Below are 72,089 nucleotides of genomic sequence, written 5' to 3' on the forward strand. Positions count from 1 at the left end.
ATGAAATTTGCAACAAACTGCAATTTTATGTCTTGGGGATTTCAGGACAGTTTGTGAACTGCGCTATGGAAATTCCGCAACGTATCTGTCCCGTGGGAACATAGCTTCAGGGACCTTTCACATGGGTGGCATTTAACACATTCCACACTGAAAGTTGCGGTAAATTCCATACCAAAATTTGTGTTGCACCACGTGGATTTTGATGTGGAATGAAAATGGCTTTGGGTGGTCTCACACCTGCGTCAGGGGTTCCACTTTACTGTTCCGTTTGGGGAGCAGAAAAGGGGAATCCCGGCAGCCAAACGGCTCCATCTCAGAGTGGAACCGAACAGCGCTGGATGGAGTCCCTTGACTGTAATGGCGTCCGTTTGGTTTTTGCTCAGTTGTCCAGCTTTTAGCTGCATGCAGGACTTTCTTCTGGTATTGTGAGCCGGATCTGTACAGAACCTCCAACCAGAGCTTCTCACAAAGATGTGAAACTGCCCTTAAGCCCCGCTGCACACGACCGGGTCGGATTCCGGATCCTGCACCAGAATCTGCCCGTGCCCGTCCGGTGACCCCGCGTACCTGTCATTTCTTGTGTGCAGGTGGCCTTTTGTACTGAGGATAGTTCTGCAATTTGAATTGTGAAAGGGCAGAACGACTTCCACCAACTTTAATGCAAGCCATCTGTGCACAGCCTGCACGAAAATGGCGCATGCTGCGATTTTTACTCCGCAAGTGGAAAATTGCAGTCACTGTCTGCTCGTGTGAGTGGACATACGGGTGCTCCATGGGTTTGAATTGGTATGGAATGCTGTCAATCGCCCACTGGGAAGACGATCGCGGATTCCACAATTCAAACCCGGTTGTGTGCAGCCGACCTAATCAGCCTGCAATTTCACATCAAAATCTGCAGTTAGACCTGAAGATGTTAGGTGTGGAATTCCACAATGTCCCGGCGGAACTCTCTGCCCGCGTGGACCGGCCTCATTCCCATCATCTGCTGTCACTGCAGGGCGGGGCCGAGTGACGTCGGTCGCACAGGGGCGGGGCTGCATACAAGTCCTGTCTAGTCGTTGGAGGAAATGAGAGCTTGGAGCAGAGCGGACCGAGCGGCGGGGTCTCCGTAGTGTGCGGGAGGTGAGGAGTGCCGGCAGTTGACCGGCGGCCTAGTAATCCCGTCCTTCTGTAGCTGGCTGTCATTCTCTACATGCCGCTGTATCCCCACCAGCACGTGCCGCCGCCGCAGCTGTGTGACGTCCTAGCAGGTTTCTATAGGGTGCCCCGGCCCCCCACCCAGGGTCACCGTGCTGCCCCGGCCCCCCGGGGAGCCGTTGCAGGATAAAGCACTTTGTAATGAGTTGCGCAGGTTCAGCCTTGGACTTCGCTCCTCGTCCTGCTGCTATCAGCGGGTCAGAGTGCAGCGTGTGCGGCAGTAACCGCCGGGGCTTCTGCCTACGACGATCAGGGAAGACCCCGCGAGGAGGAGTCCTCCACCATCTGCCGGTAATGCGGGGACAGACCGTTGGTTCCTCGGAAGAGCCGGCTGTAGAGACGCTGATGATCTGGCGGATGCTGGATGTTCTCTGCACTTCGTCCTAATACAATACTTCAGCTCCCAGGGGCCTCAGAATAAGGGGGCATTTACAGGGGGGTACCTTATGCCAGTGATCTTGTTTATGCCTGTGTATTCCAGCTTCACGTGTGCCCAAATACATTGTGCATGCACAAAAACACAATCCTTTTTTTTTTTTTTTCTGCATAAGTATGCAGCGAATACACAGGTTTCCTACGTATTTTGCGCGCCCGTTGACTTCACTGTGTTTTTACAGCGCATAATGCGCACCCGGTTATTTAGTGGGTGCTATTAGCTGTATAATATGTGGCACAAATACTCCTGTGCGAACGAGCCCTCAGTACGAGGTTGGTTAATATTTTTCACTGTTAATCTGTTGTAGGGTGTAATCAGTTACCAGAGGAAGCCGATGTGACGTGGGCACAGGGGGTCTGTAAGGTGGGGGCACACTCGCATTAAAAAAAAAGTGTGAAGTTTGCGAAAGAGGGACGTCTCATGTGACCTGCCAATTTGGTCTGCATTTTTTTTTATTGGGGAGAGCGCCAAAAAACACCACTAAAAATGGTTTCTTTTTTTTTTTTTTGCTTTATTATCTTTTTGTATCTCTGTGGTGGCAAAAAGCAAAAAAAACTGCATGTGTGAGAACAGCCCAAAAACATACAAACCATGTGACTTGGGGTAAACTAACCATTTACTGGTTGTCTTCAAGTTATATTTTGTAACTTGGAGAAAAGTTACTTTTAAGTTTAGTATAGTGAATCCACAATAAATTCTGTATTGAGCCATTAAAGTCTATGGAGCTTCCAGGCCCCAACCTACAGCTGTATACGTGTCATATACACAACTCGTAAATGTAAGATGAAATGTTTTAATGTGTGTTCTTCACTTTCTTTTCTTCTCAGTCACCCTGGGCTGCAGACTATGTCTGTGAACACCAGCATTAAACTAGTGGTGACTGGAGATGACTTTGGTTACTGCCCTCGCAGAGATGTTGGCATCGTCGAGTGTTTCAACAGCGGAGCTATTACTAACGTTTCTCTTCTAGTGAATGGCAGCACTGCAGCCTGTGCCGCAAACCTAGCACAGAGGTAAGAGACACGGATACGGTGCAGACGCTTGTCTGAATGTGATGAGAAGGCTTAAAGGATATGACTTGACATCTGCATATATGCAGCTCGTATTCTGCACACAATAAGCATTTGTACCTCCTCACATCACTGTTGGCCATACTTGTATGTTTTACAAAATGTTTGTCAAGCTCTGCGCTCCACACCCATTTAACAATTACTTATCAGACCGTGAACAAACATGATTGGAGGTTTTCCAGAAGTTAGGCATATTTTATGCTGTTTGCTCATATTCCTGAAACCACAATGTGGAAATCTTCCGTCATAGTGGCATATGATGTCCTCCAATCCCAAATATCACGCCAGTTCTGAACATAAGGTATCGTGCATATTAGTGAGGAGTGATTATTGGAATAATTAGCTCAATTTTTTAAAAATAGTTGAGAAATGGGACAATAAGTTCCCAATTCCCATTAAAGTCAAAGGGAGTAAAAATTGGGTACACTAATTTGTCCTGAAAATGCCCCCATATTGCATAGGAATACAGGTGATAGTGGCGCCTCCTCAATGATTGTGGCACTATAGGAGGAGTAACATGAAATCCCCTCCCTTTTTCTTTTCTCCTTCTCTTCCTGCTCTGGAGAAGCTTGGTGGCTCAGTGGTTCGCACTGTTGCTTTGTAGCACTGGGGTTCTAGGTTCACACCTGACTAGGGAAATATCCGCATGAAGTTTGTATGTTCTGTGTTCTTCCTCCCTTCTAAAGAAGAAGAAAAAGTGTGGTGGCTCAGTTATTGGCACTGTTGCCTTGCAGTGCTAAAGTTCTAGGTTCACATCTATCAAAGGATAACATCTGTATGGAGTTCTTCAAAGTTCATGCAGATGTTGTCCTTGATAAGAATTAGGACCTAGGACCCCATTTTGTACAGAGCCATAGTAAGGCTATCATTCAAGTCCATCATGGTATGCTCCACTGACTTGCTCTATAGGGATAATTGAGTTATACAGAGCTCCTCGTCATGCAGCCTGCATGCACTGCTCTGTGCAAGAGGCTCTCAGTTTATTTCTTGTCCTCACGGTTGTGTTCTTCAGAGTGCAAAATGTTGTCACTGCCCAAATCATCTTATTATATTTTTCAAGGTACAATATACCAATTGGTTTGCATGCTAATCTGTCAGAAGGAATCCCAGTATGTAAAGAACTTCGTCAGAACTCAACTCTCATCAATGCTCAAGGAGTCTTTCTTGGGAAAATGGGTATACGAAAAGCTCTTGCTCAAGGACTACTCAGCATGTCAGAGGTGAGTCCATTATTGGATGCAATATCAAACAGACTTTGTAGAACAAAGCATGTATTTAAACGGGTTTTCCAGGACTACACTATCGATCATCTATCCTGAAAATACATCATCAGTACAGATAGTCCCCGACATGCGAACAGGTTCCGTTCCAGGAACCTGTTCGCAAGACGATTTGTTCGCAAGTCGAACAAATGCTTGTATGGAGCGGGATCGCGGGTGGATCCCGCTCCATACAACGTCGGCTGCCGGCTGTTCTTACAGCGGGCATCCGGCGGCAGCAGTTCCAATGAGCCGCGCCACTCGTTGGTACTGTTAACACTTTAATACTGCTCTGACAGCGGTATTTAAAGTGTTAACAGTCCTGACGAGCGGCGCGGCTCGTCGGAACTGCTGCCGCCGGGTGCCCGCTGTAAGAAACAGCTTGCACCCAACGTTCAGGGGGCCCGTACAGCGTCCCACGATGAGCTCGCGGGACGCTCTGTGGTTGCTAGGCAGCCGGGGACCTCCTGAAAGGTCCCAGGGCTGCCTATGCAGAGTGCCTATCAAGCGCATGGCTTGATAGGCGCTCTGCATAGACAGCCCTAGGGCCTTTCAGAAGGCCCCCGGCTGCCTAGCAACTGCGATCTGACCGGACAGGCTTCTATCAGGCTTGATAGAAGCCTGCCCGGTCCCTGCGCAGTATGATGTAATGCCATAGCATTACATCATACTGTGCAGGGCAGATAGTTCGTATCTTGCGAAATTCGTAAGTCGAATGTTCGCAAGTAGGGGACTATCTGTAGTTGATCGGTGGACCCTTGTCAATCAGCTGATTGAAGAGGTCTCTGCACTCAGGTGAGCACTGTGGCTTCTAAGGCATGGGATGTTGCATTCATTAGTCACATGGTCTGAGAACCGCCCAATTCCAGTGCAGATGGAGAGATTCTTAAAGGGGTTGTCTCGCGCCGAAACGTTTTTTTTTTTTTTTTTCCATAGGCCCCCCCCCGTTCGGCGCAGGACAACCCCAAAGGATGTGTTAAAAAAAAAAATTTTATTACTTACCCGAATCCCCGCTCTGCGACGTCTTCCTTCTTCTTCCTTCACCAAGATGGCCGCCGGGATCTTCACCCACGATGCACCGCGGGTCTTCTACCATGGTGCACCGTGGGCTCTGTGCGGTCCATTGCCGATTCCAGCCTCCTGATTGGCTGGAATCGGCACACGTGACGGGGCAGAGCTACGGGGACTAGCTCTCCGGCACGAGCGGCCCCATTCACCAGGAAGAAGACCGCACAGCGCAAGCGCGTCTAAAAAAGCAAGAAGACATCAGAATTAGACGGATCCATGGCGACGGGGACGCTAGCAACGGAGCAGGTAAGTGAATAACTTCTGTATGGCTCATATTTAATGCACGATGTACATTACAAAGTGCATTAATATGGCCATACAGAAGTGCTGAGCCCCACTTGCTGCCGCGAGACAACCCCTTTAACTGTAAAAGCAGTGAGACTATGGAACGCTACCACAAGATGTTGAAGTCTGGTGTCTTTCTTGAGAGAACATTACCATATGGGTATAGTAGATTGCTGGTGATGGCTTATGAATTCCTGGATATATATTTAGTAGCTGAACTGTGTTTTTTTTTGTTTTTTTTTTGTTTGTTTGTTTTTTTCTTTTCACCCTCCACAGATGTTTGTTTTAAACTAGGACTACACGGCTAATTTTGGCTGTGACACAGGTCGCAGGGCTACACTGCATTCTTTGGCTGATTCTTAAAAAAAACAAACAAAAAAACCCCCACTGAATTGTTCATTGAAAGCACATCCGACAATCTAATAATTCGTTCTCCTATCGTTCATTTCATGCAAGCGTAAAATTCATCGTTGGCTCGTTCGGTTTAAATACTGATTGTTTAGTCGTTCTCGCTGTGACATTTGCTTGGGCGAACAATTTTTTTAACTCAATTTAATAGCACCCTCATGCCACTGAAGTCAACATGGACCTTTAATCATGCCCACACAAGCAATCGAATGTTTCGGGGTGACCTTGCATCCTGTCACTGTAGCTCTTGCCTGAAGCAATATTTGTTTTCCTTGTTTTCAAATATAAATGACAAAGAGGTGTCACTGTATTCTTAGGTAAACCATACAAAGCAAGCTTGTATTCAAGTGGATGTGTGTTTGGAGGACTCAGATACAGTTGACATGGTGGAAGTCATGAGTATTGGGCTAATAATCTGAGGCTTTTATCCCAGATGCCTGCCGCTAACAATGCCACTGCACTTGGTTTACTGAGTAAGGGCCCTTTTACACGGGATGACTTGTCGGATGCAGATGCCCAACTGGCTGTCCCAGTGATGGTCATTCCTTTGCTTGTACACAGGAATGCTCATTGCTGAGTCAATGGTGGGGGAGCGGGGCAGGGATTGTTCTGGCCCATCTGCCTGTTTACACAGGTCCATCCATTGTTTGTTCGGTTTCTGCATGCATAGAAACTGAACAATAAGAACAAATTATTGTTTATCGCTTAGTCAGTACATTCATTTTGACTGAACGATTTATCTGCCCATGCTAGGCATCCTTCACACAGCTGTCTGCAGAAACGCAGTGTTTTTCAATGCGTTTTGGCTCAGTTTCAGCACAGCTTAAAATGCAGCCAAGGAAGCTTGGGGAGGAAGGGGGGGGGGAGTAATGCTGACTTCGTTGGCGCTGTCCAGGTTACTCTGAAGCTCCAGACAGGCTGCCGGGCACTTGTCAGCGCTGAGAGAGCATATCTTGCTGGTAACAGGGTTTGAAGGCCCCCCCGCCTCCAGCAAGAGATTGCTCTGATTGGTTCATCAAGCGCTGGCTCAGCCAAATCGGGGCAATCTCTTGCTGGAGGCGGTGATTTTAAATTCCCGTTACTACTTGGATGCTTTGTCAGGGCTGACAAGTAGAGGGAAGCCTGCTCGGAGAATAGTGGGAGGAACCCAGACGGCGCCTGCTAGATGAGTATTGCTTCCCCCCCCCCCCCCCCCATCTAGTGTAGCTAGGGCTGATCTTTGAGTAGGGCTTATATTTCAAGCCCCCTCCCTCCCCTCCGAAAATCAGAGTGTGCTAAACGCTGCTAAAACTGAGGTACCAAGTTGTGCCACGTTGTCAGCAGCGATGAAACTGCGACCAATTCATTTCAATGGGTGACACACAGCTGACAACAGCCAAAGATAGAACATGCATCGCTTTCAAAATGCTACAATTAATCGTTTGTGTGAGCAGCCCCATTGAAATGAATGGGAGTGTTGTAAAGGGTTTAACGCAGTGCTAAACGCTGTACAAAAACGCCTGTGTAAGGGAGGCCTAAAAGGACCGTAAGTGTGCTCTGCAACTCAGTTATTGAACTCCATTTGTATGGTTTTGGCTTCTACCTCCAGTTGGCTGCTAAATGGGCCCCAATTCAGATCCTTATAATAATTATGTTGTATGTAAAATGATGTCTTTTGTGTGATCCTGTAAATGGCCGTGGAAATTAAAAGCGTCTGGGCTAAGTGGCACAACTGTCGATTGAAAAAAAAAACAAAAACAGGAGAGGCCAAGGATAAAACTCGACTTCTCTTTATTAAATGCACAACCAGCACATTACGCTTTTTGGGGACACAGCTCTTTCTTCAGAATAGCCAGATAAAACAAGCTCCTAAGCAAATGAACAACCAGGACACATTCAGGACTAGAGGATGTGATGGGTGACTTGGGTGAACTGTCAGATAGTTGAGCAATGCATTTTATTTAGTAAAATATGACTCCACTTCAGTTTAGCCATGATTATGATGCAGGTCCGGCAAGAATTGAGTGCTCAGGTCAAGCTGTTTCATGAGTTGACTGGACTGAACCCCCAACACATGGATGGACATCAGCATGTTCATGTCTTGCCAGGTAAGTGGTTTTAAAACTGCAAGATAAACATGTTTACAACCTTGACAGATTAGTGCAATGTAATGCCTGACCTGAAGGCTATGATGGGATGCACTGTAGCAATGCACACTGGGGGCAGCCAAATACCCTAAAGTCTACAGCAGGGGACAGCCAAATACCCTAAAGTCTACAGCAGGGGACAGCCAAATACCCTAAAGTCTACAGCAGGGGACAGCCAAATACCCTAAAGTCTACAGTAGTAACTTTTGTTGGCAATTACTTTAGGCATCTTGGATGTGTAATGTGTACATCTGTATATAGTACACAGCCAAGACTTGTACAGATACTAACTTTCAAACCCAAGAATACACACTGTACACAAGTATATACCATATGTAACCTTGACTACTTTCTTTTAGAAGTTTATTTGGTATAATAATTATTGTTCCCTAACAGAATTCTAGGTACGCAAAGATGGTGTAGAAATGAGCTTGTGTTCATACATGCAGTGTAAAATAGTGTGGAAAAACAGCCTTAAAGCAACACACACCTCAGTTATCTGGTCCTGCTATTATTGGTGGTTTCAGACAACTAAAGTGTAATTTGTATGAGGAACCTTATGGCTCATTTACACAAGATGAGCTGTCAGACAAACTATGCCCAGCAGCTCGTCCAAAGGATACTCTCTCCTGTGCTGTTACACAGCTACCGGCATGGAAGCGGAGCGGGCCGGTGAGCATTGAGAATCATTCACTTCTCGTTGAGTGTTCACCTTCCCTATTATTACTTATTATATATGGCTTATTCAAGCCGCCTATGCTATTCTATCTGAGGGGCAGCATTAGGTAGAGGTGGGATGCTGTGCGCGGGAATGAGTGACAGCCCTCCTTGTTTACATAGTAGTAGAACTGCATAGAAAATACTTTGGAGCCAAATTGTCAAAAAAGTCCCCTCTATCCTCTTCTTCCCCGGATAGGTCTGCTTAAAAGATATGTAGCAGGTGCTTTAAGACCACATAATTTACTTTAACACTGAGCAGCCTAGTGTATGATCATTTGCTTTTAAATAGGCATCAGGGAGGAGTTTGTCCAAGTGCTGAGTGAACAAGGTATTCCTTACACGCGGGTTCCGGTAGAAGTAGGACTGTCCAGATGTAGCTGGATCAAGGAGGAACTAATGGACTTTTACAGAAGTGTGGAGCAAGATGCATTAAACAGTGTGGAAATCTTCAGAAGCCATGGGATTCGGTGAGTCTTAATTAAACATAGGAGAGTAGGTGTGGTGAACCCTAAATATATTCGCCCATAATATGAATACCATGCTTTTCTGTAAATAAAACTTATAAAGCATGTATGTTAAAACAACAGTTTGTTGTGTTTCAATTCCTTATCGTTTTTAAAGGGAACTTGTCACCACCAATGAACACCATAAACTAAGTTATGGTGCTCGTAGGCCTGCCTCCGAGGTGTGGGCGTGTGTGACACACACACACACACACACACACACACACACACACTCTTTCTTATTTTATTTTTTATTCTACAGTTTCTGTGCTGTCACCAATGGAAATTGACACTAGAGGACTTATCTCCACAGCTATGCGTACACGCTCCCTTTAAAGAAGTGTATGTGAACATAGCTTGTAGAGATGAGTCTGCTGTACGCTCGGGTGCACACTCTATTCTCTATGGGAATGTGTCTGTACTCACCAACTTCCACTAATCTGGCCTACGAGCACCATAACTTTTAGTTTATCATGTGCATGGGTGGTGATAGGTTCCTTTTTTAAGATGTATATTTGCTTGCTGTTGGTGAATGAGAATACTCTGAGCTAGCCGGCCTGGACTCTAGACAGCTACATTGTAGCAAACAGATTCGTGCTGCTGCTAAGGTCACTCTCGCACATGCACTAGGCAAAAAGCCACGATTGCGGTGTTTTGCCATGATTTTACTTTTGTTTTCAGTGGCAGCGGGTTTTGCCGCACCCCATCATTGTGATGGGTGATGAGGTGCGCTAAATGCGGGAAAAAATAGAGAAGACAGCACTTAAAAATAGCAGTGCTGGAAAGCGCTGCGATGGAGCACGTCTGCGAGGCCCTAGTGAAATCAATGGGAGCGTTACACCACAATTACTGTGGCATTCAAAATGCTGCATTAAAAAAAAACGAATGTGTGAGAGTGACCTAAGGCTGCTTTCATATCTGTGGTGGGGATTCCATTTTCCTCCTTTGTTTGGTCAGGGAGGTTCCCCTTTTCTGCTTCCTGAACTAGTCATTCTTGTGACAGAACCGAACGGCGCCAAACAAAACTGTTGACTTTAATGGGGTCTGTTTTGGTTTCAGCTCAGCTGCTTGGCATTTTACCAGGGATAAAAAGCACTGCTTGCAGCGCTATTTCTTCCGGTATCTTGTGCCAGATCTGCGATGGAACCTCTGACCGGAGGTTCCAGCACAGATGTGAACCTGGCCTTATGTACTTGGCTCAAAGAGCATTGCCTACATTGGATACAATTGTGTCCACCTCTCCACTAAGAGCAAGACTAGGAGCATACAGGTAGCCTCTGAATATAAACCAAGTGTTATTTCACTGACGGCAAATGAATCTTGAAAATAGTGAGAAACTGAATTTGTAAATTGTGTAAATTTTTTTTTTTCATTTACTGGAATCTAGAAAATCTCTTGTTAATGGCAGTTATGTAAGCGAAACACTATGACTAATAGCATGCACTAAGAACAGTAATGACCCGTTATTACAGTGAGCTGTAGATGGAGCCTACAAAGCTTGAGATTACGTAAATGATTGCTTAATAGTTTGTTTGCACTTGCTGTTGGTGGTGGTTTCTTCCCCCCCCCCCCCCCCCCTTGAACTTTTGTATTTTCCAAAATGTGTTTCTTTTTGTTTTTTTTTTTTTTCTTTTTATATACAGGTGGCCTGATGTATACATTGGTCTAAGTACCATGGGGGAGAACATGACAATAAAGAATATTCAGCATGCCCTCGATTACAGCATTCAGGCTTTCCACAACAGCTTAACACAACAAAGCACATTGCACAATCCAACATCCCACGCCAACATCGGTATCGAACTAATGGCCCACCCAGGCTACCCCAGTGTGGTATCGGAAGGGGGCTGCGGACAAGGTCCTGACGACTTCTCTCAGTCTTGGGAAAGACTACATGAAATGAAAATTCTTAAAGACCCATTACTACATATCTATTACCGTGAAAGAGGTATACACTTGTGTGCCTTTAGAGACCTTTGATAGAGGCAATTGAATTCTGTTGAACATTCTAGAAAGAAATTTCTTAACTTGAAGGGTTGTTAATTCACAGATTTATATTGAGTGTCACATTTTGTGTACGAAAGGAACCTCCCATCTCAGGTACGGCTTCTACCTCTGAGTTTTTATTTAATTTTTTTTTTATTTCTAATTCCTCTAGATCAACATTACAGGATAATGGGCTGAACTGGACGTATGTGTTTTTTTTTTTTTTTTGTTTTATTTTTTTAGCATTGGGGTATGTTCATGGAGTAGATTGCCAAAGAATTTTATGCAACAACTTTAGATGGAATTCAGAGAATTCTTATATAATTCACACTGCAGAGTTCTTTGCGGAATTTTCAATTTGCAGAAATTATCAGCATATTCAACCAACAACAACTCCAACTTTTGCCAGAGATGCAGCTATTCTTAACATGGTTGTCACACCTTACCCAGGAAGTGCTGAGATGGAAAGGGTGTATTTTCTTAACTTGACTGCTCCTCCCCCTATCAGCCAGAGCAGAAAGCTTTCAGAAGTAGAGCATTAAAAAAAGAGCAGCTTCCACTATTGCCATATATGACATGGGCAACTATTTTTTTTAAACAGCTGCCACATTAAACTACATTTTGCTACATCTTCACATTATATGTGCCTTATTAGTTCGGCTGAAGCTATTGCAAAGCAACAGGCCATTTTCCCCTAAAATCTGTGCTTGGGTTTCAGTTTAAAGGGGTTATCACCTTGCTAGGGGGAGCAATTCATTGCTTTTGCATTTTTAATGATGTAGGCACAGTACTTTCAGGTATATTGCATATAATATTCAGGGATGTTTAAACTCAGGGCCTGTAATATATGTTCTGAAACTGTAGATTCACACACAACTTCCACTGTGTTGTAGTGTATTTAGGGCTTCGACTTTATTTTCATCCTTGGATCCAGCTTTAACGCCTGCAAGAGTAGTGGTCCGTATTGTCCTAATGCTTCTTGGCAATCGGATACATTGAATAACCTTTACTCTATAAACAGTCTGAGAACCGTTTTTGCAGTGCATTACATATCTTGAAAAAGGGGCCTTAGAGTTAAGTAACTTAGAGAACACGAGGCCTCCTATAAGCACCATAAACAAAGGTATGGTGCTTATAGGGCATGTCCGCTTAGTCTGGGGATGCAACTTTTATATTTACTGGGATCCCTGTTTTAACACTGTAACCCTGGGAAGTTGGCACTTATTCTTTCAGTGTAAACTTTTTTTAAATTCAGTTAGTAGATGTGCGCTTTCATAGAGAACAGCGGAGTACGCATGCCTAGACTGAATGAAAACTGTCACACTGATAAATAGAATAACAACTTCCTGGGGTAACAGTGTGGGGATGGAAAAGCCTGATAAGTATAAAATTACATCCCTGGACTTAAGGCCCATTTAGACCCAACGATAACCTCTCAAAGCCATCTTTGAGCGAGAATCGGGTGAAACTGCACGGACATCGTGCAGTTTTCGTTAAGAAGTCGTTCATCGTTGTCGTTCAGCAAGCTAAAGGGGACCATGAGCCTTATCAGTGCCACGTGCTGAGTTGTCAGCGGTATACCGCCGATACTATTGTTTCGCCTGGTATCCCGCTCGGAGAACACAGCCAGAGTATAAGGAAGACAGTGCTCTAGCTGTGTTCTGCATACCCCTCTTGGAGTGCTCAGCTATATACTAACTGTGCGCTCCGTGAACACAGGCAGAGTATGCATAAGACAGCGCTCTAGCTGTCTTCTGTATACCAGCTGTGTGCTCCGTGAACACAACAGGAGTATGCAGAAGATAAGTGGCCCCGCTTGTCTTCTGCATACCCTATCTGGAGCGTTCAGCTGGAGAACAGCTGTACAGAGAAGATAGCGCCTGTCTTCTGCATACAGCGTGAGCCTTTATTTACACACTTATGCAAAGTGAACGCTCAAAACTGTTACTCAAACTGCCGTTTGAGTGAATTTTGAGCGATCATCTTGCTGTGTAAATACACACGATTATCGCTTAAAAGATGTCTTTCGAGCGATTTATCGTTGTGTCTAAATGGGCCCTTAGTGTCACCTATCCTATAAGCATCATTAGCTAAGGTATGGTGCTTATAAGAGGGGACAGGTTCCATTTACATCAGTAATAACCTTTTGAAACCTTAGTAATGTCTGATATGTAACTTAATTTAATGGCACCTTGATTTAAAAAAAAAAAAAAAAAAAAAATCCAACTAATGTTACGTCGAATGGATTGCAACTTGGTGCATGCTGATGTTTGTATCACGGGTATGGATGGCAAATTTCATTTAAACTATCTATAAAACAGATTTATTTTTTTAAATAGTGACTTATGAAGCACAATGTTGAAGACTTTTCATAGTCTAAAATGCTGATGTGTGTAATTCGGTATTCATGAAATGGACACTGCATTTATCACTATACATCACAAGAGTAATTAAAAAGCCTTTGGCATACTTGCCTGTGTACATTATAAATGTCTCAATTTAGTAGAAAGATCTTTTTTTTAATAGGTAGAAGCTTGGCATCTGGTACTATAAAAATTTGCCATCACTAACAGTAAGAAGAAATTTTGAAAACCGTGACTTATTTTCAAATGAAGTTCTTGTGGGCTACGAGTGTACTAATATACGCACATGTTTTAAACATCTGACCCAACAATATGGAGAATACACATGATGTTGGTGGGAGATTCAAGGACTACAAAATACATGCAGTATCAAATTGTCAGTTTCCTCAGAAAGAAAGGGCTCTTCAACAAAACATCGATAAACATGCACCCTTCATTAAAGAAAGGAAACGCCTTCAATTTAAGAGAGACTTGCAGGATTTCAAAGAGAATAGAGCGTATAAGGAGAGTCGACCATGATCTGATACTGAGCCTAGCTGAGAGCTTCAGGAGAGAAAGATCTGATATCTTTTGCGACATAATCGAGGAAGGGGCAGAACTTCACCACAGAGGTGTGTTTTGTTTTTTTTTGGTTTTGTTTTTTTTGTTCTGTTTTAAACTAGGGCAACCGATCACTCAGTACTTTCTGAGAGGTTGGCAAGATATACCACTAACCCATCAGTAGACAGTGAAGGACTAGAGTCTTTCAATAGTAATTCCTTCAACTTGTATACCGTAGGTGACAACAGTATGCGTGTTATCAATCTTTCCAAACATCCTCTGTCTAAAGGAAAGCTTAGCATTCTGGGGAGGGGGCTATCCTTTGTCCCGACGATGTCTAGACATCTGTTTGTCCGCAAATTGAAATGGAAGAAATTCTTTGCCATGCGAGAGGGGTAAAGCTTCAGAACTGGGCCTGGAGCCCAGTGCTGTACCATGTGTGTGCGCATCCTCCAGGAGCTGGAGGATGAAATATGAAGATTATTGGGGGGGACTGTCCATTCACGGACCTTAAACCTAAAAATACCTCTAACCTTTCTCCTCTCTATTGTCCTTTTATTTGACATTTTTAAGAAATTTGTTTGCAGGGAATTTGGAGGTGACACAGAGCAGACGATCTAACCTATCCCACACAGAGTTGTCACTTAAAGCAGATTCTAATATTATTAAACCTCATAAAGTTAGAAATATTGAGGTCCTTGATCGTGAAAAATATGTGGATATTTGTAGACATCTATTAAATGACAACTATGTACCTGGTCCGGGACACAGGCAGCATGTGAATTGGGGATAATAAATCCAGCCAAGTATCTATTCATGCTTCCTGGATTTCCTAAAATAGCCACTTTTTACACATTCCCTAAGGTACATAAAGGGGTTCATTCTCTACACAGTAAGCTCATCATTCCAGCTAGTGATAATCTGAGTCAAAATACTAGTGTGTATGTATAGAAATAGGTTTTTGAGGCCTTTCGTAACATCCTTACCATCATACATCTGCGATACTATGGATGCACTAAGGCATCTTGAAGGCATTGTTTTTGAATCTGAGACACTACTGGCTAGGTTGGATATAGAATTACTTATACAGGTCTATACCCCATGCCTGAGGTATTAGAGCATTAATCTTTTTCTCTTTTTTTTTTTTTTGTAACAGCGAGGTTCTTATTTTCAGTCATAACAAATTTGTTAGTGATGTTATTCTTCATCCTCACACACAATTATTTTATCTTTAATCATCAGTACCTTCACCAGCTCAGGGGTACGGCTATGGGGAGCTCTTGTGGTCCTTATGCCAACCTGTACCTGGGCTGTTGGGAGGAACAACATGTCTTCTCCGAAGATACTTCTGAGTGGTCTGATGAGATCTTGGTGTGGTTAAGGTTCATCGATGACCTTTTCTTATTATGGACCGGTGGTGGATCATTGTTGCAGGCCTTTGTGAGTCATTTGAATTGAAATTACTTAAACCTTAAGAGTTACTTCGGATATTAATGAAACATCAATAGCATACCTAGTTGTGCAGTTTTACAAAGGAAAAGAGTGGTGCTTTATCTTCCACCCTTTATTGCAAAAGTACTGCAACAAATTGTCTACTTTCATGGGGGAATCATCACCCCTTTTCCTTGAAGAAAGGTATACCCAAAGGGCAGTTACTGAGGGTTCATAGGAACTGCTCATTTAATACTAGTTTTGCTGTGGAGAGTTTAAAGTTATCAAAATGATTTATGCGGAGGGGTTATCCTCCGGCCATAATTGAGCAGGTCTACCATTATGCATCCCAATAGGATAGGGCTGATCTGTTGGTGCCTCGAGTTCGTGAACCCGATGAGACCTTACGTATAACTGGGACATATGACACTGAAGTACCACAGGTACGAAATGTCCTACATCAAACTTGATATTCTAAGGGAGGATGAAGATTTGAGAGATATCCTACCCAAAAACCTTGCTATTACCTTTTGTCGTGGCTGCAGTATTTAGGATAGGTTGGTTAAAAGCCATTTGAAGCGCGAACCAAATGTGGCTGGGAAAAGCGATTCCTGCGTACATATCAATGTTCTGATTGTGCTACATGGACATTTTTAAACAAAAGCACTTCCTTTATTAGTGCATCCACACAGATCACATACAGTAATCGAGAATTTATCACTCGCCACACAGCTAATATTGTATACGTAGCAACATGTTCCTGTCCTCTGAATTATGTTAGGAAAACGACACAGCAGTTCAAAAGGAGAATACTGGTGCACATAGGGAACATCAAGAGGAAGGAAAACACCCCTTTAGCCAATCGCATTTGACTGTGACACGCCAGTGACCTTTCACAAATTAAGTTTCAAGGTATTGAGGTAGTTCATACTTTTAATCGAGGCAATATTAATCAGACCTCTACAGAAGGAAGCTGCATGGATATACAGACTGAATTCTGTCAATCCAGTGGGCCTTAATGAGAATTTACCCTTCAATTGTTTTCTGAGACTCTATTACTTACTGACGCTGTTGTCATTTACTATCATTAGGTATCCAATATTTAGTGTTCATTTTTGTGCCCTTCTTGTGCATTGTGATTTTGTGAGCCCTTAACCCCTTCATTTATATATTTCTCTTTGTATGGTTTTAGCAGAGGTCAGGATATACCTTTTATTAACGGTACGCTCTGACAGTGAGCTATTATGGACAATCAGTATTTTTCACCACAGGGAATTGCAATATTTCATTGACTCTGTGAAGGCTGGCCCGCACTGATACTAATCTGTGGACTGGGGTATGGAGATTCCACTGGGACAGAGACTGATTGAGAGAGGAGTATAGCCAGGTCTCACCGCAATGACCTATTTATCGGGATATGCGGTGACAAGTTCATGCCCTCTCTCTCTGGCGTCACTAACTATGGAATAGCTGGGGGGTGGGTATGCTACGGTAACATCTTGGCGTTATTCACGCCTTCCCGTAGCTGCTGACAGTTTAAATCACATCTGGGGCCGAGGCCTGGGTATGCCCCCATGTCCTTCCTGGGCCTTGCATCTGGCTGCAATTACGCTTATCGTATGCAGTACCTAAGCATCCTCATTACCATGTGAACTGAAGAGGGGTTGCATCATTAGTGTGGATGTGACTACCTGCGAGAGGATTAGGATCGTTTGCCCATTGGATTGGAGCGTACATACCCCCATGCGGGACGTACAAACGGGTGCTTATAAAGGTGGACTGCACAACTCAGTCAGACATATGCCAGCAGTCCACCATAAGCGGTGCTGGTACTCTAGATCTGCTATTTCTTTATTTTTGTCATTTTGTTTATATATTTTTTGTGAGATGGCTCCTAGGCAGGACTATTATACTGGTCGCTACTAAGGACTTATGCTAGGGATAGCGAGTTGGTTATCATTGGGCTTTACCTAAGCTAGTGGATTGTAGGGAATAGTTCTTGCTTGCCTCATATTCATTCGCTATCCTACTATCGCTCCTTATCTATATCAGAGAGAGCTGCTTGAGTTTCTTTCTATCAAGAGCGTTCTGTACTGGGATTTCATCTCTATTAAGATATCTATAGATCTATTACAAAGATCTATGTGACTTCATTTTTATCGGAGAGATCGATATTGGAGAGATTGATATAGGTTCCTAATGAATGGAGACCTCCAGGGAAACGCGTAGAACCGACTGAACTTAATTTATTCTACAATGTATTTTAATTTACTATATCTCATTAAGGACTTAACCGAAGCAGATCTATTGAATCTAACTCAATTTAGCTTACTTTACTCTCAAACCTACTACATCTATTTTTATCTAGAATGTGTCATAGCTTACTATACTCTCATACCAGAACTGAATTAAATCTGATTTATTGAATCTAACTTTATCCAGCACGTTAATTATACGTTCATTCTGGAATAGAATCTATGGTATCTAACTTAATACAGAAGTTATTGTGCTCAAATACCGTTATCGTGCTCGTTATACAGCTGGGTGCTCCAAGCGGGGTATGGAGAATAGAGCTGGAATACTCTGTTCTTCATTCCCCGCCTATTAGGGAGCGGGATACAGCTGAAACAATAGTATCAGCTGTATCCCGCTGTGAATCCCTGATGAGGCTGAAAGACGAAGATGAGCGACGGGATAACGAAAACTGCACGATGTCAGTGCAGTTACACACGATTATCGCTCAAACGCCGGCTTTTGAGCGCATTTTGAGTGATAATCCTTGTCTAAATGGGCCTTTAGAGTTGGACCCATCATTCAGTAAATCTGATGTGTAGGGGGGGTTGCATAATCAAGGCGCTGCTTCTTGGCTCCTTTTACACATGGGTTCGAACATAAGGACCACTAGGTGAGTTAAGACCGATTTATGATATTGAGCATTAGGACTACTAGAAAAGTGAGGGCTGATTTTATATATTCTCTTATTCTAGGGTGGTGCTTGAGACGCATTTCCTCACTCAGTATAGTCTTGTTAATCGTGGGTGGGTCCAATAATGAGCACATATGTTTGTCTGTTTCATACACTCTATCCCCAGAGACTATTACAACTGTGTACTCCCTTTATCCAAGAGGGATCATCGTGTGATTTTTGTTTCTGTCTTGAAGCCCGAGTTTTAATTCTCATAATAAAATTTAGTTTTAAAGTTAGTCTATTTTGTGAAGAGACATAATGAGTCTCAAATTATGTAATCTGCAATTTTATATGTATGCATGTTATCACTAGCAGTGAAAATTGATGTTCTTCTGTAATATTTGCATACATTACATAAAATTACACTTCCAATTAGATTGTTTAGAAATACCAATATTATCCACAAATATACCCGCAGCTAATGTTTCCTAATGATACCTATTTACGCTAAATCAGCAGCCTTCTTCTAAAATGCTTTGTAAGAATGTTCTCCTGATACAGTATCAGTAAATTTTTGCTTAATAAACCCACTATATCATTATACATTTTGCTAAATCTAGTGGAGAAAACAGTATTATGATTTTCCATGTTTTTGATTTCTGTTTGCATTATCAAGGCTCTTCTGTCTTTTTTAGCCACTATTGCCAATGCCTGTTCTAGAGACCACTTGGGCTATCTATGATTAAACTTTTTGTTTAGTTAAAGCCTCCTCCTTTTTTTCTCTCTCACAGCTATTCTGTTTCATACATGCACGTTTTTTAACCTTAACTAGTTGTCCTACTGGAACAGATTTCATTGTATGTTTTGGGTGTGAACTAATATGCAGAATGTTATGTGCCATTGGTTTGCAATGAAGGAATGTGATAAGTTTGCCTTTTTGTAAATTTGTTCTCAAAAATACATCTGAGGGCTCTTTCACACGAGCGTATATCGGCTGCTGTTTTCACGGCCGCCCCATATAAGCTACGTTGTGAGGTGTAAAAACTCGTGAACGGGCGAACAAATCTAACGTCCCACCTCCTCCCATTGCTGGCTGCGGACAAGGGGTGGGAGCTTAGCTTCACCCCCTCCCATTGCAATCAGCCAGAGGGGAGGAGAGAAAAGGGAGGGAGTTTAGCAGTCACGTCGCTAAATTCCCTCCGACCTCCCTTCTCCAACCGCTGTCGTCGGGTCCCCTAGGAGCCCCTGCAGCGGCCAACGTATTCCGGCCCAAAAGATAGTTCCAGGACTATCTTTTGGGCCCGACGTAAAAACGCCCGGCGCTATATTGGCCGGCAGGGCGCTTTTACGTCGCAGGAATACGGCCATGTCATCTGATGCATTGGAATCCAATGCATCAGATCACAGCATATATCAGCCGACCATGAAAACGGCGGGCTGATATACGCTGGTGTGAAAGAGCCCTAAAAAAGAGATTTTGTTATGATGACAACTAATTTTAAACTATTATTCATGTATGCAACAAACAGTATTTTGTCTCCGTTCCATATAATTAGCACGTCATCTATGAAGCGACCATATATGTTTTAAATACATGTTTTAATCTGAGTAAATAAAAATTTCCTTCTCTTCCCTCACACCCACCCTCCAGGGGATATAGTCCTGCAAAGGAAGGCTAAAATCTTACACTCAGTGGGGTACCCTGCGTTTCTAAGAAATATTAATTGAAAAATAGTTGTTTTAATAAATGACATTAAAAATTTTACATAGTTTCTTAATGTATACATATAGTGAAATATAAAGGTAGCAATGGGTAAGTCTTGGGGATGCAGGAATATAAGGAGCAGACATCATGTGTTGGCCAACTTTAGATTTAAAATCTGAAAAATGTCTCAAAACATCCTTTGTATCTTTGCCATATCCAGCTGTGCCCTGTACTAAGGGTTGAAGGAACCTATCCACCCACTCACAGATCTCTTCGGTCAAAGGTCCTTCAGCTGTAATGGACCGTGGAGGTGGTAGAACTCACTTTTTGTGTATCTTATGTAATGCATCAAAAATAGAGAAGTCTGGAGCAAGAAATAAACAAACCCATCAAAAAACAAAGTCAAACGCCTAAAGTTGTTAGAATTAAACTTTTTATGTGTGATTGATAGAAGTGTTTACAATATCACCAAAAGGAGAATTTATTGTGAAAAACTGAACACTTGAAGGGAAGTTCTAGCACCCTGTTGTACCTTCTCTGGCTTGGATACAAGATGGGATACGGGTGGGCATGGAGGCTCTAGTACCCTGTTGGGCCGCCTCTACCTTGGATAAAAGATGTGATACAGGTGGGCATGGAGGCATACAGGTTTCTTATGGTATCCTGTGTCATATTTTGGACGCATTTGCTGAAGGTGAGCCTCTAGATTGTGCAAATTTATAGATTGTCGAAGTTGGTGTCCCAGATGTTCCCATACATGTTCTATTGGCAATAAATCTGGCCACCATACAGGCCATGGAAGTGTGGCATTGTTGTGGAGGCATTCTTTTGACACCCTTGCTGTGCGCAGTCGAGCAATATCCTGCTGGTTAATGCCTCTTGGAAGTCCTGCCATGAGGGGCAACACATGTGGCTGAAGGATGTCCTAAACATATCCACTGTGGTATCATTATCCTTTGCATCACTACTAGGGGTTACCAACTGTTATATGCCCTGGACCACCAAACCATCACATCAGCAGTGGGGGCAGTGTGCCACTCCATAGCAAGGGCAGGACTGAGTCGCTCACCTCTAGGTCTCCAGACACTAACACAGCCATCATCCGTCCCTAAACTAAACCTGGATTTGTCGCTGAACACAACCCGCTTCCACTTCATAGCAGTCCAGTTTTAACATTCACAACACCACTGCAAATGTAGGGGATGGTGGGTGTGAAAGGCAGTACAATGGTCTCTGTGAGACTAAATGTCCTTCAGCTAAGCACCTGTAATTGGTTCTGACAGATAGAGGCCTGTAACAATGGTGCCGCTTGTCTCTGGATGGCAGACAACGAAACAGTTGTAGCTGCTTGTCGTACAATCAGACGATCCTCTTTGCTGGTTATCTATTGAGGGCGTTCTGAGCGCCTAGTCACCATGTGTGTGTGCCTTCACCCATCTACTGGTCTCAACATCCCTTTAAGGTCTGATCAGAACAGCCCAGGTGGTGGCAATTCGTTGATTCAACCTTCCAGCTTCTCACGTTCCAATAACGCGCCTCCTCTCAAACTCTGTTACCTGGGTGAAATCTCTTTGTTTACATCGTAGAGGCGTCGAGTGGTCAACAAGCTCCACACAAGTAGACTCTTGAGAGCCTTTTAGGGCCTCAGGCGGCAAGACCATTTATTTAATCACACCACAACTCTAATCATTTGTATATCTGCCTGAGATGTAGCTGCATCCTAAGTTTTGCAGCAAAACGACAACTTCTTGTAGGGGCTTGTTTGTTTTTTGACTGTGTATAACTTAATCTTCAGATTTGAGATCAATGATTGATTTTTGTAAGCTACATGACAAATGTTTGTGATAAACCTGTTATTTAGATAGATCATATAGTCTCTTAAAGGGGTATTCCCATTTTGGCTTTTCATGGCTCAGATGGGTAAACCTGGCCCTCTAATTCCAACTGTCTGTTGGAAACAGCTGAGCGTTTCAGCATAGCGCTATTTCTATACCTCTTAGGGCTCTTGCACACTTGCGCGTTATTTTTTTTTCATGCAAATGTCATTGGGACTTTCTAATGTTAAAAACGCATCGCACAGAAATCTCAAACTTGCAGTTTTTGTGTGATGCGTTTTTAACATTAGAAAGTCCCATTGACATTCACGGTAAAAAAAAAAGTGCAAGAAAAACATAAGTGTGAAAGAGCCCTTGTTGAAGTGCATGAGAGCTACGGGAACTGCACTGGGCTGAAGCGCTCACCTGTTTCTGTAGCTGCTGGACGAGTAACTGGTAACTATAGCAGCAGTTTCCCACCTCGACTATGAAAATCTGAGATGGAAATACCCCCCTTTTAAGATCTTTCCATTGTTATTTGTAATTGGTCTAATGCTTAAACTCCTACATATGAGTGAATAACCAAATATATCGGGTACAGTATAATTGACAGTAAACGATCCATTTATTTTGTGGTTTCTTTCTAACTGTAATGGCAGGCTCAACCTAGCACAGTGAATGGAGTCAATGAAAGTAAATGGCTTTTCATTGACCTACTCACACTAGCATGTTCTTATTATGTATAATACACGTGTTGTGTTTAAAAAAAATAAAAAACATGTTCTACAATGAATATGTACCGTCTTGTAACAAATTTCATTGCTTTAGCATTTTTGATAATCTTTTAAACCAGTATCAATACAATCTTATAGGCACTGGATTGACATCCACTCATTATCAAGCACTTAGAAGTTGTCATTTTGTTGCAAAACTCGGCATGCAGTTACATCTCAGCAGATATGCAAATGAATAGAGTTGTGGCATGATTAGATGAATGGTCTTGCCACCCGAAGAACTAAAAGTGGCTCCACCCTTGGCCAATAAAAAGTCTCTCAGAGGCTACTTGTGTGTACTATATCTACTTTATGGCTTGTGTAGAACTTGTCGATCACTAGACGCCTCTACGATGCAATCAAGGATTTCGCCCAGTTAACAGGCTGAGAGGGGCGCATTATTGTAATGGGAGAAGCTGGATGGTTGTATCAACGAATTACCTACTTAGGCCGTTCTGACCAGACTGTTAGGAGGGTCTTTTTGTCTAAGCCTCTCCTTAATACGGTATCACTTTGGGGAGATAGTCTTTATTCCTTATACAAATACTTTGCAGTCTTTTGAACTGGCTAAAAGTATGTATCATTTTTTTTTTTTTTTTTTTTTACCCCTTAGTGACGGCCTTATAGTGTTTTTACATCCTGCTGTTTCAGGACGTGTATGGAGGGAGATAGCACCGATATCTCCCTCCATACAGTGCGAGCATTAGCTGTTTGTTACAGCTGACACGGCCGCTTGCGGCTATTAACCCTTTAAATGCCGCTGTCAATTCTGACAGCGGCATTTAAATTCCCGGAACGCCCCGTACGGCGCAGTGAGATCGGGGGATCCGTGCAGGTGTCATGGCAGCCGGGGGCCTTCTAAAAGGCCCAGGGCTGCCTCAGCAGACTGCCTATCATGTCATCCCCATCGGGGTGGCTTGATAGACTGCCTGTCAAAAAGCAGTATGATGTAATGCTATAGCATTACGTCATACTGCAGGAGCGATCAAAGCTTGGCTGGTTGTAGTCCTCTAGGAGGACTAAAAGAAAGTAAAAAATTAACAAAGTTTTACTAATTATTATTATTATTTTTTTCTAAGTAATAAAAGTTCACCCCCCCCCCTTGCCATATTTGCAATAAAAATATCAAAATATTAAACAAACTATATATTTGGTATCGCTGTGGCCGTAAAAGTCCGATCTATCAAATTAATGCATTATTTTACCTGCAAGATGAACGTGGTCTGAAAAAAAAGAAAGAACGTCTAAAATGCACTTTTTTGGGTCACCCTATCTCCAAGAAAAAATGTAATAAAAAGCGATCAAAAAGTCAATTGTAAGCAACAATGGTACCAATGGAAACGACAGGACATATCGCTCAAAATGAGCCCTCACTCAACTATATCGACAGAAAAATAAAAGTTATTGTGCGCAGAAAATGGACACAAATGTAAAAAAATTAAATATCTTAAAAAAAACCAAAAATAAAGTACTACTGCAAAAAAAAAAAAAACTATACAAGTTTTGTATCGTAGTAATCGTACTGACCCATAGAATAAAGATATCAGGTCATTTTTGTTGTAGCTTGTGCGCCGTAGAAACAGGACCCACTAAAACATGGTGGAATGTTGTTCTTGTTTTTTTTTCATTTCTCTCCACTTAGAATTTTTTTTAAGTTTTATTTTTTCAGTACATTATATGGTATAATAAATAGAACCATTGAAAACTACAACTTGTCCCGCAATAAACAAGCCCTCATACAGCGACGTCGATTGGATAAATAAAGGAGTTACGATTTTTTAAAAGGGAGTAGGAAAAAAACAAAAATGGGGGGTGCGGGGGGAGCATTTTAATTCATGAAACTGTGAATTTCGTCCGCATCACGGTTCCTCTTATCTGTATAAAAACTTTGTATTAAAAGCAAAACTATTTGCTATGATAAAATGTATCCCATCTAAAATACTTTTTTCTGTTCAAGCAGTATTATACAATCAAAATCTTAAACTGATGTGATAGTATTTATTCCTAAATCATGGGGAATAGGTGACCATTTGTATATCTTTCATAATTCAGGAATTATGTAGGGTCCTTTTTTTTTTATATATGATTTAAGATTGACCTAACTCTAGAGCAGAATGTTGATGTATTGATATACTGTATTGAATTAATTCCTGATAGGATTGGTCTCCCAGGTGGATTCTGGATATCTTTTTGTATCTTGGGTAGAAGGTAAAAATCAAAAGTCTCAGATGATCAATAGTTATTTAGAAAATCTCCCTCTTTCTAATTTATATGATTATTAAATGTCTTTTGAACCAGAGAGGTTAGGGCTTCTGTTTCATTCGTAGGATCCATAGAGATAGCGGTATAGTATGCAATGTCCAAAGGGATTCTCATGGCTGCATCTATCTATCTAATCACATCACAGTTCTGTATTACCACCTTTTAGTAGCATTGCGGATAAGTACGGCATATCTTGGTTCTCCATTAGACCCCTTAATGCCGGTCGTTCTTCTTTATTGAGGTTTTGCTTCTGTCTGCATTTCGTATTGCAGGCGGCGATACAGAGTGCATATTAGGCACTTGCTTTCCCGCTAGATCTATTATTTAAAACTCCAGTCAGGGCAGGAAAAGCTCATTGCTATTCTCTGACTTGAGACACACATCCCAGCACCACTGATGCCCTGGATGGTGAGTACTATTGATTGGTCCTCTCCACATACCGCAATCTGTACTGAAATAACAGTGTGGCTGAAATTGCTGGTTTTATTTAAAAGTATATTACATCATATGGGATATTATACTCACTCCTAGCCTGTGCCCTTTTGCCATATCATCTATTTTTGGAGAAAGACCTATCTACATAATATTCACTAACTCTTATTGAATGGAGTCCTGCCTTTTATACCGCTGAGATCAGAGGATCTATAGATCACCTCTCTAAGGGTCCATTTAGACGAGCTGATTTATTGTTTGAAGAGCGAACAATTTTTAGTGTTCGCTCGATCAGCCTGCCTATACCGGCAGATACATTGTTGGCTCGTTCAAACGAGAAATCGTTCAGTCGTTCACATTCACTGTATAAAATGAATGAACACATAGTAAACGATTATCGTTCGGTCATGTTTTAACTGAACAATTATTCACTTTTACTCACATAGATTTTTTTTTTTTAATAATCATTCCATTCAAAAGGGACGTAGCCTAGATATGGTTTTTAAAGCTTGATTTTTAAAGCACTTTTATATTTGTTTACGATTTTTATTTTAATCATATCGTCAAAAAATCTTTCTTATTCATTTATCTAGCCAACTCTCGTTTTTAATGAAGAACTATCTAGTTTGCATTATGGATGACACTTAAAATGAGAATTAAAGTGCTACTTCAATTTTCACTTGGAAGCCATGTATTTAGCCATTTGCTTTATGTGCTGATTTTATTTTCAGTTTTTCTTCTTTGTTCCTCATTTTATGCTCTGGTCCTTTCAATATTTATAATCTTAAGCCTCTCTCACACAGACGTCTTTTCAGCTTTCAGCGCAGCGCTAAACACTGTCAAAGGCTCCCATTGTTTTCAAAGGGGCTTCTCACACAGCCGCTCGACCGCGGCGCTTTCCAGCGCGGTGATTTTCGAGCGGAGTCTATTCTATCTGGGACATTCATCAATGAGGAGGTATGCTAAGCTCCACTGTCAGCCGCTGCTCCCTGCGGCCGAAAGCGAAAGTAGAATTGCGGCACTTTCAGCAACACCTGTGTGAGGGAGGCCATATACTATTTTTAATTTGATATTCATTCCATTCTATGCAATAACCATGCTATTCATATTTGTAAAAGCTTTTACCCCTCCACCACTCCTACGACTTTCAATTTATGTTTTGTTATATATATCTATCCTGACCATCCAAGGTACATGTCTAAAAACTTATAGCAGCGAAAGGGCTAAGGGCATTGGGACATCAGAAATTGACCTATTTTATAAATTAAGTTCTTATGTTACAATTTTTGTTCATCCATGTGAATTTTCAATGTCGTAATCTATATTTAATCGGATAATCCTAAAATCCTGCAGTTTTCACATTGACCGATAAAAAGGTACTTTCACACTACATTGACAAAAGTATTGAGACTGCCTCACCAACCGTGTGCTGTCAGGCTAAGGGCATATGCAAATCAGATGAGTATTAGGTGTATTGACATAGGAATATTCCACTTGGGATATGGTGGCAGGATGTCACATGAGCAATAGAGATGAGCGAATGTACTCGTCCGAGCTTGATATTCGTGCGAATATTAGGGTGTTCGGGATGCTTGTTACTCTTAAAGAGCACCACGCGGTGATCCAGTTACTTTCAGTTTCCTCTCTGAGACGTTAGCACGCTTTTCTGGCCAATTGAAAGACAGGGAAGGCATTACAACTTCCCCCTGTGACGTTCAAGCCCTATACCACCCCCCTGCTGTGAGTGGCTGGGGCGATCAGATGTCACCCGAGTATAAAAGTCGGCCCCTCCCGCGGCTCGCCTCAGATGTCTTGTGAGTTAGCTGAGGGAAAGTGCTGCTGGTGCCGGAGCTGCTGTAGGGAGAGTGTTAGTAGTGAGTGTAGGCTTCAAGAACCCCAACGGTCCTTCTCAGGGCCACATCTATCCGTGTGCAGTACTGTGGAGGGTGCTGTTAGCAGTGTTGCACAAATTTTTTTTTTTTCAAAATCGGCAGTCTGCAGAGCATTGCGCCTTGCAGTAATACTACAGGGACAGAAGTGGTGCTTAGGTAGGGAGAGTGTTAGGAGTGAGTGTAGGCTTCAAGAACCCCAACGGTCCTTCTTAGGGCCACATCTATCCGTGTGCAGTACTTTGCAGGCTGCTGTTAGCAGTGTTGCATATTTTTTTCTTTTCAAAATCGGCTGTCTGCAGAGCATTGCGCCTTGCAGTAATACTACAGGGAGAGAATTGTGAAGGCAGGGCCAGAAGACATATTATTGATTGAATATAGTCAGTGGGCCCTCCGTTTCCCAAAAAGGGAAAAATTGTATTTGTCCTGCAGTCTTGCGCCAATTTATTTCCTGCCTGGCAAAAGTAACCACTGTGCTGAACTTCATATAACTGCATTTCTGTGCAACACATATCTTATCTGATTGAATATAGTCAGTGGGCCCTCCGTTTCCCAAAAAGGGAAACATTATATTTGTCCTGCAGGCTTGCGCCAATTTATTTGCTGCCTGTGAAAAGTCTCCGCTGTGCTGCACTTCATATAACTGCATTTCTGTGCAACACATATCTTATCTGATTGAATATAGTCAGTGGGCCCTCCGTTTCCCAAAAAGGGAAACATTCTATTTGTCCTGCAGGCTTGCGCCAATTTATTTCCTGCCTAGGAAATCACTGGTAATACAGCATGCTGAGGGGTAGGGGTAAGCCTAGAGGACGTGGACGTCGCCGAGGATGCGTAGGCCCAAGTGAGGGTGTGGGCACAGGCCGAGCTCCTGATCAAGGTGTATCGCAGCCGACTGCTGCGCGATTAGGAGAGAGGCACGTTTCTGGCGTCCCCACATTCATCGCCCAATTAATGGGTCCACGCGGGAGACCTTTATTAGAAAATGAGCAGTGTGAGCAGGTCCTGTCGTGGATGGCAGAAAGTGCTTCGAGCAAGCTATCATCCACCCACAGTTCTGCGCCGTCCAGTGCTGCAAATCCAAATCCTCTGGCTGCTACTCCTCCTTCCTCCCAGCCTCCTCACTCCACTACAATGACACATGCTCAGGAGCGGGCAGACTCCCAGGAACTGTTCTCGGGCCCCTGCTCAGATTGGGCAGCAGTGGTTCCTCTCCCACCAGAGGAGTTTATGGTCACTGATGCCAAACCATTGGAAAGTTCCCGGGGTCCGGGGGATGAGGCTGGGGACTTCCGGCAACTGTCTCAAGACCTTCAAGACCTTTCAGTGGGTGAGGAGGACGATGACGATGAGACACAGTTGTCTTGCAGTGAGGTAGTAGTAAGGGCAGTAAGTCCGAGGGAGGAGCGCACAGAGGATTCGGAGGAAGAGCAGCAGGACGATGAGGTGACTGACCCCACCTGGTGTGCAACGCCTACACAGGACAGGTCTTCAGAGGGGGAGGCACGGGCAGCAGCAGGGCAGGTTGCAAGACGCAGTGCGGTGTCCAGGGGTAGAGGCAGGGCCAGACCAAATAATCCACCAACTGTTTCCCAAAGCACACCCTCACGCCATGCCACCCTGCAGAGGCCGAGGTGCTCTAAGGTCTGGCAGTTTTTCACAGAGACGCCTGACGACCGACGAACTGTGGTGTGCAACCTTTGTCGCGCCAATATCAGCCGGGGAGCCACCACCAACAGCCTCACCACCACCAGCATGCGCAGACATATGATGGCCAAGCACCCCACAAGGTGGGACGAAGGCCGTTCACCGCCTCCGGTTTGCACCGCTGCCTCTCACCCTGTGCCCCAACCTGCCACTGAGATCCAACCCCGCTCTGAGGACACAGGCACTACCGTCTCCTGGCCTGCACCCACACCCTCACCTCCGCTGTCCTCGGCCCCATCCACCAATGTCTCGCACCGCACCGTCCAGCCGTCGCTAGCGCAAGTGTTTGAGCGCAAGCGCAAGTACGCCGCCACGCACCCGCACGCTCAAGCGTTAACCGTCCACATAGCCAAATTTATCAGCCTTGAGATGCTGCCGTATAGGGTTGTGGAAACGGAGTCCTTCAAAAGTATGATGGAGGCGGCGGCCCCGCGCTACTCAGTTCCCAGTCGCCACTACTTTTCCCGATGTGCCGTCCCAGCCCTGCACGACCACGTCTCCCGCAACATTGTACGCGCCCTCACCAACGCGGTTACTGCCAAGGTCCACTTAACAACGGACACGTGGACAAGCACAGGCGGCCAGGGCCACTACATCTCCCTGACGGCACATTGGGTGAATTTAGTGGAGGCTGGGACAGAGTCAGAGCCTGGGACCGCTCACGTCCTACCCACCCCCAGAATTGCGGGCCCCAGCTCGGTGCTGGTATCTGCGGCAGTGTATGCTTCCTCCACTAAAGCACCCTCGTCTTCCTCCTCCGCAACCTCTGTCTCGCAATCAAGATGTGTCAGCAGCAGCAGCACGTCGCCAGCAGTCGGTGTCGCGTGGCAGCACAGCGGTGGGCAAGCGTCAGCAGGCCGTGCTGAAACTACTCAGCTTAGGAGATAAGAGGCACACGGCCCACGAACTGCTGCAGGGTCTGACAGAGCAGACCGACCGCTGGCTTGCGCCGCTGAGCCTCCAACCGGGCATGGTCGTGTGTGACAACGGGCGTAACCTGGTGGCGGCTCTGCAGCTCGGCAGCCTCACGCACGTGCCATGCCTGGCCCACGTCTTTAATTTGGTGGTTCAGCGCTTTCTGAAAAGCTACCCAAGATTGTCAGACCTGCTCGTAAAGGTGCGCCGGCTCTGCGCACATTTCCGCAAGTCCCACACGGACGCTGCCATCCTGCGGACACTGCAACATCGGTTTAATCTGCCAGTGCACCGACTGCTGTGCGACGTGCCCACACGGTGGAACTTTACGCTCCACATGTTGGCCAGGCTCTATGAGCAGCGTAGAGCTATAGTGGAATACCAACTCCAACATGGGCGGCGCAGTGGGAGTCAGCCTCCTCAATTATTTTCAGAAGAGTGGGCCTGGTTGGCAGACATCTGCCAGGTCCTTCGAAACTTTGAGCAGTCTACCCAGGTGGTGAGCGGCGATGCTGCAATCATTAGCGTCACCATTCCTCTGCTATGCATCTTGAGAAGTTCCCTGCAAACCATAAAGGCAGCCGCTTTGCGCTCGGAAACAGATCCGGGGGAAGACAGTATGTCGCTGGATAGTCAGAGCACCCTCCTGTCTATATCTCAGCGCGTTCAGGAGGAGGAGGAGGAGCATGAGGAGGAGGGGGAAGAGACAGCTTGGCCCACTGCTGAGGGTACCCATGCTGCTTGCCTGTCATCATTTCAGCGTGTATGGCCTGAGGAGGAGGATCCTGAAAGTGATCTTCCTAGTGCGGACAGCCATGTGTTGCGTACAGGTACCCTGGCACACATGGCTGACTTCATGTTAGGATGCCTTTCTCGTGACCCTCGCGTTGCACGCATTCTGGCCACGACGGATTACTGGGTGTACACACTGCTCGATCCACGCTATAAGGAGAACCTTCCCACTCTCATTCACGAAGAGGAAAGGGGTTCGAGAGTGTTGCTATACCACAGGACCCTGGCGGACAAGCTGATGGTAAAATTCCCATCCGACAGCACTAGTGGCAGAAGGCGCAGTTCCGAGGGCCAGGTAGCAGGGGAGGTGCGGAGATCGAGCAGCATGTACAGCCCAGGCAGTGCAACAGTCTTTAAGGGCCTGGACAGCTTTATGGCTCCCCAGCAAGACTGTGTCACCGCTCCCCAGTCAAGGCTGAGTCGGCGGGAGCACTGTAAAAGGATGGTGAGGGAGTATGTAGCCGATCGCACGACCGTCCTCCGTGACGCCTCTGCCACCTACAACTACTGGGTGTCGAAGCTGGACACGTGGCCTGAACTAGCGCTGTATGCCCTGGAGGTGCTTGCTTGTCCTGCGGCTAGCGTCTTGTCGGAGAGGGTGTTTAGTGCGGCTGGGGGAATCATCACAGATAAGCGTACCCGCCTGTCAACCGACAGTGCCGACAGGCTAACACTCATCAAGATGAACAAAGCCTGGATTTCCCCAGACTGCTCTTCTCCACCAGCGGACAGCAGCGATACCTAAGCAATACGTAGGCTGCACCCGCGGATGGAAGCATCGTTCTCTCTCACCATCCAAAACGGGGACATTTCTGCTTCATCAATCTGTGTATAATATTCCTCCTCCTCCTCCTGCTCCTCCTCCTGAAACCTCACGTAATCACGCTGAACGGGCAATTTTTCTTAGGGCCACAAGGCTCACTCATATAATTTTTCTAAAATTTTTTTATACGTTTCAATGCTCTTAAAAGCGTTGGAACTTTAACTTGAAACAATTTTTCGTTAAACTGGGCTGCCTCCAGGCCTAGTTACCACTTAAGCCACATTAACCAAAGCGATTAATGGGTTTCACCTGCCATCTTGGTTGGGCATGGCCAATTTTTACTGAGGTACATTAGTACTGTTGGTACACCAATTTTTTTGGGTCCCTCACCTACAGTGTAATCATAGCAATTTCTATGTTCTTCGCCTGCACTCATGGTACAGAAAGGTGTGTGGGGTTGGCCTACACTTTTGCTACATAAATGTAACTTGGGCCTTGGCTATACTGCAGCTACTGCAATGGAACTAAGACTGTGCTCCCACTATACTGCTGCTTCGGAATTGTTCCTGGGGCCTGTGTAGGCTGCTACTATTACTTAAATGGAACTTAGACTATGCTCCTCCTATACTGCTGCTTCGGAATTGTTACTGGGGCCTGTCTTGAGTGCTACTATTACTGAAATGGAACGAAGACTGCGCTCCCACTATACTGCTGCTTCGGAATTGTTACTGGGGCCTGTCTTGAGTGCTACTATTACTGAAATGGAACGAAGACTGTGCTCCCCCTATAATGCTGCTAGTGATATGTTAGTGGGGCCTGTCCTAATGCTACGGCTGAAATGTTACGAATTATGGGCTCTGCCTATACCGCTGCTAATGGTATGTCTCTGGGGTGTGGAAACAGAGGCTTCCCAAAGACATGATGGCGGCGAGGCCATTTCCCACCAACGCGGTTACTGTTAAGGTGCATATAACCACGGACACGTGGAGAGGACACGTAGTGCCTCAAAAACATCCCCCTCCTCCTCCAACAATGAAAACATTCTTGGCAAATGCCTTTGCATTGGTTCGTCTGGTGGCAGTCCAAGAATTTCACCTTTACCGACACAACAAGAGAGCCCCCCCACCATCCCCCAGCCACGGCCCACTTAATCCTGGCCACATTCCGAAAACCAACAAAATACAACCGCGCTACTAGGTCCGCAGTCACCACCACATTACCACCAACGCGGTTACTGTTAAGGTACATATTACCAGTCTGACTGGGGCATGCAGACACCTTGACAGAATGAATAGTGTGTGGCACATAGGTTCCCCATTGCTATGCCCACGTGTGCAGCTCCTGATGGCGGTGGCACAGGATTATATTTCTCATTGCTTCTGTACAGCATTGTGGGCTATCGCCCCACCACTTTTAAAGAGGGTCGCTGCCTAGCCGTGCCAACCCTCTGCAGTGTGTGCCTGCAGTTCCTCCTCATGGCAGACGCACTTATAAATAGACATGAGGGTGGTGTGGCATGAGGGCAGCTGAAGGCTGCACAGGGACAGTTTGGTGTGCGCTGTGGACACTGCGTCGTGCAGGGGGGAGGGGGGTTGGGCAGCATGTAACCCAGGAGAAGTGGCAGCAGAGTGTCATGCAGGCAGTGATTGTGCTTTGTTGTAGGTAGTGTGGTGCTTAGCTAAGGTATGCCATGCTAATGAGGGCTTTTCAGAAGTAAAAGTTGTTGGGAGGGGGGGGGGGGCACTCTTGCCGGTATTGTGGCTTAATAGTGGGACCTGTGAACTTGAGATGCAGCCCAACATGTAGCCCCTCGCCTGCCCTATCCGTTGCTGTGTCGTTCTCATCACTTTCTTGAATTGCCCAGATTTTCACACATGGAAACCTTAGCGAGCATCGGCGAAATACAAAAATGCTCGGGTCGCCCATTGACTTCAATGGGGTTCGTTACTCGAAACGAACCCTCGAGCATTGCGAAAATTTCGTCCCGAGTAACGAGCACCCGAGCATTTTGGTGCTCGCTCATCTCTAATGAGCAACCAGTCAGGGGAAGTCATTGCAGCGCTTTTGGACCTTCCAGAGTCCACTGTTGGCAATGCTATACAGAAATAGAAAACATCTGCTGTTTGCACAGGGCAGTCATGTCCAGGGAGACCTCATAAACCAACAATGTGGACAACACAACCTTGGACCGGTTGTGAAGGTATCACACACATCACCTGCCAAATCACTCTCAGGAGACCTCACAGGCTACTGTCTAGGTTGGAACAATGGTTGGTGTGTGTGTGGAGGGGGGGGGGTGTTTCTGCTGGGAAGGAGTAGTGCCATTGTTTATAATGAAGTCCACTCTTAACCCAAATGGATACAGACATTCTGGAGAATGTGGCATTATGTACCCTGTGGCAATACTTGGTGCAGCTTCATATCTCTACCAACAGGACAGAGCACAGTGTCATTTAGCACATCATGTTGAGACTTGGTTTGAGGAGCACAAAATAAAACATAACTGGCCAGCCCAAAGTCCGCATCTCAATCTCATTAAGCATCTTTCGGCCGAGTCAGAACGATGTATTCGTGCATGCTCAGGCTGCCTATCATCCCCCACTTCACTAGCTGAAGCTCTACTTGAGCAATGGTGGCAACTCCTTCCAAACATCTATCAGAATTTCATGAAAAGCAGGTCTAGGAGGGTTACTGCAGTCATTGAGGCCAAAGGCAGCCCAACACTATATTGAAAAACGTGAACAAATTTGACAACGTAGTGTACATGGGACAACTATTGCTCTTGTGCTGTCAAACAGGGGAGATAGTCATTCATCGAATTGAAGCAGAGCGCGCCTGAGATCTCTTCCATGAGCTGAAATAAAGTGACTTGAGTCCAAGCGATTTTTTGCTCAGTGCCAATGTGTACACAGGATGACTATCACCGAAAATCACCCAATGTAAAAAGTATCTTAAACGTAATGACAGGCTGAGACTTCCTGTTCTGTAGGGAAAGGTTTTCAGTAGTCCTCTATATTATCATCACACACAGAACTATAATAAAAGAGAACACTTCTAGCACAAGAACCACCATTCACAATAGAGGATGGCCACATCTTAGCTACTCCCCCTCCCTGCACAACGACCTCGGTACAGATCCCACAACATGCCTAGAATAGTTTCCCATAGAAGTCAATGAGTCAGGTCCAGCCAATTGTTTCTTATGCCTCATGAAGCTGCTGTACAGCATATTCTTTGAATGCTGTTAACTGTAGAGCAGACAAAATAGCCACTCCCATAGTCATGTACATAAAAAAATGTATATATCTACAATTAGTACATAAAAAATATATATCTCAGATTAGAAAATAAAAACAAATTAGAAAAATGCAATGTTTCACTATCGGATTTTAATTAGTAAAAACACACTAAAATATATATAATCCAATTCTTTTAAGATCACTCCAAGAGCACACCAGGGAATTCTGAAAGAGGCGAGAAAGAATGCAAGGGTAAAAGAAAAGACCTACAGAAGACTTTGGACATGTTAAGAGGTTTTTGCAGTTTATACTTTTAAAAACCACGGAACAAAAATGGTGTTCACGGAAAGACGCTACGAAGGAAGGTGCTGCTGTCCTAAAAAGCTTTGCAGTACTTCTCAAGTTTTCCCGAGACCACCTGGATGTCCGAGAATACTTCAGCAAAAATGTTCCAACGGGCAGATGAGACAAAAGTGGAACTTTTTGGCACCATATACAATGCTGTGTTTGGAGGAAAAAGAACACGTCACACCAAAACCTCATCTCAACGGTGAAGCATCAGTGAAGGGATCATCATTGTTTGGGGCTGCTTTGCTGCATCAGGGCCCGGACCCCTTGCGATCATTGAGGGAACAATTAATTATAAGGCACATCAAAATATTTTACAGGATAATGTAAGGGTAGCAGTCCATGATCTCAAGCTGAAGAGACATTGGGCAATGCAACAAGACTTATGTACCCAAACTACTTGAGTACTTTGTGTATCTAGTGTACACAAATAAGTCAACTGAATAGTCGGAAAATAAGATTTCTGTTTTAGAACCAAGTCAAAGTCTTGACTTTAACCATATCGAGATGCTGCAGCATGACCTGAAGAAGCTATACACATACAAGACATCCCAGAAATACTGAACTACTGACACATTTGCAGAGAGGAATGGTCCAAAGTTCCTTGTTAACATTGTGGAAATCTTATTTGCAGCTACAAGAAACATTTGGTGAAGGTGACTGAGTCTACTTATCTTTTGTTCCGATATGTATGGTACAGCGTCTATATAGTTGTGATCTAGATAACAAATCGGACCACATTTTAGTACTAATCAATGCTGAACTCCAGATAATTTCAAAGGGTTCCATGCATGAAGGAAAGTTGGAATGAAAAGAGTTCCACCTTCATTCAGTAGATGTTATAAACCTTAATTCAATCCATGATTATTATGCTATGACTAAGAACCCTCATTAGAGGTTCAAATGAGCAGCACTCCCCGGGATTTCTGTCCTTTGTATGTACGTTTAAATGTTATTGATGAAATCAACCGAAAAATAGAACGATTTGAGCGACTTATGAGGCATGGTCATTGGAGCTAGACTAGTCGGACCAGTATTTCAAAAACTGCCAACCTAGTGGAGTTTCCTCGTGCAACAGTAGCAAAAGTATATTGAGAATAAGCCAAAACATCCAGCAAAAGGAGATTCTGTGGACTTAATTTATTGACGCAAAAGTTCAGAGGAGGCCAAGAATCGTTATTTATGCCACACAGTGAGCACCATAGAAAAGAGAAAAAAAGACAAAAAGAATAAATGCCATAATTGCTGATTATTAGAGATGAGCGAACGTACTCTGTAAGGGCGATTTCGCAATCGAGCACCGCGATTTTTGAGTACTTCACTACTTGGGTGAAAAGTACTCGGGTGCGCTGTGGGGCAGGGGGTTGCAGAAGAGAGTGGGGGGTAGCAGCAGGGAACAGGGGGGGGGGAGCCCTCTCTCTCTCCCTCTCCCCCCCACTCCCTGCTGCAACCCCCCGCTCACCCACAGCGCACCCGAGTACTTTTCACCCGAGTAGTGAAGTACTCGAAAATCGCGGTGCTCGATTGCGAAATCGCCCTTACCGAGTACGTTCGCTCATCTCTACTGATTATCATTCATTTGCTGCCCCAAAAAGAGCACAAAAATTGACCAAAAAGTCGCATGTACCCCAAAACGGAACTAATAGAAATTAAAACTCATTCAGCAGAAAAAATAATGCCTCACATAGATCCATTGGCATAAAAAACAAGACGTTCTGGGGCTTGGAACGCAGCGATTCAAATGCAACTGTTTTCTTAAGTGTTTTTATTGTGTAAAACTAGTAACACTTAAAAAAAATATATATAAATTTGCTATTGCCACGATTGTATTGTCCTGCAGAATAAAATTGGCATGTTATTTATATCATATGATGAATGCAGACAATGAACCTTTAAAAACAATGGCAGTTCTAGCCCTGAATGCCAAAAGTAGCATTCTTAAAACTGAACTTCCACCCAACACATAAAACTAGCCAGATACAGTGAAACCACTTTGAGACAATCTCCCAAAACTGCATTAAAAAGTAGTCCTCTAGGCTAGGGGGTAGGCCTCCTGCACACAGGCGGAAATGCCTGCTGCCATAGGATTGCATTAGATAATGCAATCCTATGCAGACAGCCGCGATTTGACCGAGTGAAAACTCGCGTGGTAAGCAAATTGCGGCATGCCCCATTTCTCGCAGAGGCCCGCACAGAAACGCCACCTCTGACGCGCCGGCTCTGCTCTGCGCATGTGCCAGTTGGGCGGCAGGTGGCACATAGAGCGAAGGAGACGGCAGTGCAGGTGAGCCACGGTGGTCACTACAGGGGCACGGCTTGCATCCCTCTGCGAGAATTTTTGCAGCGGGGTCCGACCCAGCCGTCTGCAGAAGGCTGTAGTCTTCTCAAAGATGATGGTCCATAGGCATAATATACGGTGGAGCTGAAAATCTGTCACAGGATAACCGGTATGAATAAATGCCAAAATGTGGTAATTTACATTCTCTTGTTTTGTTATGGTGCCCATAATAAAAGCTGTTGCTTTTTACCAATTGATGCAATGACAAAATGAGTTTATCAGGTTTCGAGAAGCAAATGATTTACTAATACGTGGCCAATTTTATGTTTTGGGTGCCAAAAGTAAATATACTCAACTATTTGTGGGAAGGCAGCAAATGTACTAAAGTAAAACAAATGAGAACTCACCTAAACTTCCCTGCAGAGCGATTAGTGGCGATAGCAGTAAGTGCAGCACATGACTGCTGAGGCGTCATAAATTGCAGTGATCACATGCGGGAACGGCACGTCATCTCTGACAATTTGTAAGCAAAGACCAGCAGAGATCAGTGGAACATCAGCACTGGAGCAGCAGAGAATTGAAGTAGTATGAATTTGCTTTATTTTGTTTTACTTTTATTAATGTATTATTTTTGCTGCCCATCCTACCAAAACTCCTTAAGAGATCTGTCATTAATCCTGACTTGTCTTATTTAGTAAATACTTGTATTACACATAAATCAACAATTCTGGATCATCTTTTCTCATCAAGTTTCTTATCTTTTGTTATTTCTACCAAAAATAAGTGAATAAATAGACAATTTGGTGACACTCCCTTTGTCAAAGGAATGTCTCTAAGTGTCTTAGGGCCATTTACACGGGATGATTATCGTGAAAAATTCAGTCAAAACTAATCTGCACGTTGTCACGTCTAAACGCACAGCCATTGTGCACTATTCCTTTACAGTTTGTTGGTCACTCACTCTCAACCATTATGAAAATCATGTTTGACACTTCGCCGATTGTAAACTACCCTCTGCTGAGCGGTGATCTGCATGAACGCCAACAACCTAGCTGTGACGTCACCTGCTCCTGCTCTCATTTATACGACTGTCGTCCCATCTAAATGGGAGTTTACACTAAACAGTGTCAGACTGTGTAAGGACACCCCAGATTGGTAATACCGAGTTGTCAATTTATTCATACAATTCTAGTAGGAATAGCAGAGGAATTCCATAACACAACATAGAACTAAAGGAGTTTGTCCGACTTAGTCATTTTTTATCCCACCAGGCTTTCACCATGTGTAAAAAGAACAAATCTGCTTCTATTCGTCTCTCTTGGCTCCTCACTGTTTCCAGTGCAGACGCTCCAGGTTTCCACCCCGACATACTGTTTACAGGCTGCTGCCAGTGACCGAGCTCAGAACTTAATTGCCAAGCTCGGTCATTGGCTGCAGCAGACTACAACGAACCGTAGACAGGCTATGGTGGCGCTGGACACAGTAAGAAGCTTGGAGAGATGAGCATAAGCAGATTTGTGATTTTTACACGTGGGGAACCTGGTGAGATCAAAAATGAGCAAGTTGGGCAACCCCTTCAAAAGAAAAGATGATCCAGAACTATTATATTATGAGTAATACAATTATTTACTAAAACAGACATGTAAATAAAAATGTATCAAATAAGCTTTAACATGCTTTGAAATGCTGGTTATATCTGAAAAATTGAGTGACAACAGGGCAGCTTGGTTTACCCCTTTAATAAACATAATCTCAGCATCCGGCAGAATTACAGAAGAACGGGCTCATTTCCAACAGTTTAAAGTTTTTTTTTTCCTTTTTTTATTTAATATTCTTTATGTTACAAACTGAAGGAGAACTTACCAAGTCCCACAAAGCACAGTGCAACACTGAAAGGAAAACTAAGAGCCGAATGTTCGACAATCCCCCTCCCTTTGGTGGGTTTATATGGGCCATGGTTAATCCCTCCAATGTCAGAAATTCAAAAGACAGATCTGACACTGAGAAGACTTCTAATGGGAGGGGTAGTGACAACAGACTAAAACCTTACAGATAAAGGACCTTCGCCTGGGAGTGTTCAAAGTTAGCTGACAGGAGTATTACTTAAAAAATAACAAAACAAAAAAACACCTACTCGATGCTACAGTTTAACCCTATAGGTAAAAAATAATCATTGAGTTTTGTGTGTCATTTATTTCTTAATACGGTAAATGAAAAACATTTTCTGCAATTAAGAATGAAAAAAAGTGATTTTTTTTTTGTTTTTACACAGAGAGCAGAACTGCACTCCCAATTTCACACATTTTTAATCCTCCTCTAACAGTTTTAAGTTGAGTTTAGCGAAAGCCGCGGGTTGACGCTGCGCCTCTTATCCGTGTTCCCGCGGAGTCCTGCCTCGTGTGTATTTTCAGGGTAAAGGTGAAGGAGGGGATTCTGAACTCACTGACTCCAATTCTTCAGTTGCGCTTTTTGAATTTGTGTTTGTATTTTGTGTGTGTTTTCCTCTGGCGCTAGGCCGCAATAACTAGTCCACAGGTCGTTTCTCTCCGTATTTCTTTGTAAACTCTTCAGCATTCTTACAGAATTTTTTACGGTCCTTTGAGTATTCTTCTGCTAGATCTGCACGCAATGGGTGCTCTGGTTGGGGATCGTTGACCAGGGCAATGAGAGATTGGATGACTAGATAAAGAAAAAATGTGAAAAGAAAATGTGAAACCCACTGCAGCAAATAGGATTTCTACAGGACCAATTATCATAGAATCTCAGCAGACAAGTACCAAGTATACCAACAACTGTGCTGCCAACACCATCTTTACAGAAATTCATATTCACTGGCCACCAAACTGAAAAAAATGTTACTTGTCCATCCTTGATATAAAAGGACAGATGCTACAAAAAAATACACTTTCAACTGGCATTCTATAGGATAAACCACTTGGAAATTGCATTTCAACAAACAATAAAGAACTTCGTTATAAAATTACCACAAAAATTCCTTTAAACACATTTAGAATGTGGGTCATTTTGGACTTCAGGATGAAGCATATTTTTCTGTTCTTGTCTCACCGCATTCTGAGAACCATAACCTTTTTTAGCTTACTTATTTTTTGCTGATGTTGCTATGCAGAATCTTGTTTGTTGTAAAATAATTTTAACCCTTTCCAATCCAATTTGTATCCTGGTTTTCCTAGGGGGCTTACTTTTTTGCTGTCGTTATACAACGGCGCTATCTGCTGGCTAAAGCCAGTACTGCATGAGGTGACACGTTGGATAGGTTCCGACAGCAGAATCTGGCAATATACAGTAAGAGAACCCCGACGGGCGACTTCCAACATCGGAGCTGTACAGCCTTAAATCATAATGTCTTCAGACGTCAGACAGTGTATTGGAAAGGGTTAAATTAGGTTTTAAAAGTGACCTTCCAGGCCCAGAGAAACAAAGATGGCTGCACGATCCACAGTATGCAATAGTAGTCTAAGACATTGCAGGCTGAATTGACTGGCCAATGCTGCAAAACACTGGTCAATCAAGGCAGGTGTAGTGTCTTAGACTAATGGTACATCTTACTGCACAATGTGCATCAGGCAGTTCAAGAAGCAAAGATGGCCACACAGCTTCTCTAAGGGCTGCTTTAAGATTATTGTATGGGTTGCAGTGGATGATATTTATGTAATTTTTATTAGTTTCTTTTAATAAAATGTATTCTTTATGTGTGCTCATTTTTTACCAAATTATTATTAGACATTATTTACATAATTTGGTTGTCCCACAAGTGAACTTTTACTTTATGTTTTCCATTGTATTTGTGCCCGTGCTTGTAAAATGTGCAGGCATACCTTACGTTGCTCTAATAGAGGATCACACAAGACAAACCTGGAGGCCTTTATTAGCCCCATGGCTGTTCTTTAAATCAGTGTTCCCCAACTCCAGCCCTCAGGGACCTCCAACAGGTCATGTTTTCAGGATTTCCTCCATGTTGCACAGGTGACGTAATTATGGTCGGTGCCTCACACATTGCCACAGCTGTTCTTACTATAATAGATCCTGAAAACATGACCTGTTGGTGGTCCCTGAGGACTGGAGTTGGGAAACACTGCTTTAAAACAATCAGCACCATAATTAACCATTGTGATGCCACAATCAAGGGCAGAAGGTTGGAGAATGAGAGTAATATGGAAGTGGTGGAGCACTACCCAGGAGGTTAGAGTCTATAACAAGGGTCTTTGTTACAGATTATTGTCTCCCTTTTTTGTGTGGGAAGGAAAACACTAATTTATGGTGGTATAAACTTAAATTTAAAAAAAAAGGCCCAGCCTACCCAAAAAGCCACACCTTTGAAAGAGGATGCATAAACAGGGTAAAGAAAAGGAAAACAAAATAGGTGTGGGCGCAACCTATCTTCAAAGAAGCACGACACAATCTAGTTAGCTCAACACCTCTGGTTTTTTTTTTTTTAGACCAGCATAAACCTGCTTCAGGGCTGACTTTGGTGGGAATACACCAATTGCCTGTCACACCGTGGAGATCTCCTCTATATATTCCAATCAGAGAGGAGGTTGCACGGCATGGAAGTGACTGCAATATACAGAGATCCCCAAAGTGTAACAGGCAATTAGTGTATTCCCAGCAAAGTACTGAGGAAGGGGTGCCACAGAAACGTGTTTATATGTGCTGGACTAAAATAAAAACGGAGTAGTTCAGCTAAATATAATGGCAAAAGGCTGGCATCGGGTTTTCGCCAATAAAAGGCCGCTGCCACCTTCCCTCGTGCGGATGACGATATGGGCACCACTGCTGTTGTATATTTTAGATAGCAATTTGTGAGCTGTCCTTATCCACTCTGGAATCAAGGCAAAGATTATTTTAAGTCTACTTAACTTATTCCTAGATAGATAAAACTAAACCCATATCTTTCATAGTAGACTAAAACTAGCTGGCCAACCAGAAAGCAGCAGAAAACCCATATATGTAACACAAACCACCTGTAATCCAGCAAATTCTACAATATATCATTCTTCTATATACGTATAAAATACAGATACAAAGTATTCATTACCTTGGTCAGTTTTAGTTGCTGGTTTCCAGTTTTCAGCACTGATCACCGGCAGGCATACCTGGCCTTTCTCATCAATATTCGGGTGGTAGATTTTGGTTTTGAAGGTTATCTTGGGTGGCTTGAATGGATACTCTGCAGGAAAGTTGATTTCAATTCGAAATGCTCCTTTGTCATATGGAGGATTGTCCTGGTGCCATACAAAACAAGAGATCATCTTGGGAATGTTTTTCTTTTACATAAGAATCATATGTACCCTATGCACATTCATGATATTTAACCTTTTCAAGCTAAACTTTATAAACAATTAACCAAGGAAGATTCAAAGATTTTACTCAAATAAGAATTATTTCAAAAGAATAAAAAAAAAAAAAAAATCTAGAAATTTTTTGGGCAATGTGTATTAGATAGGATAGGCCAGCAATGTGTGATCAGCGCAAGTCTCATCAATCACAAAAATGAAGAGGCTACTGAAGTCCTAGTCATTCTGTAGTTATACCCACACATTAATGGTATATACTAAGGGTAAAATCTAAAGATTGTCCTAAAATAACTTAAATAGGTGGTTGAGTGGAAGAGACCATTTACTTCTTGTGCCCTCTACAAGCTTCGGGAGTAATGAGGAGGCAATTCTCACTCTCATTGCTCCACCTACTTGATATAAACTGGAGCTGGAATATGAAGTGATCATGGATGAGCTTTATAATACAAACTCATAATGCAGGATGCGAACTTGAGAATTTACATTCCAGAGATGCTGCTCCTAAATACTGGAGCAAGTAGCATCAGAGCCCAGATATCCTTAACTCCAAAGGATATGGGGCCATGAATCCCGCCTTTATACCATGTCCCCCACCATGTGAATTCCCTGAGTATGCGAGGCATTCTCATAGCAAAAAAGCCTCGCATCACTGTGGGGTAGAAGGAATCCCCCGCCGCAGCTGTCACAGCCGTGGCATAAGATCGCAGAGTTTCTCCAATTGCGGCTGGTGCTGCTGCTGCCGCCGGTCCCATTGAAAGCAATGGGCGGTGCAATGCGAGAACATGCACAAGATAGAACATGCGACGATTTGTTTCTCGCATAGAATCATGATGCCAAGCAAGAAAACATCGCTCATGTGTATGACCCCATTCAAAAGAACGTGGTTCATAATTTGCAACGTACAAATCTTGCACGATTTTCTCGCCCACGTGAAGCCGACCTTAATGTGCTTGATTACAATGATGGGGCCAGCAAGGCTGCACTATGATTTTTGTTATGAGCTGTGACAGGCGTGCGTCTATCATCATCAGTAACTGTGATAGCTGTATCTACTACTGAAAATTGACAGATATGTATATCTCTCCTCCGATCACTGTATACTTACTGGAACTATGAGCCCCTGCCAGGTCAGTAGATTGGCTTCGTCAACCTGTATATTACGGAAATTTTTCATCCCAGATTTGCGGATTTCTTCAAGCTCCTAAAAAACATAAATGAATTAAAAAGTCACAATTGGATTTAGTGCATGGGACAGATCCTCCTTATGGGGCCAATTTGGCTTCGGAATGTATGGCAATTACCATAAAGGGACAATCATCTCGATAGTCACTGACTTCCAGATAAAGTGGTAGCAGCCATTCTGAGTACACAAATCTACCGTATGAGGCTATATTCATACGGGCCAAGAAACGTGGCCCGATATCACGCTTACCAACGTGCATTATTCACACCGCTGTGAGGCATTTTTCATTAAAAAATGCCTGGCATTGCTTCTGTGAAATTGCTATCCTCAGGCATTGGATGGGACACACGGAAATACAACATACCCAATCCCTCTTTCTTACTACTGGAGAAAGGGCTGGGATACCAACATACACATTAGACTGGATCGTCTACAGCAATTTGTGCATGCCTGGCTTATAGTGCTACAAATCCGTAATATTCATTCATTTTCCAAAACTCAATAGCTGACATCCATTACCTGAGACTTCAGTGTCACATGAGTACATTATATCTCATATACAGCTCATCCTCCTGACTGTATACTTCTGATCTGTAACTTATTTAGGCGGCTATAAAAAAGGTAATAAAGGTTTCCCCAGCAGGCAGAAATAGTATAGCCTCAGCTAGTGCTGAACTCATGGATCATGAGATTGATTTGACACTGAAAGCAAAAAATCTCACTATTAAGATGGTGCCCGATAAGCATCAGACAGGGGACTGCACTGCATGGAAGTGACTACAATACACAGATGAGATCTCCAGGGTGTGACAAGCAATCAGGTGAGGGGGGCAGGGATGGAAAAAGTGTTTTAGCTGGAGTAACCCCTTAAAAATATACAGATTATCAGATTTATATGGGATAATTCTAATAATCAGTACACATTAAAGAGAACCTGTCAGCATCTACAGGGTCACTAACCCACAAGCATACGGTTAGGTAGCTAAGGTGCATCAATCTAAAGAAGCAGTGGACGCTTTCATATTATCTAGAAAAAGGAGTTCTAATTTACTGGACATGAGTCCAGGACTCCTCTCCATATGCAGTAGAGAGCTGTACTGGCCTCCACCTCATATTCACATGTGCCCAGTTCCACTAGGCAGGAGTCCAGGACTCATCTCTCATAAGCTATAACTTCTTGTTTTTAGATAATACCAAGCTAGCTGCCTGTCACAGGGGCATCTTTAGAAAGCTCTACCCCAGCTGTCTAATAGCATGTTCATGCTTTAGTGACCCCAAGAGTGCTGACAAATTCTGTTTAAGAAATTGCTGTGCATGCCCATCACCTACTATACGTAAAAACAATTGGGATTGAGTTTAAAGGGCCATTCTAGTGAAAAATCTTTCCATCCCTCACCTGATTACCTGTGTTCTCTGTATATTGTAGTCACTTCAATGCAGTGCAGCCTCCTGACAATGCTTTTCAGGCATCATCTTGGCGCTGGGATTTTGCTTTCACTTTCACTACTGTGTGCCATCAATCCATGATGCATCAGCACAGCATTACATAAACAGTTGGAGACGATCAACTCTACTGCAGGGAAAACATTGCCTTCTGTATTCACCTTAATAAGCCTCAGACCATAAGTATACAGTCCGAAGGATGAGCTGTGATCTACTCTAATAGAACTGTGTGACAGGAGCCTCTAGTCATCTGTAACTGAGATACGCGTCTGTGTCTCCCTCTGAAGAGCTTGTGTTGTAGGGTCGATTACACAAGAATTATGCTGACTAAAAAACTGACTAGTCAGAGTACATAAACCCAAGTAAACGTGAGCTGGGTAGAATTCAGATCACAAGACCATCTGAGCAGAAAAAACAGGAGTTTCTGATAGAAAGGAATAATTAACCAAGTTAATACTAGCCAACTTAAATATACTGAAGTGTCCCTTTAAGTTACATGCAGAAAGGATAGGGTTCCACTCCCCCCATGTACTTGCAGGCATCACACCACCCCATACTGTCCTCTCCCCAGCTATCAGTGTCCCTTTACTGCCCCTCGTCCCCCCATACTGCCCTTTCCCCAGTCGCAGCCCTCCACTACTGTCCTCTACCTTGCTCCTCAGTTATCAAAGCCTTGGCCCCCCTATACTGTCCTCTCAAGCAGTCGCACTCAGCCTACTCCTCCTGTGCGGTGCTCTTTTGCAGCTGGCTGTAAACGGATAGGCCAGGAACAGTGCACTATACAAGCCTAGCCCTGATTGGCTGAGATTCAGCCAATCAGTGCTATACCTGATTTCTCTCTGGGTCTTCAGTGCACAGCATACTGTCCTATTCCCAAGTGCCTTCTCACCTAGTATTCTCTGTCCTGCTGCTGTCCCTTGGCACCAATACTAGGCACGCTCACAATATTGATACCTGTAATTGTGCATGATTAAAATAGTGAATTGTATTACATTATTTACTCCGCCCGAGTGACAGCAGAGTGAAATCAATGGGTTTGCGTAAATATGCACAACATACACAGAAAACCTGCATGTATATGAAAAAAAAAATCAACCTAATTTTGTGCATAAACACGTGGTGCATCTGCACACACAAATACATGCAGGAGCAGGCGAAAGACGCAGGCACGCAAACATACATCTGAAATGTGCTTACACCCGTGTGAGCCTGGCCTTAGGCTCGGTGCACACTCATAGAGTTGCACTTCAGGTCAAACAACACGTGGACACAACGCAGGCACATACATTAGCATGTCCCATTTCTGGTCAGTGACACGGACAGGAGTAGGACATGCAATGTGTTTTTTCATGTTAATCTGCACATCCCCATAGACTATAATGGTGCAGAGCGCTGCCCACGAATCAACATGTACTGCACATGCCCTGAAATATGCCAGTGTGCCAGAGGCCTAGGAGTACATTTAGACCGGGCACTTTTGTTGCTTGTTTTCTTGAGTGAGGAGACTAATGTCACAACTTCTGTCTGCAGAAATGTTGGTACAATTTAGATGCAGCTTTTTCACTTATGCATTTCTGCCAAAATCATGCATAGACTGAATGATAAATGTGGGTTATTGATGTAAATGTTGTCTGGATTCACACGATTACCCCTTTAAAAAGGATAAATGAAGGCAAGGGACAGAAGAATAAATGTTGTCACTGCAGGTTCTGGCTTAGAACGCCAGGCACCAACAGTTCAGAAAAGTAACAGGGGGCCTTACCTTCACTTCTTCTATTAGGAGTCTTTAAATTGTCACTAACCTTTCCACAAATTTGTGCTTTTGTGATAACCAGCAAAAGTGCAACTATTTACCTAAAATGATTCTGTGCTGAAAACTCCCTGTAAAGTGCTGGCCACCAGGGGTCTCTCCTCCTAAAGGTATATTTACAGGAGAGCATTTCAGCCGGCCTCCATTCACAGTAAACCGGGGTCTCTCAAAGATTGAGCGGCTCCCATTTACACGATCCAATAGTCACTTGGTTTATATTTCGGCTACGAAACCAAGCGATTCTGACATGTGAGCAAGTCCTGCCCAGTACCCTGTCAGTGGCTGCGGGTACACAGGACAGTTATCACCCGAATTAACTGTTTCAAGCAATAATTCGGGTGATCATCACGTAATGTACCTTAACTTTCTGTCAACTGCCTGTTATGTGAAGTTTGTATCTTGTAACAACAACACCAAGACGGATAACAGAAACTGTATGTGTGGGGCAGTGTTTGCTTGCTTCTGTCTCATGCCATCCATGGAGAGGGAAGGAAGCTGCAGGTGGCAGACAGAAGCAAAGAGACACACAGATGTGCTGCTGCAGCTTCCAGTAAGTGTTTAGTGTGTCACAGCTACTGAAATCACATCTACACTGGTCAGTACTGCTGTGTAATGTTGTCCATGGTGCTGTTACTTATAAGAGAGAGAGAAAATATCTCTCTGCTCTTCTACGTATGCTGTGCATGGAGCCATCATAGCAGCAGTCTCAACCCACCCAGCTCAGGGAAGACTGAGAATTACAGACGCAGCCTGCAGAAGAGAAAATTGGTTATAAAAGCAGGACACAAGTCATATAATGACTAAATATAGTATGATCCTCATGTAAACACAGCAGCTTATTCTGAAAAGTTATTTGAAAGTGTATGATTTAACACTTGATATATTTAACATTTCTGCCACTTAGCTTGAACCACCATTTATGTTGATGCAGGTCCATAAAATTGACCACTGTCCTGTACATATTTTGTAATCAAAGTAATTTTTTTCTTGTCTTCTCAGGCATCATGACTCAAACTATGTTCACATCTGTGTCATAGCAGCTGAAAAATGGAATTCAAGCCATGGAGCGTCTGTCATATGACTACACCCGTCAGACCCCACAGACTTGGGCTGTCAGGTTCCATCATGGAAAAAAATAGGACTGCATGCAGCACGATTAGTTTTTGTAGCAAATATGATGTAAGTCGCACCAGAAACTCCCATATTAGCATAATTTTTAAAAAAATTAAAATCCCACATATTTGGTATCGTCATATCCGTAACGACGCAATAAATTGAACATGGTTTTTTTCCTGCAAGACAAAAAAAGAAGCAAAATGCTTTTTTTTTGGCCTCCCAAAAAACACAATAAAAGTGATCAAAAAAGATCTTTGTCCATGGAAAAATAAACAAATTATAGTGCTTTGAATGCAGCCATTTAGAAAAAAAATAATTTCCAAAAAGAGGGTTTTTATTCTAGAAAAGTAGAAAACCCTAAAAAAATTTATAATTTTAGTATCGTTGTAATCGTACCGGCCCGCAAAAAAAAATGTATTGTGTTATTTACGCTGCATGATTAAAGGGGTTGTCCCGCGGCGAAATCAAAAACATTTTTTTTCCTACCTACCCCCACATTGTGCCCCGTTAAAAACAATTCCTTTGTTATTTAAAAAAAATTAAAAAAATGCTTACCTGCATTCCCGTTCGGGCAGTTTCTTCTTTTCTTCTTTTAACCCCTTGAGTGGCGGGTTTCCTACCACCCTGTCGTGCCCACCAGGGCAGGTTTTTTAAAATGGTCTAATCATTGAATTTCAACTAATTTTGCAGTTGCGTCTCAAGAGCCATAACTTTTTCATTTTTCCATTGACATGGCCATATAAGGGCTTGTTTTTTGCGGGACAAGTTGTGATTTTTTAAACAGGGGGGAGGAAAAAAAGAAATGGGGAAAAAAGAAAAAAAGGGGCCATGTCATTAAGGGGTTAAATAATGTATTCACTTCCTTCTCTGGGTTATTACGACGCATGGATACCACATTGTGATTATATTTTTGATTTTTTTACAAAGTAAAGGGAGACGAGTGTTTTTATAATTTTTTTACTTTTTTTTTTTTTTTGTCCCTTTAGGAGACTTCCACAGGGACCCATCAGGACCCCTGATCACATTCCGGGGGTCTGATAGTGACAGCCCTTTACATGCTGCAGTCACATAGACTGCAGCATGTAAAGAGTTAACAGCAGAGATCAGAGGTTTTCTCTGATCTCTGCTGTAAGAGCTAGTACCTAGCTGTCCTCTGACAGCTAACAACCAGCTCTCCCTGCCACAGAGACCATCGGCTTGCTTCTGACAAGCCGATGGTCTCTATGGCAACCTGTAAACAAAGCAGGAGGTTGCCGGCACATCGGCAATATCTTCTGCTGGTTTTTCAAAGCCCTTGCTTTGTTCTCTGTGGGTCTGTGCAGGCAGAGCACACTGTCACAGCTTGTGGCATTGTGCTCTGCAGCTCCCATAGTGATACATAGCCCGGAAATCTTCCGGGCTGTATCGCTATGAGCAGTGGAGCTCGTCCCGGAAATTTTCCGGGCGTGCCACTCAAGGGGTTAAAGATGGCCGCCGATCCTTTCCCAATGATGCACCGCGGTTTTCTCCCATGGTGCACCGCGGGTCTTCTCCCATGGTGCACCGTGGATGTCTTGCGTTCCACTGCCGATTACAGCCACCTAATTGGCACCACGTGACGGAGGCGGAGCTACGATGACGCGGAGAAGACCAGCTCTCCGGCGCGAGCACGCCGGAGCAGCCCCATTCAACAGAGCAGAAGACCAAACAGCGCAAGCGCATCTAAAGAAGCCAGAAGATGCAGAAATTAGTCGGAGCCATGGAGACGGGGACGCTAGCAACGGAGTGGGTAAGTGTATAACTTCTGTATGGCTCATATTTAATGCACAATGTATATTACAAAGTGCACTAATATGGCCATACAGAAGTGTATAACCCCACTTGATTTCACGGGACAACCCCTTTAATGCTGTGTAAAAAAAAAAAAGAAAATCTATGTCAGAATTGATGCATTTTCTCTTCCTATCATAAAAAAAATTAATGAAAGTTTTACAACATAGTCTTACGTACCAAAAAATGGCACCGATAAAAACTACAGTTTGCCACATAAAAAACAAGCCGTTATACGGCCGTGTCGCCGGAAAAAAATAAATAAAAAAGTTATGGCTTTTGAAAAATTAAGATGAAAATCCGCCAAAGATAGTTCCATCCTTAAGCCCAAAATAGGCCATGTCCTGAAGGGGTTAAAGGGAAGGTGTCATCAGAAAATGACTTGTACAAATCAAGTTTTTATGTTAACATTTAAGAATTTTTGGTGAGGTTTTTAAACATTTTCAGTCACAATCTATATTTTTAGAAAAACCCTAAAATTCAGCATTTGTCACACTGACCACAGAGCTTAATAATGGTCTGATACTGCTTGATCCGCTGAAAAAAATTTAGCAGCAGTCAACTCATTATCACCACAGACAGGATTATAATGAAAGGTAAAAGGTTTATAACACAGGATGCACCATTCACAACAGGCGAGGTTGACAGCTCACCTCCTCCCCTACCATGCAGAATGTCGTCTGCACAGGTCACAGAGCATGTTTAAAACAATTTCCCATAGAAGTCAATGGGTCAGCTCCTGTTCATTGTGTGAATGGCCCATGAGGCTGCTGTAAAGCATCTCTTAATGCTGTTAAATGCAGCTAGGGCAGGATGGTCGCCCCCACAGTCATATACAGTAGAATACAAAAATCTATAATCAGAATCTAAAAACATTAGGAAATTGGAAAAGGTTTCATTATCTGCACTCCATACCTAGTGGGTGCTGGCTGTGTCAAAAAGCTGACATGTACACAATGGGCACGATTAGACCTAGCTAGCCATTAGCAGGGAAGTGGAGGGGGCTCCCACCGTCACCCCTCCTTGACCACAAAGGGTATGGGTTGCCATGGCAGTATGTGGCTTAGAAAAGGCTTCCAAGCCTGAAAATGTACTCAAACCTGCCTGTGGTAGAACATAATAGACAATAAGGAAAAGTACAATATATTGCAAAAGTATTAAAGTACATTATACAAGCAAGAGACTCCATGTTCCAAGTCCCCTAGTGGGACTAAAAGGAAAAAAAATAAAGAATATAACACTGGACAATATGAATGTAGAATTCTGTGACTTCCAACCACAGTGCATTATGGGAGCTCAGACAGTAATCCCATTAAGCCAAGTGCCAGATCACATGACTCCCCAGAATGAAGGTGAAGGAGCAGAATTCCGAAGGCAATTTTGAATGAGTAGAGCGGAAAACAAGACAGAAAGCACCCAAAGAAAACTACGGTGTCCTATCTATCTTTATCCGTTCAGTCGGGGGCCGACTCTCAAACACTTTATGGATCAACCCTCTCCACGGGATTTCGTTTTAAGGCGTCTTACTGTTATGAATCTGCCCTAAAATAGTAGATATCTGACATACAACACAGCAGGATACAGACTGCCATCCTACAGCTATCAGCAAAGCTACTGAGCATCTTACGTAGGTAGAAGCAAATGATGGAAAATTATATTGCACAGTGAGTCAGCACCAAGAAGCCAACTACACATACTCAAGGTATTAGTGTATCTTGACGCCACCAGGAACTCCTGGTGGAGTCAAGATTGACAGTGGGGTGACGACCCCTGTTCCTGATTGGCCAGCTGGCAGCCTCCTCTCCCATGTCCTGGCAGTTAGTGAGGAGAATGAGGAGGGGGAATCATCAGCAGTGACAGCTACAGCAGGCAAAGGGACACTAGCAGACATCGGGGTTGCTCTCTGCAGCAATCTTCTGCCACCTCCACTCCCCGCTGTCAGTCTCCCATTTCCTGGCCTGGCTCCTTGCGGCAGTCCTTTCCTAGCTGCTCTGCACACCATTGTCAGTGTGGTCGTTTCCCCTGTAGTGTCCCTGCTGCCGCCGACTCTCCTCTGCCACCTCCGCTCCCCGTTGTCACTCATTCAGTCTCCCGTGTACCGGTCCCGCTCTGCCACCAGCGATCCCCTTATCTCTGCTGTCAGTCTACCCGCGTACATACACAGGTCGGGGATGAGCAGGTAGCGCACCGCAGGGAGCCTTCTGTGAAGGGGAGTAGCTGAGCTCTGCTGCATCAGCGCTGCATGCCTAGTGATGTTTCCCTGCTCTCCACGCTTAGGGTTCGGCTTACTGTTCCTGGTAGGCTGACATTAGTAACTGTAGAACCTTCTTGCAAGCCTCTCCAGCTAATAACTGAAGCCTAAGTGGAAAAATTAAACCGAACCTTAATCGTGGAGAGCAGAAAGGAAAATAAAATCGCTACAGACACAGCTAAAGGACCTTCAAGGACCTGGGGAAATGGAGCCAATCAGGATTGAGGGGTGTGACAGGGGCGTTACTGCATCCCTGCCCTGTCAAACCCTTAGCTTCTTGGTGGCATCAAGATACACTAATACCAGTACATTTGGTTAGTGGTTGCTGCATCTCCCAGCCCCCCAGTTATTGTTTTAAATAATATATTTGTATGCAAGTTGAAAAAGTCATTCCTTTGGAAAGTTAAGTAAAAAAAAAAAAAAACAAGTTGGAAAACTTCATATACACTATACATTTGTAAAACTCCCATATACATGGGAGACGCTTTGACCTAGAGAAAGTTGCACCAGACTTCTTTCTTGGAGGGGGGAATGGAACAATTTTTTTCCAGTCACTACATATATGACACTAGAGTTCATTTATTAATATTGGAGCACAGTGCGCTCCAAGCTGTACTACGGGTCACACTTCATAATGACACTGTCTGACATTGAGAAAACTGAGGTCAATGCATAAAAACATCTACCCTACTGTATACAGTGTCTCCAGACTGTAACAAACATTCCCATACGGTGCATTTAGGTGGAACGATTATCGTTAACATATATTTAAATTTTTTTTTTTTTTAAATCACTGGATCATTGGAATACTAATCATTCAGTGTAAAGGCAGCCGACGGTCAGACGATGATCACTTATCGTTCGCTTCATGCGAGCATGAAAATCACTGTTGGCTCGCTCACCAATACCCTACCTTTTTAAGAACTATATAGGGCAAAAACACTGCAGGTGTTCTGCAACAATAGGGCGGCTTCACACAGCATTGTTTAGAGAACGAACTTTCAGTTTCTGTTGCAGTTTTTCGGGCCAAAGCCAGAAGTGGATTCGGCAGGAAGGAGAAGTACAAGTCCTGCATTTATAGTTCTCTCTCTTTCTAATCCACATCTGCTTTGGCTTGAAGTAGTACATCAAAAATTACAAGGGAGTTTTCAAAGAAATGGTGTGTGTGTGTGAAGCCACCCATAGGCCGGACTCACACGGGCGGATTTAAATTGCGGAATCCACGATCAGCGTCCGAGCGGACGATACACCGCAATACGCAGGCATTGAAAGGCATGAACTTTAATTGGTTCACTCAGACGTGCGGATAGAAATAGCAGATTCTGCGAGTGAAAGACAAATTGCAGCATGCTCTATTGTAGCATAGATTCCGCACAGACGGCCTCCACTGAAGTCAATGGGTGCAGATGTTCCATCAGAAACATTTGCAACTTCATAGGAAAATAGATGGAAAATCCAAAATACCAGCTATAGGGGAAAGAGAGATCTATCTTCTGCGCGGATGATACCCTGTGCATATGTGCACATCCTGGGGGAAAAATGCTCGCATCCGCGATCTTCCTCAACCATTTGCAATTACTTTCTGCAAATGATCACGTCTTCCGCTGCGGAATCTGACCTATTCGTTTGAGCCCGGCCTTCAAGTAGCAGCAAAATTGATGAGATATTAATGAATCTCATCCGCATACTGCGAACAAATCCACAACAGAATTGATCTGATTTTGAATTCACAATATGTCAATGGTTTACTGTGGAACTCACCTCTTCCAATGAGCAAAACGAATTCCATGGCTAATCCATATGTTATCACAGACTAAGGCTGGGTTCACACGGGCGCGTAGTGAAATGCTGCATGTATAATTGAGAGTTTTACCGCTGTGCGAGTCTGCGCATTGCTGGGTTTGCCTGCACATGACAGTGTATCTCACCCCTGCTGTTGTGTGCAGTCTGCCTGGTTCCTTGGTTGATTTTTTTTTTTTTATTTACCGCTGTCACTTAGCAATGTTGCGTATTAACGCCGCATATATGCAATGTATTGGCCCATTTAGACAACGATTATCGCTCAAAAGATGTCGCTCAAGCGACCTTTAAGCGATTATCGTTGCGTCATTTACAGTGCAAGATGATCACTCACGATGAGCGATCACCTTGCGCTGCCAGCGGAGGATTCAGAAGACAAGCAGGGTGTCCCGGATCGTCTTCTGCATCCAGCTGTTCCCCGCTCTGGGTGCCTGGCTGTTATACAGCCAAGCGCTAGCAGCAAAGGATGCAGAAGACAACCGCAGTGGCCCCACTTGTCTTCTGCATCCAGATGTTTTCTGCACGGAGCACCCGGCTGTTATACAGCCGAGCGCTTCATGCCAGGTATGTAGAACAAAGCTGGACCGCTCTGTTCTTTATACTCAACCCGTTATCAGGGAGCAGGATACAGCTGAAACAATGGCATCAGCTGTATCCCACTGTAAATCCCTAAAAAGGCTCATCGTTATCTTACAGTACTCTGAAAGACGACAATGAGCGACAGCTTAACGAAAACTGCACAAGGTCAGTGCAACACAATTGAGATTATCGCTCAAAAGATGGCTTTTGAGCACATTCTGAGTGATAATCGTTGTGTCTAAATGGGCCTTAATTGTGCATGTACGGCAGTTATTACGCTCTCATAGAAAACAATAGAGCTCTATTGTGCGTAATAGAACAGGTTGCGTTCTTTTTTACGCGTGTTATACACGCTATATGTGAAAGTTTGATTCATAAGTATGGGGGCTAACATTCTGTCCCCACATGACTTTAAATAGCCAGGCTGGCACAAATTCAATTTTAAATCGTCAGCTTTGGACAATATTGGCATAGACTGGCAGCAGATGGTTACACTACTGCAGCACTGCATTGTAAACAAAGTATTACAGCCTCAGACGGGCATTAGGACTTTTAGGCGCTTAAACTTTCACAGAGGAGCGAAGATCGCTTGGTGAATGGAGGCCGAGCGAGCCAGAGATCACTTCCGCCTCCATTCACAGTAAACAGGTCATCGTTGATAGATGAAAAACTGCCTGTTCACACAGTCCAATCAGCATTTGATTTTTATGCCTACACAAACTAAAAAAAACGAACGATAAGCGAATGAACCGCCGTTCAGTCGCTGGCAGCATTTAAACGTAACAATTATCGTTCAGATTCCCGCCGACCAGTGAGAATCTGAAAGAATCAGTCGTTCCATGTGAAAGGAACAAACTCAGCATGTTTCCTAGGCTGCATCCGCACGGGCTACAAAATCATTGCTACAATGTGAAGCCCATGGGTTCCAATGGGTTCTTTACATGAGCGATGTTTTGTAGCCCGTGCGGACGCAGCCTAATGTCCATAGATGTCAGAGTACACGGCAGCTCACCTGGGGCTTTCTGCTAAACTACAGAGTTACATGGGAGACCCTTGGTGTTACCTATACAGGCCCTGGGAACCAACACACCAGACATGGACTTGTCGTGTCCAACCTTTTGGATTGGTTTATACTGGGATCTGAGGCGGGTTTCACACAAGCAGTAAAATCACGTGAGATGAATGGGTTCATACACATGAACGAGGTTTTCCCACATGCCACCGCGATCTATCTTCCTGCGATATGGCCCATTGTGTTCAGTGGGGCCTGCGGCAGCAGCGCCGGCCCCATTGACAGCAATAGAACTGCGATCCTCTGCAAAAGCCGCAGCAGGGAATCCCTTCATCCCCACGGGGAATCCCTTCAGCCGTAACGGGGGTGAAGGGATTCCCCGTGGGAGTAAAGGAATCACGGCCTGATATCGCCCTCGCCCGTGCATAACTAACCTAAGGAAGTACTATGCAGCCCATATATATTAAAGCAATGTTTCTGGCACCCCGACATGTCAGGGGAAACATGCCCAATACTTGATTTTGCCAGGAAAGGGCAGTCTGGCTCGTCTTTTACTCCTGATTGAAACATGCATGTAATAGTGAGGTCAGGAAAGAGCAGTTTGTGGCCTTGCCTAGATAAGGGAATCATACTGGGAGTGGTGAAAATTTTAGACCCCTACCGACATTTTTGGCCATAAGGCGGCGACTGGGGATTTACATCTTTCTGTTGACCGTATGAGGGCTTATTTTTTTTACATAGTGATCTGTAGTTTTTATTTATACTATTTTTTTGGTTAATGTGTTGTAAAACTTTTTTTGGGAGAGTAGGGAGAAAAACATCAATTGTGCCAGTTTTTTTGTGTTTTTTTTCACAGCATTGATCATACATGACATGTATTTTTTTTCTGCAGGTTGGTACAATTATGATAATACCATTAAAAACCCTCTCAATTAGATTTTTTTTGCACTGCGGCATTCAAATCCCATAACTTTTTCTATTTCTTCAACTGAGCGCTGTGAGGGCTTTCTTCTTTTGCGTGACAAGCTGTACCATATTGGGGCAACTACGGCTTTTTGATCACTTTTATTGTGTTTTTTTGGAAGGCAAAATGAACAAAAGCATTTAGACCCCATTTTTTTTTTTTTTTTTTTTTTTTTTAGTTCAGAGTAGTTTGAATGGAGGGACGGCCACGGACACATTTAGGGCTCCTGTCCACGGGCGAATTTTCACTGCGTTCCCAGCCGCGGGGAAAGCGCAGTCCCCCTGTCCACGATCGGGGAATCATAGTGATTCTCCGCTCGCGGACGGCAAATGCTGTGAATTGCCACGATTCTCCGCGGTCAGCCTGTCAGATAGGCTGACCGCGGAGATCCGTCTACTAGCTCCTGCTCCCGGCCGGCGGCTCCCGTGGCGGAGATCTGCTGCGGGATATCGCAACGCCTGTGGACAGGCAGCCTTAGTCAAACTTTAGAAATGACATTAAAAAACACTAACAATGGGCAAACTGATGTTTGCCATGTTCTGAGACACGGGTGGAATTACTAAATATCAAATATATGCCCATGCCCACTAGAGACGGTCCACGAGTGAAAATATTCAGACCCCAGACCAACACTTCCAGACTGGTTGGCTTCGGCCACACTTTGATATGAGGAGAGGGAATTCTATCTGTAAGCTGACTCATTCATACTTTGTGGCTATCTAATATCCGTGAACAGGCAGCTCTAAAGGGAACCTGACATCAACTTCAAGTGCTATAAACTAAGTTACGGCGCTTCTAGTTTAGATAATGTGGAGTCCAGGAGCCCATTTTCTTACTCAGAGCTTGACTTTTCAGACGTCCGTACGTCCATAGCTCTCATAGAGATGAATGGGAGGGCACAGTTTTCTGAGAAGTGTCTTAGCCGGCCATGTGCGGGCTGATTTTGCCGAGTTTATAGTGCTTATACTTGAGGACAGGTTCCCTTTAAGATCCCCATATGCCTTAAACTAAAGCTGATGAAAATGGACAAACAGTTATCCTGTGGAAAGAAGGCAGCCATGTTTGAATTTTTTAGCCGATCGTCGAATGAAAGATCCTTCATCCACAAGCTACATTATTTGAAAGATTGTCCTTCGCCGGGAGTCACTGAACATATATGGCCGGTCTGGGCTACAACGTGTACAATCGTTCAGACGATAGGCCATCACCACCCTACTATGTTTTCCTACTTTACCTGCGACATTTCGACCATAGCGGTCGTTCTCAAGAATGGTGGAACCATTACAGATGGAGGTACGCTCACACGGCGGAGTCACCATGGAACATAACTCCACCTCTAAAACCTACGACTTTTTTAATGTGGTTTTTCACGTGGATCCACAATGGAATCTTCAGTCAGTGGGCGAATTCCGCATGCGGAATGTCAATGCGGGAAATCTCGTGTCTGCCCCAAGAAGTGACCGGCGGCGTCTTGTTAGTTTCTGCTTCAAAATTCCACATTTTCCCCATTAATAAGATAAATTCCGCATCCCAGATTTTTTTAATGGTACATCATGTCTGCGGATTCCAGATGTCGGTAATTCCACATTTCTTGCCCTAATACTGAGGGCAGGAATGGCAGATTACCCACCATCGGAGGGGGGGGGGACCCTGCTTGTTACCTACCTGATCCTACTGAGGGATAAGCGGCACCAGAGATGCCTTATAGCCACACAATGACCCCCACCTCCTACGGGCGTGCGTTCAGCAGCTCCATATTGGGGAGTCAGAACCATAACCGGACAATGTAACCTTCCCCAAACTGTGGCCCCCAGCTGTTCCCAGACTACAACTCCCAGCAAGCCGGGTAGCACCCTGCAGCAGCGGGAGAGCCCCCAGGTGGGGAACGGCGAGGGCTACCGCCAATACATCTGGTTTTCACGAGACTCGATGACTAGTAATGGCGGACCGTCCCCCGGCTCATCATCACCCCTCCGACGGCGGACATCAGTAGAAAGGACCCCATTATAGCCAAGATTTTATGGCTTTACTTCCCCATAAAGTTTGCCCCAACAGCCAGTAAGGTATATAGTCAGTAAGATCCATAGGTGCCGGCCCCCTATAGAGCCGGGGTGGAGGCGGCTACACGCGGCTGGAGATCACCCGGATAGAAGGCTGCAGCCCGGCCGGGGGAGACATGTCCGCTCGCCGGTCCGGCCGGCTCAGCAGTAGCTCTCCGGCCATTGCTCCTCAGCGGAGATTACACAATGCCTCTGCCGCACTATGTGAGGGGGTTTCAGCCGCCGAGCCCGCCGTGTCTCTCGCTCTCCTCGTCGCTTCTCCCCTCAGATGCCCCGTCGGACCCCCCACACAACGCGGAACAGGGAGTGCCGGAGTCGGCGGGCGGCGCGGGTGAGGCCAGGGATTGTGGGCCTAGCCCCGGGTTCGGGGACCCCCCATATTAGGGCTCTTAGTTCCCTCACGACGCCCGGGACGTAACTGGGGCGCCATAACGGCCCAGGAAACCGCTTTTCCGAATGAAAGAGCCGCCCTATCCCCCCATTACCTTCATCAGCCTCCTGCTGGCCGCCATCTTGGATCTGAGGGGAGTTCCCACAATGCATCACTGCTAAAGGGCCGGCACTTCCTGGTGCGCCCAGACCGGGTCACCGAGCAACCGATGGGGGAGCTGACAACACTGAGCACGGCCTGTACGGCTCCCGTCACCCGGTGGTGCCCGGGCATGGCGGCCCTACAGCATACCAGCCGTGTGGGCAGATCATGTACAGTCACTGCAGTCAAACATCATCACCTCATGAAGGCAGGGGGCGCCCTCCTACCGACACTAAGAAGTACAAGAATGGGGGGTCTACGGGATTAGAAAAAAGGGATATTCTCATAATCCTCAGAAACGGCCTCACATCTGCTCATAGCCGAACTGGGCACAGCCACCCAAATTACCAGACAACATGGGGGCACGGCCACTCAAAATAGCAGACGACATGGGGGCACAGCTAGGGTTACCACCAAAAAAACAGACAGCAGGGGGCACAGCTAGGGTTATCACCAAAAATACCAGACAACAGGGGGCGCAGCTAGGGTTACCACCAAAAATACCAGACAGCATGGGGCACAGCTAGGGTTACCACCAAAAATATCAGACAGCATGGGGACACAGCTAGGGTTGCCACCAAAAATAACAGACAACATGTGGGCATGGCTATGGTTACCACCAAAAATACCAGACAACAGGGGACAGCTAGGGCTCCCACCAAAAACACCAGGCAACAGGGGGCACAGCTAGGATTACCACCAAAAATACCAGACAATATGGGGGCATGGCTAGGGTTACCACCAAAAATACCAGACAGCATGGGGCACAGCTAGGGTTATCACCAAAAATACCAGACAACGGGGCGCAGCTAGGGTTACCACCAAAAATACCAGACAACAGTGGGCACAGCTAGGGTTACCACCAAAAATACCAGACAACAGGGGGCACAGCTAGGGTTAGCACCAAAAAAAACAGACAACAGGGGGCACAGCTAGGGTTACCACCAAAAATACCAGACAACAGTGGGCACAGCTAGTGCTGCCACCAAAAACACCAGACAACAGGGGGCACAGCTAGGATTACCACCAAAAATACCAGACAATATGGGGGCAAAGCTAGGGCTGCCACCAAAAATACCAGAGAACATGGGGGCACGGCTAGGGTTAGCACAAAAAAAAAAAACAGACAACAGGGGGCACAGCTAGGGTTATCACCAAAAATACCAGACAACAGGGGGTGCAGCTAGGGTTACCACCAAAAATACCAGACAACAGTGGGCACAGCTAGGGCTGCCACCAAAAACACCAGACAACAGGGGGCACAGCTAGGATTACCACCAAAAATACCAGACAATATGGGGGCACGGCTAGGGTTACCACCAAAAATACCAGACAGCATGGGGACACAGCAAGGGCTGCTACCAAAAATACCAGAGAACATGGGGGCACAGCTAGGGTTACCACCAAAAATACCAGACAACAGGGGGCACAGCTAGGGTTACCACCAAAAATACCAGACAACAGGGGGCACAGCTAGGGTTACCACCCAAAAACCAGACATCATGGGGGTGCAGTTAGGGTTACCACCAAAAATACCAGACAACCGGGGGCAGGGCTAGGCACGTGGCTTATCACCATGTATGATTTCAACTCCGTTATTCCAGTAGCCCCTATAGCAATAGAGCCAGCTGTGAGTTGCTCCTACCTAGTAATAATAATAATAATCTTTATTTGTATAGCGCCAACATATTCCGCAGCGCTTACATAGACAGGGGGAATACAGAAAGACAAAAATTACAGGACCACGGTTACATAGTAATCAGTTGATTGATACAATAGGGGTGAGGGTCCTGCTCCAACGAGCTTACATACTACGAATAGTGGGGTGATACAGAAGGTAAAGGGCTGGAGATGTGCGCGGTATGGCAAGGTGCAGAGTGAGGGATTCTATACACACAGACAATGGTCAGAGATTTGGCCGTGTGACAGCAGAAACGGTATGACTGCAGGAGGGGTTTATGATGGCTAGCAGGGATTGCAGTCAGTAGGTCAGGGAGCATGTTATCAGGCGGAGTACAGAGGGGTTTGTTTAGGGAATGCGGTATGCCTCCCTGAAGAGGTGCGTTTTTAGAGCACGCCTAAAGTTCTGCGAGTCCTGGATTGCTCGGGTAGCCTTTGGTAGTGCGTTCCAGAGGACTGATGCTGCTCTGGAGAAGTCTTAGAGGCGGGAATGAGAAGTTCAAATTAAAGGGGCGCTAGCAGAGCGGAGAGCCCGGGCTAGGTGATGGATTGAGATGAGGGAGGCAATATAGGGGGGCGCTGCACTGTGGAGGGCTTTGTGGATGAAGGTAGGGAATTTAAATTGAATTCTGTATTTAATGGGCAGCCAGTGCAGTGACCGGCACAGGACAGAGGCGTCCGAGTAGCAGCTGGACAGGAAGATGAGCCTGGCTGCCACATTCAGGTTGGATTGGAGAGGGTAGAGTCTGGTGCAGTGGAGGCCGATCAGCTACAAGTTGCAATAATCGAGCTGAGAGTGGATGAGGGCAACAGTAAGCGTTTTTAGCGTGTCTACAGTGAGAAAAGAGCGGATTCTTGCGATGTTCTTGAGGTTCAGCTGACATTGGATGTAGGGGGTAAATGATAGATCAGAGTCGAATATGACCCCAAGTAAAAAAGTTAGCACTCAGCAGCACTCACCACAACCCATAAGGGGGGGGGGGGGGGCTTCTACCCACAGGAAAAGAACTGCATGCCTGCACTGGGACTGAATCCTGGTCCCAAAGGGTTAAGCATAAAACGTCTTTTTGCACTTGAAAACTTGGACTCTGCTGCCTACTTTCTTCTTTATTGAATATGACCCCAAGGCAGCGGGCATGTTGTCTAGAAGTTATGGTGGCGCCACACACTGAGATGGAGATGTCAGGATGAGGTCGGTTAGTGGAGGTTGCAAATACCAGTTAGTCAGTTTTAGAGAGGTTTAGTTTTAGGTAGAGAGAGGACATGGTGTTAGAGACAGCGGACAGACAGTTGGTGATGTTTTGGAGGAAAGGTGCAGAGATGTCACCAGAAGAGGTGTATAGCTGAGTGTCGTCTGCATACAGGTGGTATTGGAGGCCAAATCTCCTGATGGTTTGTCCAATATGGGCTGTGTAGATAGAGAAAAGGAGGGGGCCGAGGACCGAACCATGGGGGACTCCAACAGCAAGGGGAAGAGGAGGGGAGGTAGAGCCAGCAAAGATAGGTAGGAGGAGAACGAGGAGAGAGCAGTGTCCTTTAGGCCAATGCAGCAAAGCATACTGAGGAGGATTTTGTGGTCAACAGTGTCGAATGCTGCGGAGGGATCGAGGAGGATCATTAGCGAGTAATCACCCCTCGATTTGGCTGTCAGTAGGTCATTGGATACCCATGTAAGGGCAGTTTCTGTCAAGTGTTGAGGTCAGTAGCTTACCCTCAGTGGCGCCAGTAGTAATAATGTCCCCTTATTGGCCACAATAGTAATAGTGCACCCCCCTTAGTGGCCCTAGTAGTGACAGTGCGCACCTCTTAGGGCTCTTTCACACAAGCGTTTTTTACCGCTTATTATGCACACAGGTTTTGTGCGCGTAATGCACGGTAACCAACTTTATATTTTTTTCAACTGTGCCCAACACACACGTCGTATTTTAGGCGCCTACATGCCTAGATAGTGTGTGGGGATTTGTCGGCACGCAGCAGTACATAAATGCATTGCATAATGTTTTGTGCTCCCAATGCGGGAGATAAGCCCACAAAATACACTTGTGTGAGACAACCCTAAGAGGCCACAATAATAATAGTTTGCCCCTTTAGTGGCCCCAATAGTAATAGTGCCCGTTTAGTGTGCCCCCTTAGTGGCCATGTTTCACAGCCCAATATCACACTTGCCAACATGCAAGGAGGATCACGGAGTATCTCCCATTTTTTCATTTGGAGACATCACATTGCTTCGCACTCGCGTACAACCTAGCACGTGGTGCGATGCTGCCACTGAAAACAATGGGCGAGGCGATGCAAGGGAACGCCGCCCAAAGATAGGACATGCCGCAATACGATGCTTGCAAAAATAGCTCATGTGTATGACCCCATTTAAAAGAATAGAGTTCATATCAATGCGAGCATTGTGCGTCTCGCAACGCACGTATCTCGCATGATTTTCTCGACCGTGTGAAGCCAGCCTTATTCCTAATCTCAGACAATCACTTTGAAGACTGATGTAAAACGCACTGGTGTTCAGCACAACCCTTTCTCAGAAAAATCATGGAACCAAGGATTGAACCTGACTTCTCTGGTATTGTGAACCAGCAAGTGACGTGTTTCAAGCCGTACACCTCTTCGTCAGATATGCTGGACTGCACTGGTTGCCCGGGAATATTTCCTCTAGTAGTCCAGGTAGTGCAATTGGGCACACACAGTCAACATGTCCTCTTCTGTCAGTATAGTAAGTTCACAACCCCAAAATCAATGCCCAAGACAGGACCGCAGAAATTATCCTTAAAAAATCATTTATTGAAAAATACATATATAATAAAAACACTAGAAAAAACAGAACATGAAGGAAATGCAATTCACAGAGGCAGAGGGATATAGAAGAAAGGCTTTCTCAAAATATTCACTGGGTATATCCCTTAAAATATAACTTTTATTAATCAATAAATATAAAATGATTGGGCCTCACAAAAAACAGACAAACTGGAACTAACAAACACAGAGCAAGAATTTTAAACCCTGGAAAAGGACCAGAGAAAATATATGCAATTGACACCTCTATTACAATACAGAAGTATCCTGCAACGTGAGACACTCTAATGCACTCTTTTTCAGTCACCATTGGGGATGGATGTCACCCAATAAAGATTAGAGGACCATATTAGGATGCGTCCTTCACAAAAAGATGAAAGGAGGATGATCGTTCCATCAAGGTAAGTGGTTTACGGAACACCTCCAATGGTGACGTACATTCGGGCTCCTATTGTGTCTCATCAACAAGGATCAGAATTATTAGAGGTGAAATGACAAGAGGCCACCAGGCCTATGTCTTCTTAGTACACAAACCCTCTTAAATAAGAGATAAAATCTGGTTCTTGACCAGGTAACTGCCCTACCTGGATAATAGCACCGGGCTAAAGATGCTGAAACAGTAGGACACCAGCAGCAGCCTATGATAGGTCCTTGTCCGTGATGAAAAAAGAACTGTATATAGTTTCGTTTAGAATGGACAAACCACAAGCAAAGCTTCTGCTGATGCCCCCCGAGAAAAAATACACAAGTGGCTGATTGATAACCTGTGGTTGATAATCTATCAGCCACTTGTGTATTTTTTCTCGGGGGGCATCAGCAGAAGCTTTGCTTGTGGTTTGTCCATTCTAAACGAAACTATATACAGTTCTTTTTTCATCACGGACAAGGACCTATCATAGGCTGCTGCTGGTGTCCTACTGTTTCAGCATCTTTAGCCCGGTGCTATTATCCAGGTAGGGCAGTTACCTGGTCAAGAACCAGATTTTATCTCTTATTTAAGAGGGTTTGTGTACTAAGAAGACATAGGCCTGGTGGCCTCTTGTCATTTCACCTCTAATAATTCTGATCCTTGTTGATGAGACACAATAGGAGCCCGAATGTACGTCACCATTGGAGGTGTTCCGTAAACCACTTACCTTGATGGAACGATCATCCTCCTTTCATCTTTTTGTGAAGGACACATCCTAATATGGTCCTCTAATCTTTATTGGGTGACATCCATCCCCAATGGTGACTGAAAAAGAGTGCATTAGAGTGTCTCACGTTGCAGGATACTTCTGTATTGTAATAGAGGTGTCAATTGCATATATTTTCTCTGGTCCTTTTCCAGGGTTTAAAATTCTTGCTCTGTGTTTGTTAGTTCCAGTTTGTCTGTTTTTTGTGAGGCCCAATCATTTTATATTTATTGATTAATAAAAGTTATATTTTAAGGGATATACCCAGTGAATAATATGAAGGAAATGCAGCATCAATACATAGGGAAATACATCACCAAGGTCCCACGTATAAGGAGTTCCTAAAGAAAATAAAACTCATATCAACCTATAATAGCTGCAACCGAGCTCAATGTCATGTATATAATAAAGTGTTACCACGTGTCCGAGGGTCTGGATATTCCTGCACCATCTGAGACATCTATGGCATATGAAAAATATACAGTATGCCATAAATGTCTAGTAGAAGGTTCTGTTTTCAGGACTCCCGCCTGTCAGGAGAATGGGGTCGCTTTCTCCCCAGTCAGTACTCCAGAGGGCAGAAGACCATGCATGCATATGAATCTCTCAATTCTAGATTATGAGTGTGTTACAGCCTAGCATTGAGAGCCACAGGTATAGACAGCCACCTCACTAACATATACACCATTGTCAAGGGACCCCATTTTCCAGATAAATGGGGGAGCCAGAGCTGACTACAGTGTACTGTTAGTATCTGCCTGTCGCTGCTTCTGAGCTGTTTGCAACTGCTCTGATATCTAAACTACATATGAGCAGCCAAACACAAACATGTCTGTGTCCAGATGGTTGTGGGCATACATAGAGGCATAATGGGCTGCATGTGGCACACAGGGTGCAGGTTGTACACTGCTGTCTTACACCATACTTGCCCTCTTTTCCAAAATGTCCAGGAGATTCCAAGAAATAGGGGAGATCATATGGACTTCTAGTAGAGGTGGCAAATCTCCCAGGTGGCCCATATCCTCACACCTCCATGTTTCTGCACTCCCAGGCTCCACTACAGGCAACGTACCAATGTTGGAGGTCTATGAGATAATCTGACCCAGGAGCTTCTGAGCTGTTTGCAACTCCTCTGATATCTAAACTACATATGAGTAGCCAAACACAAACATGTCTGTGTCCAGATGGTTGTGGGCATACATAAAGGCATAATGGGCTGCATGTGGCACACAGGGTGCAGGTTGTGGGCATACATAAAGGCATAATGGGCTGCATGTGGCACACAGGGTGCAGGTTGTATACTGCTGTCTTACACCATACTTGCCCTCTTTCCCAAAATATCCAGGAGATTCCAAGAAATAGGGGAGATCTCATGGACTTCCAGTAGAGGTGGCAAATCTCCCAGGTGGCCCATATCCTCACACCTCCATGTTTCTGCACTCCCAGGCTCCACTACAGGTAATGTACCAATGTAGGAGGTCCATGAGATAATCTGACCCAGGAGTTTCTGAGCTGTTTGCAACTCCTCCGATATCTAAACTACATATGAGCAGCCAAACACAAACATGTCTGTATCCAGATGGTTGTGGGCATACATATAGGCATAATGGGCTGCATGTGGCACACAGGGTACAGGTTGTACACTGCTGTCTTACACCATACTTGCCCTCATTCCCAAAATGTCTAGGAGATTCCCAGAAATAGGGGAGATCTCATGGACTTCAAGTAGAGGTGGCAAATCTTCCAGGTGGCCCATATCCTCACACCTCCACGTTTCTGCACTCCCAGGCTCCACTACAGGTAACGCACCAATGTAGGAGGTCCATGAGATAATCTGACACAGGACCTCTGCAGTTTAGGGTGAGCCAGTATATAAAGCAGTCAAGTGAGAGTGGGGCAATTTCAAAGGATTTCATATCTAGGAGCCATTAGTGAATCTACTATTCTTGCCTTTGTCTATCCAATTTAAAAAGCTGTGAGAACAAGTATTAGGAAGATGGCACTGATTGTTTCTGGCTTCAAAGCTGTGATCAGTGTCTACATTATCAACTTGAGCTGCTGGAATATGCATGGAGTTATCTGCTCCTTGCTCTGAACACATTGACAGCTCCCAGGAGAATGGCTAATCACCCGAGGTCATCAATAGTGTAGATGTGGACAACCCCTTTAAGTTTCTGTAAGCAATCCAAACTAGGAAATAAGCTGCATCATGAATGTTGGCAAGGTGAAACAGCCCTGCCCACATTGACTCAGAAACTCGTCAATGAATCAAGCTGAACCGGTTAGATTTCTTTCACTAAAGTCACAGTCAGACTAATTAACTGACGTCATTGAACGGTCACTGCACTGTGTGAAGACTTGTGTTAACATAATAGCCAATATGATAACTAGCAAAAGTACAAATCACTGTATTTACCTAAGGGAATGTTCAGACCTCGTTATTGGCTCCATTCAGGGGTCTCGTTAGGGTTTCCATTTCAAATCACAAAAATGCCACCCTTGGATGGAACCTATCTTCGCCGTTAATGAAAATTGATGAAATGGAGAACAATATGTCTCTCTTTCAGCAGGTTTCTGTTAATTTCTGGCATTTTGTGCCATAAAAAGTAACATGGTGGCCTGCACTATTCTTATGGCAAAAAATGCCAGAAACCTGCTGAAATGAAGACCTATAGCGGTCTGCAAATCATGTCCTATGAGGAACTGTTAAAGGATCTGGGAATGTTTAGCTTGCAAAAAAGAAGGCTGAGAGGAGACTTAATAGCGGTCTACAAATATCTGAAGGTCTGTCACAGTGCAGAGGGATCAGCCCTATTCTCATTGGCACAAGGAAAGACTAGAAGCAATGGGATGAAACTGAAAGGGAGGAGACACAGATTAGATATTAGAAAACAATTTCTGACAGTGAGAGTGATCAATGAGTGGAACAGGTTACCACGGGAGGTGGTGAGTTCTCCTTCATTGAAAGTGTTCAAACAAAGGCTCGACAAATATCTCTCTGGGATGACTTGGTGAATTCTGCATTGAGCAAGGTGTTGGACCCAATGACCCTGGAGGTCCCTTCCAACTCTACCATTCTATTTTTCTGTGTTTCAGCAGTTTTTTTTTAATTAATAGCCCAGATAAATTCCATTTAGGGGTGCCTTTTGCGTGATTTTAAATGGAAACCCTGAAGAGACCCCTGAATGGACAAAGTCAATAACAAGGTTTGAACAGGCCTTTAACCTCTTAAAAACATGGCCCTTTTTTTCAATTTTTGTTTTTTCCTCCTCCCTTTTAAAAAATCGTAACTCCTTTATTTATTCATCAATCTAGCTATAAGAGGGCTTGTTTTTTGCGGGACGAGTTGTATTTTTTAATGGTACTATTTAATGCACCATATAATGTACTGAATAATTTAAAAAAAATTCTAAGTGGAGTAAAATGGAAAAAAAAAACTAAATTCCACCACCTTTCGCAGCGTCTTGTTTTTACGGTGCACAAACTGCAAGAAAGATGACATGATAACTTTATTCTACGGGTCAGTATGATTACTTCGATACCAAACTTAAATAGTTTGGGTTTTTTGCTGTACTACGTTTATTTTTTTCAAAGATATTTAATTTTTTAAAATTAGTTTCTTCTGTCATCTTCTGAGCGCAATTACTTTTTATTTTTATGTTGACATAGTGATACGAGGACTCATTTTTTGCGGGACGTCCTGTAATTTGCGTTGGTACCATTTTGGAATATATATGACTTGTTAATCGCTTTTTATTGCATTTTTTTCTTGGAGACCGGGGGATCTTAAAAGTGCATTTCTGGCATTCCTAATTTTTTTTCCTGACGACGTTCATCTCGCGGGGTAAATAATACGTTACTTTGATAGATTGGACTTTTATGGACGCAGCAATACCAAATATGTATTTTTGTAATATTATTTAGATTCTTTTATTATAAATATGGCAAAAGGTTTTATTTTACTTTTATTAATTTTTTTAACAATTAGTAAAACTTTATTGATCTTATTTTAACTTTTTTTCTTAGTTCCCAAAGAGAACAACAATTTTCGATGCTTTGATTGTTCCTGCATTACATCATACTGCGATCAGGCAGGCAGTCTATTAAGCCACCCCACGGGCATGGCTTGATAGGCATTCTGCCATGACAAACCCTGGAGCCTTTTCGGCCCCCCGCGATCTTATCGCGGGGGGCTGTACTGGACCCCAGAACATTGTTCGGGGGATTTAAATGCTGTCAGAATTGATAGCATTTAAAGGGTCAACAGCTCTGAGCAGCCGTTTGGCTTATTAGAGCTGTTGCTGGCGGGTGGCGGCTGTTTCTTACAGCTTTGTATGAAGAGAGATTGCCGCACGATCTGTCTTCATACATACCCCGACGCTGCAGGACGTAAGTACGTCCTATAGCGTGAAGGGGCTAAATTACATTTTTGTGCTGAAAAATCCCACTAAAGTGCTAGCCAGTAGGCATATTACCACTTTCAGCCGCAGTTCTCCGGCGCGGCCAATTCAGCCAATCAGCTGGCTGGAATCGGCACCACGTGACTTAGCATTGTGCCCGCGCATTGCCGTGCATGATGAGCTGTGCCCGCGCATCACGTGAGCTGTGACGTCACCGAGCCTTGCATTTGCCCGCGGATTCTGACCACTCTTCATCTACAGAGGAAGCAAGCTGATGGTTGGAGCCTTTTTCCCAATTTACAAGATGGGAGAGTAAGATTTGTGTGGTGAGTACCCACCTGAGATTTGCGCGCTGTGCGCTACGTGTGGAGACGCAGTCATCTGAGATTTGCGCGCTACGTGTGTAGACGCGGCCACCTGAGATTTGCGCGCTGTGCGCTACGTGTGTAGACGCGGCCACCTGAGATTTGTACACTGTGCACTACGTGTGGAGACGCGGTCACCTGAGATTTGCGCGCTGTGCGCTACGTGTGGAGATGCGGTCACCTGAGATATGCGCGCTGTGCGCTACGTGTGGAGACGCGGTTACCTGAGATTTGCGCGCTGTGCACTACGTGTGGAGACGCGGTCACCTGAGATTTGTGCGCTACGTGTGTAGACGCGGCCACCTGAGATTTGCGCGCTGTGCGCTACGTGTGTAGACGCGGCCACCTGAGATTTGTACACTGTGCGCTACGTGTGGAGATGCGGCCACCTGAGATTTGCGCGCTGTGCGCTACGTGTGGAGACGCGGCCACCTGAGATTTGCGCGCTGTGCGCTACGTGTGAAGACGCGGTCACCTGAGATTTGTGCGCTACGTGTGGAGACGCGGTCACCTGAGATTTGTGCGCTGTGCGCTACGTGTGAAGACGCGGTCACCTGAGATTTTACGTGTGGAGACGCGGTCACCTGAGATTTGTGCGCCGTGCGGTACGTGTGAAGACACGGCCACCTGAGATTTGTGCGCCGTGCGCTACGTGTGGAGACGCGGTCACCCGAGATTTGTGCGCCTTATTGCAAAATTACGTGTGGAGAGGATCCTGACGTTTGGACGCGTTTCGAGAAGAATTTCGCTTCGCTTGGACACCATCTGACATCACTCAGCGAGGTAAGCTACTGCATCTGCCAAAATTTTCATCGCGTGCATCTGCTGATGTGTGCATATTTGGCGCATATTTGCAGGTTTTCTCCTGCATCACCTGATATGTGCATATTTGCAGGTTTTTGCTTGCATGTGGTGATGTGCTCTCCGTTTTCCACAGGACGACTCTTGTGGAGAGGAACCTGACATTTGGCTGCGTTTTGTACAACGTACGGAACCGGAGATTGGCGTTTTAGGTGCTGATCTCACATTTGCCCCCCGCCTTTTGGAGAGGACGACTCTTCTGGAGAGGAATTTCGCTTCGCTAGGACACCACCTGACGTCACTCGGCGAGGTAAGCTGCTGCATCTGCCAAATTTTTCATTGCTTGCATCTGCTCATATGTACATGCATGCATGTATGTGTGCATGCATGTGTGCATGCGTGCATGCATGTGCACGTACATGCACTCATGCATGTATGTGTGCGTGCATGCATGTGTACGTAATGCATGCATGTATGTGCGCATGCATGAATGCGTACATGCATGTATGCGTACAGGCATGCTTGTATGCGTGCAGGCATGCATGTATGCGTACATGCATGTATGCGTATAGGCATGCATGTATGCGTGCGTGCACGCGTACGTGCGTGCATGCGTACGTGCGTGCATGTATGCGTGCGTGCATGTATGTATGCGTGTATGTATGCGTGCATGCATGTATGCTCACCCACTTACTCAGCCACCCCCTATCTCTCACACACACACACTTGCTGTGTTAAATTCGTCTTATTGGCCGAAAAAGACATTACATTAGATTTGAGTATTTAATTCCTTTTGTTAGCAAACGTACAGGTTCCATGACAATACTGCACCTAATTTGCACTAACTGAACAATCCTTCGGAGAAACTTACCAATTGTCCAAATACGATGTCTTTATCTATTAAAGTAGGAGTGAAGAAAAGCAGGGACAGTGCAATAACTATGAAAACCCATGGAATTACCGTATTTTCCGGACTATAAGGCGCACATAAAATGCTGAGAATTTCTCAGAAATAGAAAGTGCGCCTTATAATCCGGTGCGCCTTATATATGAACCCGGTTCATACAGGATCCTTTACCTCTATCGTGGGCGGCATACCACAGCACACACCATGCTCCCCCCCCCCCCCCCCCGTTCGCAAGTCAAACAAGTAGTAGTATGGAGCGGGATCGCGGGTGGATCCCGCTCCATACAACGTCGGGTGCCGGCTGTTCTTACAGCGGGCACCCGGCGGCAGCAGTTCCGACGAGCCGCGCCGCTTGTCAGAACTGTTAACACTTTAAATACCGCTCTGACAGCGGTATTTAAAGTGTTAACAGTTCTAACGAGCGGCGCGGCTCATCAGAACTGCTGCCGCCGGGTGGCCGCTGTAAGAAACAGCCGGCACCCGACGTTCAGGGGGCCCGTACAGCGTCCCACGATGAGATCGCGGGACGCTGTGCGGTTGCTAGGCAGCCGGGGACCTCCTGAAAGGCCCCAGGGCTGTCTATGCAGAGTGCCCATCTAGCGCACGACTTGCATATCTGTGCTTTAGCGTTAACTATACCCACTACCCCAAAAAATGCCTCCTGTTAAGAGACATGCTTATGATGCAGGTTTCAAGCTTAAAGCTATAAGTTATGCAGTAGAGCATGGAAATAGGGCAGCTGCAAGAGAATTCAACATTAATGAATCCATGGTGCGTAAGTGGAGAAAACAAGAAGATGTCCTCCGCCAAGTAAAGAAGACCAAAATGAGTTTCCGAGGAAACAAAGCAAGGTGGCCACAGTTGGAGGACA

The 72,089-nt window shown here is 44.5% G+C and overlaps 2 protein-coding genes across 3 annotated transcripts; one reads left to right on the top strand and one right to left on the bottom strand.

Annotated features, from left to right (window-relative positions):
- The first annotated feature begins 1,039 nt into the window (after nucleotides 1-1,039).
- Nucleotides 1,040-48,013, top strand: YDJC (YdjC chitooligosaccharide deacetylase homolog). 2 transcript variants are annotated; one of them, XM_066603513.1, is made up of 7 exons: nucleotides 1,040-1,122; nucleotides 2,461-2,646; nucleotides 3,764-3,923; nucleotides 7,711-7,810; nucleotides 8,859-9,036; nucleotides 10,716-11,020; nucleotides 47,968-48,013. In XM_066603513.1, the coding sequence occupies exons 2-7, from the start codon at nucleotides 2,480-2,482 to the stop codon at nucleotides 48,003-48,005; spliced, it is 948 nt and encodes a 315-aa protein (XP_066459610.1). In that variant the 5' UTR covers nucleotides 1,040-1,122; nucleotides 2,461-2,479; the 3' UTR covers nucleotides 48,006-48,013. The 2 variants fall into 2 exon arrangements, with proteins under 2 accessions (XP_066459610.1, XP_066459609.1); XM_066603512.1 differs by lacking the exon at nucleotides 47,968-48,013 and adding an exon at nucleotides 34,790-34,923.
- Nucleotides 38,942-59,146, bottom strand: UBE2L3 (ubiquitin conjugating enzyme E2 L3). The gene is made up of 4 exons (XM_066603514.1): nucleotides 59,045-59,146; nucleotides 43,638-43,733; nucleotides 42,274-42,460; nucleotides 38,942-39,896 (listed from the first exon to the last, which is right to left on the bottom strand). The coding sequence occupies exons 1-4, from the start codon at nucleotides 59,069-59,071 to the stop codon at nucleotides 39,742-39,744; spliced, it is 465 nt and encodes a 154-aa protein (XP_066459611.1). The 5' UTR covers nucleotides 59,072-59,146; the 3' UTR covers nucleotides 38,942-39,741.
- Between the last annotated feature and the right edge of the window lie 12,943 nt (nucleotides 59,147-72,089).

The sequence above is a fragment of the Eleutherodactylus coqui genome, chromosome 5, assembly GCF_035609145.1.
Source record: "Eleutherodactylus coqui strain aEleCoq1 chromosome 5, aEleCoq1.hap1, whole genome shotgun sequence".
Classification (NCBI taxonomy): domain Eukaryota; kingdom Metazoa; phylum Chordata; class Amphibia; order Anura; family Eleutherodactylidae; genus Eleutherodactylus; species Eleutherodactylus coqui.

Coding starts and splice junctions, on each gene's coding strand:
- YDJC (XM_066603512.1), top strand. CDS start 2,480: ATGTCTGTGAACACCAGCATTAAACTAGTGGTGACTGGAGATGACTTT. Junction 3,924..7,710: donor GACTACTCAGCATGTCAGAG/GTGAGTCCATTA, acceptor ATTATGATGCAG/GTCCGGCAAGAATTGAGTGC. Junction 11,021..34,789: donor TATCTATTACCGTGAAAGAG/GTATACACTTGT, acceptor AATTCTTTTAAG/ATCACTCCAAGAGCACACCA.
- UBE2L3 (XM_066603514.1), bottom strand. CDS start 59,071: ATGGCGGCCAGCAGGAGGCTGATGAAG. Junction 43,734..59,044: donor CCAGCAGGAGGCTGATGAAG/GTAATGGGGGGA, acceptor TATGTTTTTTAG/GAGCTTGAAGAAATCCGCAA. Junction 39,897..42,273: donor AGCAACTAAAACTGACCAAG/GTAATGAATACT, acceptor TTCTTTATCTAG/TCATCCAATCTCTCATTGCC.